We start from the raw sequence: 60,948 nt of genomic DNA on the forward strand, positions 1-60,948 counted from the left end.
CAGACGGTGTGGTTTTTGCAGTCTGTTTTCTTGGCCCAGCTCTGTGTCAGCAGTCATGGGTGGTGGCCGGGATGGAGACATATGTGCAGAGCTGCATGGGTGCACTATGGGGGAATTGTCAAGAGCTGTGTACTGTAGCCACACTGAAGCCATTTTGAATGTAGAACTATGGGCCAGTGGAAAACCCCCGGTTGGCTAGATGCTTGGGAAAGAGGTTATGAAACTGATCATATGCCTAGTTTCAATTGTTTCTAGAAATTGTTGCAGAATGTGATTTATGCTGCACCTGCCGACATCCTGTTACTGGCTACCTACACTACTGTTGATATGGTGGTTACTATTGTTGATATGGTGGCTGCTCAAGAACAATCGGTCTTGAGACCCTAGCTTGCATCCCAGTTTCGCCTTTCCTTCCTGAGCCTTAGTTACTGAAGAATATAAAAATTCTCAGTTGAAATCAATAAAATGACAGCTTGATGAGACATACTGTCTTGCTGTCCATTCTTTGTGTCTCCTGTCCCCATTCTCTCCTAGGTTGGTTGCGGCCCCGTTGACTGTCCTGTTGGACGGGACTGGGAATCATGCAGGACCCTGAGTGTGGGAAATGGAATTAGCAGAGGGAGGAAATGAGCAGCCATGTGGTTGTAACAAAGGCCTTGGTCAATCGAGGGGGAACTGAGAAATGGGGCAGCTGGTCAGGTGTGGTCACTGAGACTGGCGCTGAACTCGGTGTCTTTATACCTGGGGTTTATTGGATGGGGGTGGGTTCACTGGGAAGGGAGCACAGGTTTGGATGTGGAAGCTTCTTTGGCTGGGGACGTTTTGGGGATTTATCCAGTTGTGAGTCGTGCTAAGTACCACTGTTGACCTGTAGGGGCAGGGAGGACCTGGGTCCTTAGGAGGAGATCGGAGCAGTTACCCAATATCCAGGAAGAAACACAGGATGGCGTCAGGCCTGCATGGCAACCGTAACCATCCACTAGCAAGAAGCAGCCTGCTCCCCATACATCCTGCTAGACCCCTTGTGCATGAGGGGAAAATGAGCAGAGTTTCAGGCATGGTCTGTATCTTGATTCAGGTGGGCTTCTTACAGGCAGGCTAGCCTGGAAGTGTGTTCTCACAGGACAGGCTGTGCAGGCTGTGTCTCTGCTTCTGATTGGGTGGAAGAGGGGTCATGTTCACTGGGTGTTTTTGCTGTGTGAACAGGCAGGTGTACATGGCACGAGGGAGAGCCCACGGTGGCGTTGTTCATGCTACCATCACCCAGCACCCAATCCTCCTTAAAAGTTCATGTTTCTTTTCCTCCCTTGCTGGAACTGCCAGTCGAAGCCTCTGTCCCAAGGGAATGCACATAACACGAGCCAGGCCTTTTATGCATTCAGGGGCATTGTGCAGAGATGGGAAAAGCTGGTGGAAGAACATCTATTTCAGACAGTGCCTGGGCTGAGGGTGAGGGGCACCTGGCATGTGGGCACTGGAGCTGCTGCCTCCACACCTGGTGGTCCTGTGACACCCACTCTTGGAGCTGTCTCCAAGTCCCCTAATTTCCTTGGACTCTAAGGTGCATGCTGTTATTGATACAACAGAGAGCATGCCCCATCCTGGCTCCTGACCACCTGCTCTCAACACATCCAGTTCCCCCACATCTCTGAAGCTGCATCATTTGTCTCCTGCCTCTGGTGGTTTGGAAGAAAGCATATTGCCAAAGGAGTGAAGGGAAGGAGTGAAGCAAGTGGGCAGATGGGGAGAAGGTGTCCATGGAGTAGGTTCTGTGTTGATGGTTGGGTGGTGTCAGTGTGGCTGCACACTGTTCCTCAGCTTCAGCCATGCTAAAAGCCATGCACCTGCGTTCACATCTAAGCTGACCCTGGGGACATTTTTACACTTGGTTTTGTGATGCAGAAGCATTCTGTGAGGATGGGCCACAGGTCAAAGTCTGGCCTGCATGGTCCCATTCATTAACAGCACACATGCCTGCTGCGAAACATTAAGTGTCCTGACCCAGTTAACATTAGAAAACCAATGAGAACTCAGTGTTTGAAGTGCTTCTGTTTCTACTGTGTCCTCAGAGACATTTGCTCACAAAGGGTGTATGTTTACTGACTGAATCGAGAAAAAAATGACCTACCATTTTTCTTGCTGCCCTGGCTTAGGAAAAGATCTCTGTCTTTGGCGAGTCTGTTGCTTGTTGTGTGCAATCCCTTGAGCACTGGGTCTTAGCAAGAATCTCCTTCCACTGTGCATTTCTCTTCACTCAAAGAGGAGATGATTAGCTGGTGATAGAACAGCTGTGGGACTGGGGAGGTCTTTAGTCTTTTATTCTAGCTGATTCCCCATCCTCAAGACCATTTGGCTATTTTAATTGGGTATTTAATGGCCAATACTCTCCGACACTGTCAAGACTTCTGTCTGAATACAAATACCTATAGGTGTTATTCCAATTTCTAGAAAGTTTTAGTCCAAGCTATGGAAGTCACATATTTGTATTATTAACAATTCATCTCTGGCATGCATCCATGCATCCGTTCACTGATCCAGTCCATCCATCACACACCCATTCATTCATCCACATGCCAATCCATTCTCCTACATATCCATCCATCCATCCATCTATCCATCCACCCATCCATCCATCCATCCATCCATCCATCCATCCATCCATCCATCCATCCATCTATCCATCCACCCATCCATCCATCCATCCATCTATCCATCCACCCATCCATCCATCCATCCATCCATCCATCCATCCATCCATCCATCCATCCATCCATGTACCAGGTATCTCTTCAGCATTTATCTATGGTTGATATAAATGATGGCCAGATGCTGAAGAGACAGTGAGAAAAAAAATTAAATAAACCCATGCTCTCATGGAGTACAAAGATTGTTCTGGCTGAGCCTGGCATGCTAGCCTAGCAGCCAAAGTCCTTGCCTTGCACATACCAGGATCCCATATGAGTGCTGGTTTGTATCCCAGCAGCCCTGCTTCTTATCCAGCTCTCTGCCAGTGGCCTGGCAAAGCAGTTGAGGATGGCCCAAAGCCTTGGGATCCTGCCCCCATGTGGGAGATCTGGAGGAGGCTCCTGGCTCCTGACTTTGGATCAGCTCAGCTCTGGCTGTTGCGGTTGCTTGGGGAGTGAATTGGTGGATGGAAGATGTTCCTCTCTGTACTCCTCTCTGTATATTTTCATTTCCAATAAAAATCAAAAAGATTGTTCTGGCTGATTTTAGCCCAAATTATGAGGGTAGAACTATGACTTCATTACATTCAAGAAGAAAATGTACATTCCATTTAGGATACCCATTCATAGGTTTTATAATTAGTACAACTTACAGGCTTCTTTGTTGTTTTCGAGTTTTAGGGAGCGCATTCGTTGAATTTTTGATGAGCTTACATGAGCTCACTGAGTAAAACCAAGTGTGACAGCGAGGGGACAGTGCCAAACCAGTGATGGGTCTGAAACGATTTGTATGCAATTCTCTCACTGCTTAGCACCCTGCAGTGCCATCTGGTGGTTATGATGAAGCAAAACATTACAACCTATTCTGATAATGGTCCCTGGGCCCAATTAGTTCAAAGTAAGGTAGATTTGAGAGTAAAGGTGGAGAGTACTGATAACTTGCTAGGACGGGAAACACAGAGGGAGGCCGTGGAACAACCAGAGCTATGCTAGAAGCAGGAGTAAGCACTGCATTGAATAATATGAGTCAATGCTTTTTATGCTTTAGTTCATAAAACCCACAAGCCATTCCCACCTCTATACAGGTGAGAGCATTTATTATCTCCTGTCTTCTGATGCATATGCGAGGTTATAGGGTTTACAGAGAAAGAGATAGGATGGCCAGCTAATTTTAGATACCAATCAACATCTTTCTTTGTCTTTGTCTTTTCTCTTCTCTTCTCTTCTCTTCTCTTCTCTTCTCTTCTCTTCTCTTCTCTTCTCTTCTCTTCTCTTCTCTTCTCTTCTCTTCCTCCCGTCCCCTCCCCTCCCCTCCCCTCCCCTCCCCTCCCCTCCCCTCTCCTCTCCTCTCCTCTCTTTTCCTTTCCTTTTCTTATCTTTCTTTTCCTTCAAGACGTAAGTGTGTCCATGGAAGGTGCCAGGAAACCTGAGGTCTTCATGTGGTGACATGTGGCATGGTTACCATGGCCAGGCTGGCATGGAACTCTGGGCCCTGTGTCAGAGGTGAAGGTGGGAGTGACACACACAGCTCAGAGGTGAGTGTGGGAGGAACCTGGGGGGTTCCTAAGCTATTCCCATGCTCCCTTCTCAACAGGGAGTCCCAGAGGAGGGGGTCCCCGGGGAGCCTTAGTGAGAGACAGACCCTGTGACTGAAGCATGGTGGACAGAGCAGCCACGAGTGGGAGGCCCATCTCTGGGGGCAGCCTCTGATTCTGAGCCTGAGTTACATTTGGAGGAGTTGTCACAGCCAAGGGCAATATGAGGAGTTGTGAGGTACAAATACAGGAGGGTTTTCTGTGTGGAATTCAAGGAAGGACCAATTTGAAGTAAGAACTGTCGCTTATAGCCGTGTGTCAGCATAAGGTCATGGATGTGGCAGGTGCACTGCGCTAACATGTACTGTTAATAAACTGCTAGAAGGAAGGGTATGTATATTCCCTGCAATTTTTCTGTTTCTGTAAAATAAAAGTTTACTTAACCTAATTCTAGCTCTCTAAAGCAGCCAACACTATTAGAAAGAAATCTTGTTATCAAGGGCTGATGGATTGGCCAGCAGGTGGCAGTAACTTAACCTGTTAGGACCAACACTGAAGCTTCATCTTTCATTACACAGGAGTTTTCCAAACTGGAGCTTCAATGAATGAAACGTCTTACAATCTTTATCATGAAGTTTCTGGATCCTGACTTGTGTCTTACTCAGCCCTGGCCATTCTCAGTCCTGGGCAGCCAGCCCTGAATGGCTCTGCTCGCAGGGGCCCTGGGGACAGACACGTAGCACTGTTCCCCACACACCATCCTGGGAAGCTACTAAACAGTTTTTCCCAACTGACTCAGCCTGCCAAGACCCCTGGGCAGCCCTGTCCGCCTCTCCGTGGCCCCAAGAAGCAGCTGAGCACACGGTGCTCCACCCACCCTGGGGCCAGCTGGACAGACCTCCCTGAGCAGGTCAGGCCCTAGCAGCCATGAAGTCAACCAGCAGGACATCCTGGCATAGCCCAACCCTTGTGTGACAGTGCAGAGGTGGTCTTGCCATCACATGACCTGTGATAATGGAAGGATACCTACGTCCTGCACCCTGACCTGGCAAAGAACTCGCCTCATCTAGGGCATTGTAATGCCTGCCCACTGTGTCCCACCAATGTCCCAGGATGTCAACAGCAGAGTGCCTCCCTGTAAAAACCTTCTGTAACATTGGTAGAGGCAGCGGACTCACCAGATGCATAACAACCAACATAGAGGCATAAAGACCATGAAAAATGAGGTAGCAGGACATTTCCAAAACAAAACAATAACTTTCTAGCAACAAAGAAATGAAACATCAAAGAACTGCCTGATAAAGAACTCAGTCATGGTTAGGGGGAAACTGGATGAGAACGTACAGACAATTCAACGGAAGTAGGAAGACCAGTTAAGATAAGAATGAGAAGTTTAACAAAGAGGTATAGACCCTAGTATTGATTCTAAATACTCTGGTGTACGGAATTAAGATTCCAGTTGAGGGACTCATAGAACTGAGCAGCCAGGAAAAAAATACTTCCATGCTCGAAGCCAGGCCGTTTAAAACAGGCTGGTTAGACATGACAAAAGGAAAGAAAACAAAGGGACACGATTAAACAAACAAAAATCTAAGTCGTGGGTATTCCAGAAGAAGGTATAAAAGGCACAGAATCCTCAATAAAATCTCTACAAGTCTTGGGAAAGTTGGGGACCAGAGCCAGGAACCTCCAAGGACCCCTGAGAGGGCTGACAAAAAAAACCACCCAATCATCATCAACATCACCATCATCCTCCTCTCCAAGGTCTAATGCAGTAAAACAAACAAACAAATGGCAAAAAGAGAATTCTAAAAATGGCAAGAGAAAAGCATCAAGACCCTTAGAAAGAAATCTTCATGAAGTTTATGGCAGACGTCTAAGCTGCAACTCTACAGGCCAGGAGAGAAAAAGAATGGAGTACCTACTAGGAATCCTGCAAGAAATCTGCCGGCAAGAACACTGCACCCAGATGTGCAGGAGAGCGCCCCACGATGCTCCAGGGCAGCCGGGACTGGCACTACCAAGTGGCTCTGCACCCAGCTGTGCAGGAGAGCACCCCGCGATGCTCCCGGTATGCCGGGACTGGCGCCACCAGGTGGCTCTGTGAGCAAGGCTGCAGGGAAGAGAAAGGAACATGAATGAATCTCAGCAGCAGGGGAGGAAAAATATCCTGATTCCCATCTTAGCTTGACTTTATTCTGGATGGGATTTCCTACATATCTAGCTTAAGGCCCCCATGTATAGATTAAGTGTATTTTCTTGTGTTCCTTAGGTTTTGTACATGAGGGGTCTATTGATCACTTAACATTTAGACTTTTGAGGATTCCCTACTTTCTGGAAAAAAAAAAGTAACACATTATTATGCTATTATTTTGTTCTTCAAATGTTCAGAAGAATTCACTGTTTAAATTAACACTGAATTTTAGCCAACTCAGTGGGTAGGGAGAGATTTGAAAGCAGATTTAATTTCTTAAATACAGAAGGTTTTTTGTTTTTAATGTCAGTTTTGTGAGTTTGTGCTTCCAAAAGAATATGTACATTTCCCTTAAGTTGCTGGAATTAGGATAAAATTGTTTAGCAACTTCAAAAACTAAAAATAGAGCTACCCTCTCTGTGTTCTAGCCATCCACTCTGGGCATACCTCCAATGTAAATGAAGTCAGTATGTTGAAGAATCGTGTTTCGTGCAGCAGTAAGTATAATAATCTGTAGGTAGAATTGATCTAGGGGGTGCATGGCTAAGGAAGATGTAGAGTGTATGTAAATATGAATATACATATTCCGCATTTTTCATACACACACAGAGGCACACACAGACATAATGTAAGCATCCAGGACAATCCTGGGACCCCATGGTGACCCCAGACATCCCAGAGCCAAACACAGATACATCCTGCAGGATCCTGCTCAGAGCTGGGGTCTAACAGCTGATCCCACAGAGGTTGAGCATAGAGAGTGGCTCCCAGAGGTGAAGGGAGGGTGAGGGACGGGCGGAGAGAAGTCAGGGCACAGGGGCACTGTTCCAGCGACAGAATGAACGGGGCGCACAGTAGAGGGGCTTCAGATAGCAAAAACTTAGGTGACAAACGCGTGTATCTAAAGTGGCTAGAAGGGAGGCTGTCTAGTGTCCTCACCCCAGAGCGACGGAAGTTCAAGTCACAGATAAGCTCATCACCATGCTTTGATGATCATTATACTCCATAAGCATGGAAAATTATGTGTCATTAAGAACAAAGCATTGTTTTAAAGGTAGTACAGTGCGTGAGGACAACGCAGAGTTTAGAAATCAGAGTTAGAGACACAACTCCTGGCTTGCTGATGGCGTGACTCTAGGCAAGGTAACGACATGTTAAGTGCCTCAGTTTTAGACTCTGTAGAGTGGATAGGGTAACAGGTGCCTCTTGACACTGATGGGCAGGTTAAATGAGGTTGTAAGTACAGCCTCTATGCAGTGATGAGCATAAGAATGCAACCTCCTGCCTAGGCAAGCCTGAAAACCCAAAGATTGGGCATCGGGAAGGGCAGCTGGGGCTCAAGACGCACTTACCCAGGGACTTGAACCCTCCTTTGCTGCCTTCCTAGGCCTCAAGCAGGGAGCTGGTTTGGAAGTGGAGTAGCTGGAGCATGAACTGGAGCCCATATGGGATGCCAGCACTGTGGGAAGAGAATTAGCCTGTTGAGCCACTGTACTCACTCCTCATTTAAAGCTTTTCAGTCTGTTGGGTCAAGCCCACCCGATGATCGAGGACTACTTGTTTGTCACATCACAGCCATCAAGACCAGATAACAGACTGGTGCAGACGCAGTTCAAACCATTGCACCTTGCTTATCCAGGAGGTGGGAGTCTGGGCACAATGTCTGAGGCCTCTGTTCCAGGCCCTTCTTACCACCGTGGTCCAGGTGTTAGTCACACCTGGGGGCCCCATGACGCACGCATCTGGGGGCAGTGCCACAGGGTCCTGGGCAGGCTGTGGTTCCTGGCTGGCTGAGTGGAGTCCGTTCTTGGTCTGGGTGCTCTGCCGTGTGGCCTCTCCCATCAAAGCACACCTGCTGAGAAAGTGGATGGAGAGTGTCTGCTTGCAGCGTGGGTGTTGGTGTCCCGTATGCCTGTGCAGGTGACATTCCCTGATGAAACACTTGCAGGGAGGGATTCACCCAAGAGCATGCCTCCCCGGAGGTGGACTTCCGAGCTACGGGCCTGCCTGCTACCAGGAACTTGACCTTGAGACGGGCTGTAGCAGGTAAGCGGCAATAACCTGGCTCTTCAGTTTGACCTCAAGCAGGTGTTGTAAAACTGCAGCTGAGTCAAAAACCAAAATGGTGCCTATTCCCTGAAGCAAACACACAATCCGATTTTGTTAAAAAAAAAAAGGAGATGAGAAGCAAGTGTTGAAGAGACTGGCTATGGACAGCATGAGTGAATGAAGCAGATTCCTTGGATGTAAAAGAACTTGGCTTCGCTGGATACAACAGCCGATCTTCATCTCAATGCTGATGGAAGAACATGGTGGCAACTTTTCCACCCACTCCTCTGTCCTGGGTACTTTGGTTGGGGGCAGTGTGGGGCTTGGCTTAAAGAGTGCATTTCTGCTTCTCCTGCGCGAGCTGCAGGCATGGGACAGAGTAACGCTAGACTCTGGGGGAGACTCCTTGAGCTGCTCAGCAATGAGAAGGTATGAGAGGAAACCCTGCTGAGGGTGGCTGAGGACAGGCGGGCAGGGTCTTTGTGGGTGGGTCCAGGGCTGGTCTGTCTTAGGTCTCTTTGTACAGTCACGTGAGTGACTGATCTCAGGTTTCCCTTGCAGAAGGAATCTCAAAAAATTTATGGGAAATGTGCCTTATGAAAAAACTAGGCATGGATTTCCCAATTGTTTTGCACCAAAATAAGCTTATCATTCTGTTGTTTCACAATTTAAAAAAAATGTGGTTATTAATTACATTCTGTGAAAGGCAGAGACAGAGGCCGGAGGAGCGGTCTTCCAGCCCCACGTCCCTTCTCGCAGCAGACGCCTGGCCAGCTGTAGGCAGGATCAGGAATTGAATGCAGGTGTCTCGTACTGGCGGTAGGCACAGGTTGCCTGAGCCGTCACTGCTGCCACCAACGGCCTTTCTAATTAGCAGGAAGCAGCTGGAATCAGGAGCCAGGCACTGACATGGGATGTGGGTGTCCCAAGTCACGTCTTGGCCACTGTGGCGATTGCTTCTTCGTAAAGTTTCTGAAGTGCTCTTGAATGCACTTGAACTGTTTGTGACGCCACCCCAATCCTGACGTCACCTGGAATACTGGCCTGGGAGAGAGCTGTCCTAAAGCATCTGTCTGCCCTCTAGTGGCGCAGGCAGAGGAGACAGGTGCTTTTATCCACCACAGGTGCCTGATTTATCTGTTGTCATATTCACTTTCCAAATAAAAAGAGATTTCACTTGCCCTGTAGCTTTTAAGTGCCTGGTCGATACAACCTTGAAATTTAAAGCTGCATCATTTGTATATGCGCCAGGATGTTTTGAGGTGTTTTAAATATTTTTTGGGAAATTGTAAAACAGAGCCAAATGCAGAAAATGGTACTGGTTTGAAAATTCTTGGTGTTCATGACTTCCGATGCTGCTAGAGTTGCTTCAGTGGGAGTCAACATTTTTCTTTTTCTGCTGTGGAAAATTAAGCTCGTTTGTTCCTCTAACAGTAGAGGAACCCCAGCGTGGTTTTATCATTTGAAGGCAACCAGGGCCTCTTTCTTCTCTGATGTGATTAAACCCAAAGGGGTGACAGTTGCAAAACATGAACCAAAACCCCAGCTTTTACACCATTGCCCAGTCTAGAAGCTTTGGCCAGATGAGGATTTTTCTCATGAGTGGCTCACACGTCACTCTTGGCAACAGGAGCAAGGCTGAAGCAAGGCTGGAACTCCATCAGGGTCTCCCGCAGGGGTGGCAGGGGTCCAAGTCCTTGGGTCTTCTGCTGCTGCCTCCCTAGAGGCCAAGCTGCGAGGGTGGGTGGCCCTGATGGTAGGAGCAGGTGGAGGTTGTGCATGACTCGCATGAACCTCCTGCCTTTCCTGCTGGGGGTGCTCGGTGTTTCCTGGGGCGGACTTGGTCGTTGATTAGCCCAGACTCCTTCAATTGCAGCGGGAGGTAGTTTTTTTTTTTTTTTCTTGTGGGAAATGACATCTGTTCCTATGATATCCTTGTGTTTTGTGCCTGCTGTGCTGCCAGCACCACTCTCCAAGAGCCTCCAGGACGATGGATTCATCCAACAGGAATGTGGGAACTTGTTCATTACTCCTGGTACTCATTCCCTTCCTTCCTTTTTTCCTTCTTTCCTTCCTTCCTTCCTTCCTTCCTTCCTTCCTTCCTTCCTTCCTTCCTTCCTTCCTTCCTTCCTTCCTTCCTTCTTTCCTTCTTCCTTCCTTCCTTCCTTCCTTCCTTCCTTCCTTCCTTCCTTCCTTCCTTCCTTCCACCTTTTCTTCCTTCCAGAAAGTACTTCCTTTTTTTTTTTTAAAGATATGGGGTGGGGTTATCAACTTTGTGCCCAAGCATCCCGCACCCACTAAAGTGATGCTATTCAGTATTCCTGAGTGTGAGCTGACACGACCTACATTAGACTCTGCGGGTAGAATGGTAGTGCTGCTCTGTCAGTCATTTTAAAGCGATGGATGTCTTGATGTGATCCTAAAGAAATGACCCTAAGGCGAGTTCTAGCATCAAACGCGAAGTGAATGTAAAGCAGCAGCCCCTTCAGGTCAGTAATGTGGAAGCAGGAGCAGTAGAACGCTCAGCAAGTGTGTGTATGTGGAGGCATTCTGGTTCATTCACAGCGATGTTACATGATTGTCATAATGTAACCCATTGTTACGAAGTCATTCAAACAACATGGGACAATGCTTACAGTGTTACACTAAGGTATAAAATTATATATGTAATGACATATCCTACATAATATACGTAAGTGTATGCGGTGGTTCAATTCATCCCTTTCTAATAGCTAAGATTTGGTCCTGTTTAATGTTAAATAATAAAAAAAAACCTTTCTAAAACATGTTTTTATTTCAAACATGAAGTTATGGAGAAGTAGAGGCAGAGAAAGAAGGAGAAAAGAGAGAGAGAATTTTCCACATTGGCCAGGCTGAGCCAGGCTGAGCCAGGCTGAGCCAGGCTGAGCCAGGCTGAGCCAGGAACCGGGCTCTGTTTAGGTCTCTCTTACAGGTGCAGGGGCCCAAGCTCTCAGGCCATCCTCCGACTCCTCAGGTGCAATAGCAGGCATTTGAGTGGAAGTGGAGCAGCTGGGACTCCAACCGGCACTCTGATGTAGCATGGCACTGTTACACACCACGAGTTAATTCTCCGTGCACAATGTGGGACCCCACAGTTCACTTAAATAAAATTACATGTAATACTTCCGTGAAGGTTAACACAGCACACACAGGTTCACAGACCCACAGAGAAGCACACATAAGGGAGCAGAAGGCTTTGTTAACTCAGTGGAGTGTCAGCATTGTGGGTTCTGCTTACGCATCTTTGTGTATTTTTCTGCATTGAGTGCATTTTCTGCATTGGTAGCACAGTCTTTTGTAAGTAAAACAATAACAAAGGTCAAGCCATCATTTGTGTTGCCAGCTAATCCTCCACCTGCAATGGCCGGGATCTCATATGGGCACAGGTTCACGTCTTGGCTGCTCCACTTCTGATCCAGCTCCCTGCTGATGGTCTAGGAAAGCAGTGGAGGATGGCCCAAGTTCTTGGGTTCTGCTCTGTATGCACGTGTGAGACCTGGAAGAAGCTCCTGGCTCCTAGCTTTGGATCTGTGCATCTCCAGCAGCCATCTGGGAATGAACCAGTGGGTGCAAGACATCTCTCCATCTCTGCTTTCTCTATGTCTCTTTCAAGTAAACATAAGCAAATATTTTAAAAGAGTACATCAGGACCCAAATACACTCTATCCTTAAAAGATGTTCCTGTGGTGCATGGTACTAGAGTTCTTGCCGTGATTAAGCCAGAGCTTCAGGAATATAGCTATGAATAAGGTTCTTATGCACTGTGTTTTGGTGGGCTTGTGTGACTAATGCAACAGCTCTCTGCTTTTGTTTGGTCCCATTTTCCAATATTTATTTCACTTAGTTGAAAGGCAGAGAGACACAGATACACACATCAAACATATATTCAGTATATGAAGAGAAAGAGAGAGAATCTTTCATTGGCTGTTTCATTCTCTAAATTGCCACAATAGCGGAAGTGAGGCTGGATGAAGGCAGGAATCAGGAATTCGGCCTGGTTCTTCCATGTGGGTGGCAGGGCCGCAAGTATTTGGACTGTCCTTTGTTGGCTCCCACGCACATTAACCATTGTTAATATGCATCAGAGGCCGAGCAGCTGCACCCAAACCCCTTGCAGGTATGAGAGATGCTGGTGTTGCAAGCGTGCCTCAAAGCTCTGCGCCACCATGTCTGCCCTGTTCACTTTGGTTTTCATTAACTCTAAGCACAGGGTCTTGAAGAAAGCAAAACCCTCCTTTTCTCTCTTCTACTCGGGTTCAACTACCAGCTTGTGAGTGAAACTGACAAAGATAGATAACAAGACAAAAGGCCTAGATGTTACTGTTCGAGTTTTTACATGCTTGGAGAGTAAGGAAGAACGGTCAGATACGAGGGTGTAGACACCATTTTCATAAGTGGTGGGAAGTTGAGAGAAATGAAGAGATGCTGGGACTTCTCAGGGTGAGAACTTGCTGGAAGGTAAATTCACAGGTGAAGGTAATGGGGAAATGGGGTGGTTGGCTAAGGCTTAGTTTGTGCAGATTCATCTTGGCACCATCTCCATTGGCATGGGTCGCTCTTCTCTGCAGGAGAGGTATGGGGTCTCCTTCTTGAGGGAAATGAGTGCCCTGAATTTCAGGAGGGGCTTTAGCCTTCAAGCCCATGTGGCCTGTCTTGTAGTAACATCATCTGATCTCTTTAGCCTTCGAGTTGAAGCTGTTTCTGAATGAACAAATGAGTAACACACCTTATTACTGAAAATCACGCCCCCTGTCTAAGCAGAAGGTACTTCCGTAGAGTGGTGATTCTCATCAGACCCTGGACTCATGTGCTCTTCCACAGTGTGCAAGCACAGGGGCCCGGGTGAGGCCCAGCATCCGATGATGTCACACTCTTGGAGTGCTGCCAGGGCTCCTGGAGTGTTCGTTGTGAGTCATCGTTAGTCCATGCTGGACACTGCCCGGCCACTCTGCAAACAGGGAAGACACCCCTGGAGCCTTCCAGACACTTCAGGAAGGCTGGAGCCACAGGCTGAGCCCTGGCACCCTCTCTGGGGGGACCGTGGGTCCCTCTTCCCAGCGTGGGAGCTCCGGTGCACAGCTACATGGCTGGCTCCTTGCTGTCCCTGTGCTGGGAACCACCAAAGCTGCCTGAAAATGTACTGTGTACAATCCCTGGGGTAGGGAATGGCCTTGACCGTGCATCTAAAGTGTTTGAGAGGGGCCAACGGGCTTCTTTAGGAAGACAAGTGTGTTTTCAGGAGGATGTGTCTGCCTGCTCCAGGATGAGGGGTCTCCAGCTTCAGTGTCCCCAGCTTTCCCTGCAGAATGGTGGTGTGTGTTGGGGTTTGGGGAGGCAGTTTTACTTCTGTTCCCCTGCAAGGAAGCAGACCTATTGTAATGAAGGACTGTGTTAGCTCATGGCTCAAGCATTCCAGCTGTTGATCGAAGTCACTTTCTGAGAACACGACAAGATCTATTGACTCTCTAACGTCTTAGGTTCGTCTTCATGCTGAAGTGACCAAGTTTGGGGTGTCAAGCTGAGGCCCACCTCAACCGGAAGGAGCAGTATTTCCTCCTTCTTCATGTCTTCTTCTTCAGGGTCTCCATAAAAGTGATCTATTTCCTGTTGGTGTGCAGTATGTGTGGATGCCCTGGATGCTGAGCTCCTGGACTGGACAGGAGAAAAATGGAATCAGGGAGACCGCTGATATGCTTAGCAAGACTGTGTAAAAGCAGATGGTTGACTGTGGGGCTGGTCATCAGGGCCTGGGTGTTAGGAAAGAGGTGCAGAAATGGGGCACTGGAGAGAAAATGGGAAGTGAATGACAGCCATATTGGATTTATTGGAAATGAAGTCCCAAGGGGGTGGCAAGCTCGTGTGCTGCGTGCGGCAGGGCCTGAGGATGGCTGTGTGTCCACATGTTGATGGAATGGATATGTGGCAGAGGCTCAGCTCTTAGCAGGCTGGACCTTTGAGAGTTTGAGGGTCTTGGGGCGTTCTGAGGAGGGGTTGCAGAGCATACAGGCTGACGTAGCTTTCTTATGGGCCTTCAGACTTAGTAGGGCGTCTCCATGGGGGCTAATGGGTTGGACAGGCAGGCAGAGGTGGGTCAGTACAAAGCACAGGTTTTAAGAACGCAAGGGGGTGGGTCTCTGAGGGGATGGTCTCTGTGTACCATTTGGGAGTTCCAATGGCTGCAGAACCAGAACGACTGCAAGCTTTGTGTCCTTGCTCCCATCACTTGGAAGCAAGAGTCCCCCGGGCTCTGAAGGTCTCTGAGGAACTAAGGGAGCAGCTGGAGGCTCCCAGCCCTCAGAGTTCTCAAGCCAATGACCCACAAGACCCTGTCCCTGGCTCCGGAAGCCTGTCCGGTCCAGGAACATCACTGTAGGATGTGGTTTTTTTTTTTTTCTCCAAAGGACTTGTTCCTGTACATGGCCATATTTCTGGCTAGGCGTGCACTGGGGACCAGGAGGAGCCAGGTGGGTCACTCAGGCTGACACATGGGCAGCTGCTGGAAAAGAGCAGAGGCTGGGAGGAACTGTGTTCCCTGGGGCTTGAGAAAGGCTGCGGGAGGAGAAGGGAGTACAGGCCCGGGGGCAGCAGGCACAGCATTCTTTAGCCCTGGACCTGCACTTCCTGTTTGCAGCTGGTTAATGATTAACGTGGGAATACGTCCCTTGGGGCGTGCCTGAGGCCCTGGCAGAGGTCACTTCTGGCCTTGTGACTTGACACAGCCATACAGCCCAGCCCCATACTTCTTGTTACCTAGAACGCCAGTTCTCAGGTTCTCAGACAGTCTGTGTCCACAGTGACTGAGAAGGCAGTGGGACGCAGAGCCCTGCTGAACGCTTGAAGAAGAGGAGGAGACAGGTTGGCCCTTGGGGGATTGGTGTCCCACCGGTTGGTTTTTCCTCCCTCAGCAGGTGGCTGCTGGGTTTTCCAGGGTGCAGTCTTGGCCTCCTGACTTCCTCCGAGTTAAACATTAAAGCGCAGGAGGTTCTGGGCACTCAGAAATTCCAGAGGATTTGTAACCAGCGGGCATCATTGGCACCGACAGCTGTGGCTGGGGGATGTATTGAATGCTGCGTGGGGATTCCAAAGCTGGAAATTTACAGGTGAGGTAAGCTATGCGCTGCATAGACCGGGGAGAGTCACTTCCCGCACGGACACAGGCTGCTGCTTGCAGTGCCCCCCAGAGGAACTGGGAATGGGGGTGTGCTCTCAGAGCGGGAGCGTGTGGTGGGCTGGGAGAAAGTTACCACCTTTCTCCGTCAAGTGTGGCTGACCCCGGTAAGTGTCCTGTGTGGAGTTTTTGACAGGCAATTCCTGTTGCCCTAGGAAGCCACTGTCCTTTGTTCTGTTGGCCTAGGTTTCTGGTTGATATCAACTTGGAAAGCAGGGGTTAATAAAGCAAGCCTATTCTCTTCCTTATTGGGTTTGATCAATGTTCCCATGGCTTTTGTTCCCATGGCCATGGAGGGCTGGGTGATGGCTCATCGTTACAACTGTGTGAGCTTCAGGTTGGAAGGCGACATCGCAAGTTTTCCACCGGAAGCAGGCAGTCCTCCGTAGTGGAATGAATGAATCGAATCTCAGGTCAGCAACACCTGGCTGTGTGGGAGATAGCAGCTGATCTGACTTCAGCGACACTTGTGGCCAGCTGCGTTCCAGCCACACAAACCATTCAAATATGTCCTCTCCTGGACCTGGACGTGTTCGTACTCCTGCCCCCTGCCCTCACAGCCATGCTGCCCCAGCCCTCAGCGGGCCCTCACTGCCTGCCAAGGATCCTAGTGTGTTCCTCTACTGCTGGAACGTGAATGCTGCTGGTGGCAGAGGGGATGCTCTCTGTATCACCAGGTGCACCCTTTGCAGTCCTGGATAAAGTGTGGCTGTCACCTGACAAGCGGGCTGCATCATCCCTCTGCTGTCCTCAGACCCCTGGGCAGGTGACTGGTGTCGAGCTGGGTTTGCTGAGCCCCCAGAAGCCAGCAAATGACCACATGTGGTTGCTCTGTATTCTGGGGTCTTGGAGACCCATCCTGGGAGCAGGTTGTATTGGCTTTCTGTCTGCCTCAGCTGCTGTGCTACTTGTTGTTGGGACGTTTGGCTTACAGACTTGCTGGGACCACCTTCCTTCATCTCCAGGGCCGGACCCCATGCTGGAGGAAAGAAGGACTCAGTAGTCACGGTGCAGTGTGTGGCTTTTCCTTTCTTTTCTTTTTCTGTTTTTTACATTTTATTATTATTATCATCATTTTATGATACCGTTCCATAGGTTCCTGGTATTTCCCTTATCCCAGCTCCAATTCATCCCCCGCCCCCCGCACCTAGTTCCTCTATATCATTACTATAGTATAGTTCTTCACACACAGTCATATGTCCATCATTGTGGGCATGGACAATGGCAGAGAGTCCAGCATCCTATTGTCAAGATGTAGTAAACAGTTTCATTGCAAGTCCATCTTTGTCTGGAAGTAGAAATGCATATTGCATTGTATCCTCACATCTGGATGTTAGTCTCCGTTTCACAGCTACTGTACATCCCCTCAAATGAAAAGTCGTGATACAAAATCATCAGCAAAAAGAAAAATAGAAATCTATAATGAAATGAAGTTAAATGACATGTTACTAGATATGACAGTCTCCATTACACAGCTACTATACATCCCCTTAAATGAAAAGTCACAAAACAGAATCAACATCAGGAAGAAAAAAGAAATTAACAACACCATGAAGTTAAATAACATGCTACTAAATGATTAATGTGCAGCTGAAGAAGCGAAAATCAAGAACCTTCTTGAAGAAAATGATGCTACTGTTTGATCTATGAATCATTGAATGATTTAATGAGAAGAAAGTGTTTTGAAGAAGTGAAAATAACCAAAAACATCAAAACTCATGCAACGGAGTTTCCGCTGGGTTTTGTTGGTGAAGTGTGTCTCTTCTAGACAATAAATAGATGGGTTTTGTTTTTTAAACCAGTCTACTAATCTATGATGTTTGATTGAGCTTAAGCCATTTACATACAGAGTTTAATATGTATGGGTGGTACTTTGGTCCTGTCATTTTAGGAATGGGTTGTTCATTGGTTTAGTCTTCTGGTGTTATTTTATGGGATGTTCTTTGCATTTGCCTTTGGTTTTGGTAGGCACTATTTCTCTTCTCTGTCAAGAGAACATCTTGAAGTATCATTTGTAGGGCAGGTTTGGAAGAGGCAAATTCTTTTAACTTTTCTTGACTGTGGAAGAACGTTATTTCATTTTCAAAGACAAAAGAAAGCTTTGCTGGATATGTTACTCTAGGCCGACAATTTTTTTCTTTTAGAATCTGGAATATGTCACTCCGTTCTCTTCTTGCCTGTAGAGTTTCCTGTGAGAGATCTCCTGTGAGTTTAATTGGCATTCCTTTATATGTCAGTTGATTTTTTTCACATGCACATTTAAGGATCATTTCCTTATGTTCGATTGAAGAGAGCTTGATAATCATGTGTCTTGGTGATGATCACTTTTGGTCATGCCTGCTGGGAGTTCTGTGCCCCTCCTGGATCTTGTTTCCCAATTCTTTCTCCAGATTAGGGAAATTTTCCCTTATTATTTCATTAAATACATTTGTAAAAGCAGTTTCTCTTTCTGCACCTTCTGGGACACTCATAACTCTTATATTTGGCCTCTTAGTAGTGTCTTTCAATTCTTGAATACTTTATTTGGCCTGATCCAGCTCTGCTTCCAGCTTTTTGTTTGCTTCCCCCTGATGACAGGAAATACCTTCCAGTTCTGACATTCTTTCTTCTGCTTGCTTCATTCTATTTTGGAGTCTCTCCACTGTACTTTTAATTTGCTCTACTGTGTTGTTAATTTCTGATATATCAGCCTTGATTTCCTTTATTGTTTCCTTAAATTCTTTGAACTCTTGTATGTGCTTCTCATTGTTGATTAGAAGCTTTAAAATGAGTTTTCTGAATTCTGTGTCCCCCATTTTCTTGATGTCTTCCTCAGTTAACTCTGAAGTTGGCATAGGGTTTTTCTCCTTTGCAGGGGAGTTTTCAGTAATATTCATTGTGCCTTTGTCTCTCTTTTTTTTTTTTTTTTTTTGCTCTTGGTCATTGTACTTCTGGTTAGCAGAGTCTTCTGCCTGGGGCAGGTTTCTAAGCTGTGTCACCCACAGGTATGTAGTTTGATTTTACTAGTTGCAGTTGGTACACAACTCTTTGCTTACAGTCAATTGTGCCACTCCCTCCAGCGAGTTCCAGGTCTGGGTTCTTATGTTAGATTTCCACAAACAACTCCGTAGCCCCAACTCCTGGCTCTCCACTGTCCACCTCCTGTGATACCGTGCTGAGGTTGCACCGTTATCTGTGCAAACTTTCTCCCACTTCTAGTTGGAGCAGGTCCCAGGATTAGGGAGACACCAGGTGTCCTATATAGCTAGGTTGTTGGTGGCGGTGATCTTGTTGGAACCTGTTGGACATTAGGTGCCACACAGACCTATTTTGACCGATATGATGCCACAGTCGGTATTATTTTCCTGCGGTACCAGTGCAATCCACAGAACTCAGTTAGTTCTCACAAGCTCAGCACATGCGCAGTTCACTGTTGTCCCCTGCAGTCCTAAAGCTTTTGCCACAGTGTCCAAAATGGTGCCTCACATACCACTACTAGAGTTCTTGATCTGCTGGCCGTCAGGTCTGAGGGATACCCAGACCTGTCTTGGGTGGAACCTGTGGAATGCCACGATACTGCAGTTCACTGAGTCAGAAATGAGTTCACTCCCAGCTCAGTGTATGCTCAGTCCTTTTCCTGCCTTTGCCTCTTAAGCAAAATGGCGCCCAGTTTGGCTCTAGGGGGCTGCCTGGGCTGTGAAATCCACCCTGTTCTCATACTGCCTGTCTGGGATCTGCTGCTCTCTCTGCTCTTGGTCAGATCAAACAAACCAGCAGGACTGACAGTTCTTTATGTGGGTTCACCTCCCAAGCTCCCAGTGAAAGTCCTTCCCACCTGGTTGCTGGTGGAGTTCTGATTGCTGTTAGCTGAATCTCGCTGGAGTATCAGTCACTGCAACACCACACCGTGTGCCCGCTGCTTCCCTGTGTCTGTCAGTCTCCAGGTGCCCCTCTGCTGTTGTTCTGTCCTTTACTATTTCCTGGAATGTGTCCTCTCTGCTTCATCCTAATTAAATGTTTTTCCGTCCGTTTAATAGTGTCCTTACCCTATTCCGCCATCTTGATTTTCCCGTGGCTTTGCTTTCCTAAGCCAGCAGAGCTGCACAGGCACTCTTGCCCTATGTGTCTCCTCATGGTCCCTGAGCTAAAGCCTGACACGCGTGTGGGTCTGCCCTGTTCTTCCCATGGCCTCGGACTTGTATCAGCAGCTCTGTGACTGCTCCTCATGCCTCTTGCAGTATCTAGGGCCTGGCAGAGAGGCCTAGAGGAACTACATCAGAGCATCCTGTGGTGGTGGTAGGGGCAGGGTGGGTTTGCCCTCAGGACTGTGGATTGCCCGTGAGGAAAGAAGCCAGCCCAGGTCCCTGTGCTAGACAGGAGGGCATGGCATGTAGGGGATTTAGGTCCCCATCCCTGGCTCTAAGGACACCAACTGAGGATCTTGCTGGATTGGCCTGTCCCAGGAGAGCAGCCAAAAGCAAAACTGCAGGGTTTGGAGCAGGAGTGAGAGGGTTGCGCAGAACAGGAGGCTGGTTGCTTAGCAACAAGCCCAGCCTGGCCTTCCCCCAGTTTTGCTCACCCCTCTGTCTGCCACAGGCCCCTCAGGGCTATTCTTCAGACGAGCTGGGCATGGCTCCACCCCTGGGCCTTTGACCCTGTCATTTCCACTGTCACCCAGTTCTTCGTACCACATTCATGACTGTGGCCTCAACTCAGATGTTTGGGGGCCTTGCTCTGGTCGTCTCACCGGAAGCAATGCCGGCTCTCCTCCCCCTCTCTGTTCTGTCTATGCCTCCTACAGGCCAAGGAGCCCTTGTCCACGGTGTGGACAATGGACACATGTGAGTATCCCATCATCTGTATCTGGGTTTGAGTGAGGTCATTTCGTTTGGTGACTCTCAAAGTTGGGGCTCTCCCCAAGCAGCTCTGGAGAGGGCTGTGAGGTTCCTTCCCAGCTCCCAGGCAAGGCTGCAGCCACATACGCTGAGAGCTTTCATGAGGTCAATGACCCAGGGTGTCTGGAGCAGGTAAGCAGAGTCGCAGGGAGGTGGGCACTATGGGTAACGCATAGTCTCTCTGTTCCCAGGTGAGCAGGAACATGCGGAGATGGAAGGATGCAGGAAGGGCGTCCTTGCCGTGCTGATCATCCTGACTGGACTGGCAGGTAGTGTCACTGGGATGCGCAGATGTTCATGGCTTGTGCAGCAGCTGCAAGAAGGCCTTCCCTAAGGGCGTCCCACTGGGTTCCCTTCCTGTGTAGCTCTTCTTTGGGATCCAGGCCCGCTGTGTCCACTCCTCTCCTGGTAGTGTCTCCAGTGCCTCTGATCTCTCTCTGCCTCCCTTTGGACTGTCACAGTTCCTGGGCGACTCCCTTTCCATTGCACCTGCTGCAGTGTCCCCTGCTCTGAGCTTTCATACTTTCAATTTCTATTTGATCCACAAGAAGGGACCAGCTTGGATGCCACCTCTTCCGTCTTGGCTCTTTGTACCTTCAGGCTGGGCACCCCAGCTCCCATGCACGTGATACTCGCCTACACATACAGCAACACACCTTTGTTTCCCCTAAGGGAATGGGGAACGTACTGGAATGGGCTCCAGGTGTCTGAGGCTGGGCATCTCCAAGTCTCTGCTCTGCAGGAGACGGAGTCTGGGGATTGTGGGGTCCTTGGGCGAATGGGAGTCCGTCCAGCAGCTGTGGCTTAACCAGATCCCATTTGGTTTCTGCTGCTTCAGGGCTGTCGCTTTTGTATTTCCATCTTGGTTATAAACCCTTCTCTGTCGCTCATTGCTGTGATCCGAAGGCATGGTGCTGGGGAACAGTGGGCATGCAGAGTGGCACTATGTCCTGAAGGCTGAAGACTGAGCATCTTGGGGTGGTCGGTGCTGTGACTGAGCTTTTCTAAGGATTTATTTGCTTATTTGAAAGGCAAAGTTTCAGAGGTGCTGGGGAGAGACAGAGAGAGAGAGAGAGAGAGAGAGAGAGAGAAACAGAGGGTGATCTTCCTCTTTCATTGTTGGTTTACTCTCGTAGTGGCTACAATAGCTGGGACTTGACTAAGCTGAAGTCTGTGGTCCAGAACTCCGTTCATTTCCTTAACATAGGAGGCAAGGGCCCAAGATCTTGGGTCAGCTTCCTTTTCAGATGCGTTATCAGGGAGCTGGATCTAAACCGGAGCAATCAGGACTCAAATTGAGGCTCCTGTGGGATGCTGGAAGCCCAGGCAACAACCTAACCTGCTGCCTGCAATGCCACTTCCTGCCTTGTGACCTCTGGATGCTGTGTTTGCATGTTATGTGTGTGAGTGTCAAGCCAGGATGTTGATATGTTCGGGGGCCTGGTGTGGTGGCACGAGGTGCAAGTGGGCAGCAGGAGCTCATGGGACTTGGAGGACTAGTCCCTGGCAGTGTGTTTGGTGCTTGGTGGGATGAGTCTGCATTTTAGGAATGGGATATTGGCTAATACTCTTCCAGAGGCTGGAAAGGCAGCTCAGTAACTCTGGGTCTAGTGTCTTTGTGACATTTTCCCCTGGAGAAGCTGAGCCTTCAGCACTGCATTGAGAGCAGGGTGGGGGAGCTGGAGAGCTCCCAGGAGGAAGAAGGTCTGTCCCTACGTTTGTGATGAACACAGATTAATAAATTCCTCATGGATGCTGAACCCCTCACGAAGTCTAGGGGCTGAAGCCATGATCATTTGTCCCCTGGGCTCTGAGTTGCCAAGGGCAACCTCCTGGTGAGCTTTTTTTCCTCTGTCCTCTCTCCCCCCTCCTAGCTCGTGCTACTGTGTGTCTTGTGGACCTTAACCATCTCAGGACGTGCTCATGGGCCACACATGGGCCACACAGGCGCAGGTCCTGGGATGCAGGCCTGAGTCTGACAGCATCATCCCACCAATGCAGACTGCAGGGTTCATTGGGAAAGCACCACTGCGAATGAGGCTCCAAAGATGCCTAGCTGCTCCGAGAGTCTGGGAGAGCATGGTTTAGTCAGAGCAGGTTTCTCTGCGAAGGCATCCTCCAGAGGGAGAGTGTTGCTGGCTCTGTGAAGTTACTGGGACCCCGAAGAGTTGGGGAGTAAAAGTTGAAACCAGTCCTGTGGCCACAGGGTGAAGATTGAAACAAGCTAAAGCTGGAGAGGAGGGTGATGTGGAATGAAGTCGAGTTAGCTGATTCTTATCACAAACAATGGAAATCTTTTAAAGATTTCTTTTGTTTATTCGAAAGGCAGAATTTCAGATAGAGAAGGAAAGGCAGAGAAACCTAGCATTCACTGATTTGCTCCCCAAGTGACCAAAGCCAGCAGCTAGGGACTCTACCTGGATCTCCCACACAGGGACCCAGGTACCTGGGCCATCTTCTGCTGCTTTCCATGGCACAGGAACAGGTAGCCTGGGTTGGAAGTGAAGCAGCTGGCTCATAGGAGAAGCTGGCGTCTCAGTCATCTGCTTAACCTGCATTGTTCTGGAAATCTCTTGAGCAGTCTGAGGCTTGGATGCGGAGGTGGGGTTGGTGAGGAGTAGCCAGTTGGATGTGTTTCGAGAGGGTCTGTCTGTAGCATGGAGAGAAGTTTGGGATGAGAGTGGTGGCATGGAGGGACCACCCCGGAATCTTCTCCCTTGCGTGTGTGCTGCTGTGTGTAGAAGCTGACGTGGGCCGTGATTTTACCCCCACTTCTCCTTTGGAGTTGTATCACCCAAGCAGTGGCCTCTACTTCCCTTCCTGCTTCTCATTGCAAAGTTTGTATCCGGTCTTGCATCCCAGCCACTACACATTGAAAGGGGCGAAGGGTGTTGAGAGAAGTGGGAGAAGAGGAGGCAGGAAAATGGGGTGGGGTGGTCAGCGTGGACCCTTGTGATACCCCTGCTCCCCAGAGAGCTGAGAAGAAGGCGCCGTGGATAAAGACGCTTGGATTTAGGGCCCCAGCACTGAAGCAGCTTGCAGGTGCACAGCCCTGGTACTGTCGTCAGCTTTGCGCAGCTGTTAGGATTAGAGCCACATAGCAGGAAGGGAGGAGGCCCAGACCCGGCTGCAGATGAGGGTCTGGGAGTCAGAGAGTGCTGGTGTGGGCGAGAAGATGCTGAGTGGACGGAGTGGACAAACTCTCCATGGACAGAGGAGGCATAGAGCTGGTGTGTGTGACAGCCATGGCTCATGGAGCTGGTGTGTGTGACAGCCATGGCTCATGGAGCTGGTGTGTGTGTGACAGCCATGGCTCATGGAGCTGGTGTGTGTGACAGCCATGGCTCATGGAGCTGGTGTGTGTGTGACAGCCATGGCTCATGGAGCTGGTGTGTGTGACAGCCATGGCTCATGGAGCTGGTGTGTGTGACAGCCATGGCTCATGGAAGCTGGGATGTTTGTGAGCTGGGGACTTTGCAATGTTCTGGGCTTGGTTTCCTTATTTGGTGTATAAGCTGAAAGAGAGAGAGAGATAAAGGGAAAGAGAATGTGAACAGAGAGCAGAGGGAAGAGGGAAGCTTTGGAATGTGGCAGTGATTGTGTGAGTAAAGGTCTTATTTACCAGCTGCTCCTGTTTGCTCTGTGTGGGGCCGGATTGCACACACCAGGGCCGATAAGACACAGCTGGGAGGAATGAGAGACACAAAGTTCAGAGTCACGGGGAGTCTCTGGGTGGGGCGTGTGCTGGACTACCATTGTCAGGGCGATTCAGTGCCACTGTTCAGTGTCAAGGATTCTTACCAGCCTGTGCCCTCCCTGTCTCCTGGCCCCTCCCCAGCTGCCCATACCCTATGCTTGCCTGGGGGTGCCTAAGGAGTGGCCACAGGGCGATACAGCCTCGGGCTCTGGCACAGGGTACGCAGGGAGCCGGGCAGTGCTGACTGTGCTGGATCTGCTGAGGGTGGGGCCATCCCATGCCAATGCCCTCAGCTGTCTGTCTCCCATGAGGCTTGATCCTCTCCTGGGGTGGAGACTGGCCATTCCTTCCCTTTACTTCTTTCCCTTAAAATCAGTTCTGGGTTCATGGGCGGGAAGAGTTGGCCTAGCAGCTGTGGCTTCCCTGGGAACTTGTTTGGATTTTCCCTCCTTGGGCATTTACTTAGTTTGAAAGGCAGAGTTACACACACACAGATAGAGGAGAGAGAGAAAAAAGACTGTCCATTTGTTGGCCCACTCCCCAACTGGCCTCACTTTCCAGGGCTGGGCCAGGTCTCCCAAGCGGGTCTCTTATGTGGGTGCAGGGGGAGGCATCCTCCACTGCTTTCCTGTGTGCTTTATCAGGGAGCTGGATCAAAAGTAGAGAGCCACTGGTCAAGCTGGTGCTCTGATAAGAAATGCCAGCCTTAACCCAGCCTTAACTCGCAGGCCATGGCTTAACCCAAAACACAATATATTCAATTTTTTAACAAAGACCCAGGGTTCTGGGCCTGAGAGACTGCCCTAGCCTGAGGACCCCAGGGGGAAACCCCAGTGAGTGTTCCCTCAGCAATTCCCTCCCTCCACTCCATCACGTCAGGCCATGAGGAAGGCCTGGCCCATCTATGCCCCATCACTGCGTGGGTCTCGCCCTTCCCTCACCTCTGCCTCTTGAGCCAAAGTTCCCTCCTCAGACTTGGCCCCTCACCTGGCTATGCATTTGTGTCATCCCTGTTCTGTGTGGCACTCTGCTGTCCCCCACATATTGTGTCCTCTTATGTACTCTGCCCTTGAGTGGGGTGAAGCTGGTGCACACACATGTGTGTTTGTGCATATGTGCTGATCTCTGTGTGGTACATATATGTGTATGTTTATGTATGTGTTAATACAGTAGCACACATGTATGCACGTTGCTGACATGGCGTATGCATGTTTACTCATGTATGCATGTGTGTGGACACGTGTGTTGATGTGTGTATTGCATGTGGGTATGTGTACATGCTGGCATGTGTTATATATGTACGTGTGTCTATCAGTGTGGGTTTCAGATACCTTTCGAGCTAGATTGTTTCAGAACCTGCCTTTCTACTTGATCTTACAAGATCACAAAGAAAGAGGGGAGCTGAAGTCACTTGGGCACACCTGCTGTGTATAGTGGCTAGCTGGTGACCGCATGGACCAGATGACACCAGAGGGATGCAGTAATGTCTGTGGTTGTATGGATGTATGGATGAAGGGCTGGTGGGAGACCGACAGAGAAGAAAGTGAGGTGTGTGGTTTGCCAGGAGGCTCGAAGCTGTAAATGCCGAGTGATGCTGAATGCAAAAGATCGTGAACTCAGGGTGGCCAAATCTGAGCAGGTCCTCACTCCCCATCGTGGCTTCAGATCCTGGGATGACATTGGTCACAGTGCCACCTTCTCCTACAGACCTTGGGAGAATCTGTCCCCTGCCTGTCCCCTGCCTGTCCCTGGGCTCCCTGGGCTTCCAGTGCTAACAGCATCCTTGGTGTTCTTTGGCGTGTAGCCACATAACTGCAGTCACTGCCTTGGCCGTTACATCACCTCCTTCTCTGTATGCTTCCATGCCTCAATCTCCCTGTGTCTTCCTTTGAGAGAGACATTTACAACTCATCCTCAGTGCAACTAAGCTCACACCCTGAGGCTTTAGGGGACGTGCACCTTGGGTAGGAGTCCTCAGCTCAGTACAGTGGTGGAGTGAGGCGGACAGGGTAAAAAAGAGGGCATGCTGGTGGCCTTGTGTCTGCCAGGAGTTCCTGATCTACTGGCTGAGCCATGGTGTGTGAGTCACTGGATTGGGCACTGGGTGGTCCCAGCTGGTCAAGGCAGGAAGATTAAGATCTGTGGTTGATTTATGTAGATGAATTCACTTACACAACCTGAACCACTGGTTGTCTTCTAGCTCCTGGATCCAGCTTTGAAATCATAGAGGGTCCCAAGAACCTCACAGTCTTACAGGGCTCAGAGGCCCGCTTCAACTGCACTGTCTCCCCGGGCTGGAGGCTCATCATGTGGGCGCTCAACAACACGGTGGTCCTGAGCCTTACGCCCTCCGAGCCCATCATCACCAGTGACCGCTTCACTTCCTCCAGCTACCAAGTGGATGGCAACTTCGTGTCAGAGATGGTTATCCACAACGTGCAGTTCAATGACTCTGGGCGCATCAGGTGCAGTCTGCAGAACAGCGAGGTGGATGCGACTGCCTTCCTCTCCGTGCAAGGTCTGTGGGCAGGGCCACAGGGAAGCAGAACATCTGCATCCCAGGGTTAAATGGTGGGCGGGGGGAAGGATGGTCCACGTGCAGTCCACACAGATGTACACTGATACGACTTATCACCTGCCTCTCTGCCCCATCCCCTGTTTCTCACACTCCTTCTCTTCCTTGTCCCCGTAGATGCTAGCTTCCAGCTGCCAACAGAATCAATCCCAACAGGCATTTATTGTTTTGCTCTCGGTTTTTCCTCCCTGTCTTTCTCCTCTCTTGTTTCTTCCCCTGTTTCCTTGCATCTTTGCTCCCCTTCCTCCAGCCTTGTTCCCCATGTGAAGGCTCGGGGATGGATCTTCCCCACTCTGTTACTCAACAGCCTTCCTGGAAACTCTGCTGGCTTCTCCAGTCTTGTCACTCCAGAGTTAACAACACTCGCTTTTTCTCTCATCTCTCATATACATTACTTATTTATTTATTTTTGCCCATGCTGTTTATCGACATCAAACCATGCTTTCCTATTTTCTTCTTCTTGGCTGAATTCTCCCAATCCTTTACTCTATCTCACCTCAATTCTGCTTAGTTAATATAGTCAGAATGTGTATTCATGCAATATGCAAAGTCTTTGAGAGAAAAGAAAATAGTAAATCAGATCTGTAACAATGAATAACTTGTCGTTTTAGAGGGATTTCTGAGGTGTTGAATATCATGGCACATGCTGAAAAACAGTAGAGGTGTTTTCTAAAATCTAGAATAGTCTAATCACAATTTAATCGCTTGATATTCCATAAAGGGTGTTGATACATGATTTGCAGGTGCCTTGGGACCAGTACAATTTCTGATTTCTACACCAAAAACTTTTTATATGAGAGGCCATATCTTTGAACTAATTCCTCATGTCCACCTGTTTACTTGAGGAATTCCCCAAGATTCTACCTATTTTCTTGTTACTATCAAATCAGATTTGATAGCACTGGTAGAGAAACATGCCTACTTATTTATCTTTCCATTTTTTAAAAGGATTTATTTATTTATTTTTATTACAAAGTCAGATATACAGAGAGGAGAGAGACAGAGAGGAAGATCTTCCGTCCGATGATTCACTCCCCAAATGACTGCAATGGCAGGTGTTGCACCTATCCGAAGCTGGGAACCAGGAACTTCTTCCAGGTCTCCCACACGGGTGCAGGGTCCCAAGGCTTTGGGCTGTCCTCGACTGCTTTCCCAGGCCACAGGCAGGGAGCTTGATGGGAAGTGAGGCTGCCAGGAATAGAACAGGCATCCATATGGGATTCTGGCATGTTCAAGGCAAGGACTTTAGCTGCTAGGCCATGCCGCTGGGCCCTCTCTTTCCATTTTTAAAAATAGCTTTCTATATTGGTGTTTTTAATTTTGTGTGATTTAACTAGGGGCACGATGATATTTTTGAAATAAGTGATTTTATGGAGTCACCCACAGCTATTAGATTTATCTGCATAAGACTCTCTTGATGACCATTTCTGGAACAAGGGAAAGAACACAGCACTAAGAATCAAAGAGATGAGTTCTCATGTCCCTGGTTTTCTGCTGAGAGATCCCCAAGGCGGTTTCGCTTCTTCATCTTCAGTGTGGGGAAGAAGCCTCCCACCTCCCACCCCCATGTTTGCTGTGTCAGATTCAGCTAACCAGGCATGGGGTATGGCAGCCGGAGTGGGCTAGTGGTCAGTGGTGCAAAATCAGGAACCTTGTTGCCCACGTTCAAGCCCCAAATGTTGTGAATCTAGACCTATGGTCTTAGGCCCTAGTTCCGTCACTGCTGGGGCTCGAAGAAGTGGCTCTGTGAAAACATCGAGCACAACAGCCGGCTCACAGCAATTCTGGTACAGCCCTTACTACCATTTACTGTCGCCCTGTAAAGCCCCTCGCTGTGTTAAGCAGCTGAGTGTGACTTCAGGAGGAACAGCTGGGATGCATTCCTGCCCTCTAGGACCTCCTAGCAAGTGCGGCTGCTCCAAGTTGTGCCAGTAGCAGGGGTGCAGCACACTGCCTGTGAAGTGTAATGGAAGAGAGGCAGTCCCAGATTCAGATTGGGAAGGGAGGTGAAATAGTTGACCAACATTTCCCAGATGACTCCAGGGAGAGAGTGTTGATGTTGAACATGGACCCGAGATGTCGGGAGATGGTCGTAGGAGATGAGGAAGGCACTCCTAGGCTGGGCAAACGCAGGACCAATGGCCTGGCTTGTTAAGCCTAGGCATACAGAGCACCCACTTAACCAGTCCACATAGTTTTACAGCATCTTCTGATGTGATCAAGCCCTAAGTTTGTCTTGGATTTTTATCTAAGAGTCACTAGTGCAGGTTCTGATTTTAACACCGATGGAAAAGTGAGTTTCTGAGAAAGTTAAAGACTTCTTTAAGGTCGTGTGGAAGAAACCCAGGGAGCCTGAAAGGAAATTGGTCATTGACCCTGGTGCCACATAGCTCAATGGTACTTTGTTCTCTGAATAACAAGGGAACAGGAACTTTGAGGGAGGAGGAAGCAGCCATGAATTCCTTTGTGATGGCTTCTTCCTCCTTATGATTAATAATAAGAAGAAAGAGAGCTGGCAAAATTCCTGACTGAGTCCTCCAAAATCTGTGTTATATTCCAGTCATTGTATGCAAATTGTTGGCTGAGTTCCTGGCTAAAGTTTGCAAAACTAATGGGGGAAAGTTGAGTCCCTGTTGTACAGAGAGGAAAAAAAATGTTTTCAAATTATTGTGTTTGTTAGTTTATTTGGAACTTAAAAAATGTATTTATGAATATGGAAGTCAGAGTTACATGGAGAGAAGAGACAGTGAGAGATCCTCCGTTGTCTGGTTCACTTCCCAAATGGCCAACATGGCTGGGGCTGGGCCAGGCTGAAACCAGGAGCCAGGAGCTTTTGTATTATAGATCTCTCATTCTAGTGGCTTAAGCACTTGTGCCATCTTCTGCTGCTTTTCCCAGCCCACACTGGATTGGAAATGGAGCAACCTGGATTTGAACTAACACCCAGATGGGATGCTGGTATGCAGCAGGTGGTCTTACCCATTATACCACAATGCTGGCCTCTGTCCACTTTTTAAAAAAAGATTTATTCATTTGGAATAGTAGCGAGAGAGAGAGAGAGTCTTACACACTCTGGTGCACTCCCCCACTCCCCAGATGGCCAGAACAGCTAGGTCTTCTGAGGCCAAAGCCTAAGAATTCCATCTGGGCTTGTCACATGTGTCACATGTCCGGGTACTTGGCCTTTCCCAGGTGTGTTGGAAGGGAGGTGGTTTGGAAGCAGAGTAGCCAAGAGTTGAACTGGAGCTTCAATATAGGATGTTGGCATTACAGGCAACGGCTCAACCTAATTTGCAAGAATATTAGTATATGTATTAGTACATTTACTGCCCAACCCATCAGTTACACATCAAACTTTGAATCTCTTGTGTGTTCAGGACCACAAGAACTTTAGTTCAAGGTCTTCTGTTACAACACAGTACCATTCCTCCAGACTCCATCCTCATGGGCCATGTCTCCACCAAACTCAACAAAACAGCAAAAGAAAGTCCCAAGGCAGAGTCCCCAGCCTTGAGGCAAACTTTGCCCCTGCCACACCCCTGCACATTTCTGCAGGTACAGTGGTTCTGAGCCAGCAGATATCTAAGCTGTTCCAAGGGAATGTGAGAGAATGGGACTATTGGAAACAGAGCAGTGCAGAGTATAGAGGTCTTGCAGTGCAATTTGGGGAGTCTGAGGTGGACCCTCAAGTTCTCTCAAGGTCATGGCTATTCTCATAACCTTGGAATGATGGTCGGTTTATTCATTCTCTTTCTCATGAGTGTAGGGCTGTGGGGAGGTTTCCATTGGACGTTGAGAAGCTGCCTTGCTCTGTGGGCCAACATTTCCAAATAGCCAAAGTATAATGCTATAGAATTTTGCAAGGCTAAAAATCCATAGGGCTGTGTGTTCTTAATGTGATGGAGAGTGTACAATGCTTGGTGTATTGGCACAGTCCCTGGCACAGATAATACTTCAGAAAGTTACTGTTCACGGAGTTTCAATGCAGTATCGAAGGTTATGCATGAATAGCCAACAGGATATCACTTAACTCCTCTGCGATTCCAACTACATTTCTGGGTGAAGTCATGTTTATTCACATCCTTCATGCAAATCAATATATTGCAACAAATTAAATGGAGAGACGTGAGAATACAGCCAGAGACTGGCAAGATCTGAAAGAGTTACTCTTCTGACTCAGTTTTGGGAAAGTTCCAAATATAATAATTTTTCAGATAAATTTTAATCTGTATCAACATATTCTGAGTTATTGTTACTTTGAAATGTTTCTTAAAAAATGAATATTTAGTGTTCTTGTCAAATTGGTTTAATACTGCCAGGTACAAACTACATCTTTGACAGGTCTTTGGAGTCCTGTATCATTTTAAAGAGGGAGGGGGTGCAGTGGCACCTTAGCATAGTGTGTTAAGTCTCTGCCTTCAGCATGGGCATCCCATGTAAGCACCAGTTCTAGTCCCTGCTGCTCCACTTCCCATCCAGCTCCCTGCTTGTGGCCTGGGAAAGCAGTGGAAGACGGCCCAAAGCCTTGGGACCCTGCACCTGCGTGGGAGACCCGGAAGAAGCTCCTGGCTCCTGGCATTGGATTGGCTCAGCTCTAGCCATCACAGTCATTTGGGGAGTGGGCCAGTAGACAGAAGACCTTTCTCTCTCTCTCTCTGTGTCTGTCTCTCTCTGTCTCTCCTTTTCTCTGTAAACCTGCCTTTCAAACAAAAATTGAAAAAAAAATTTAAAAGAGAAGACTACAGAGAGGGCTGAAACCCAGACAGCTTCGACTGCCGCTGGGTCAGACGAGCCTTTCAGGCGCGGAAAGCAGGTGTCCCTGATGAGGGCAGTTCTAGTTCAGATCCAGAGTTGACAACACATTCTTCTTTTTTAAATTCTTAACACAGTGTTCTTTCCATTGTGTTGGGCAGAGTCAGTTTTCAGCATGTTTTAATTTGAATTTCAGTGTCTACACATTTCCTGAAGGCTGTGTCTGTATCGGAGGGTCAGTCCTCAAGTTATTTTTAGTCATCTTGGCAAGAGCAGGCCTTATTTTTATATGAATTATACAGTGTGATCAGTGTGATGACGAAGTAGGGCAGTAGTCTTAATAGAATTTAATAATCACATGTTGGAGAAAGCTCTGAGTGTAACATTATTTGAAGTAGATATTTCTCTCGTTGCATTGGATTTGGTTTTTATTCAATTTGTAATAAAAAACCTATTTGGAGGCAATATCAAAGAAAGTGATGTGCTTAAAAATGGTGATGTGGGAGGTACGGTCATCTCTTGGAACGCTTCTCTCTTCTTCTTTAGCCATGGGAGACTTGTACATTCCCGGAGGTAGCCTGAGCGCCGTAGAGGACGAGCCTTGTAATGTCACTTGTCGCGCCACGGGCTGGACCCAGCTCCCTGTTATTTCCTGGGAGATCGGTGTCCCCGTGAGCCATTCCAGCTACTTTTCCACTCTGGAGCCTGGGGACTTTCCAAGCGCCGTGAGCATCCTGACTCTCACGCCACAGGGCAACGGCATGCTCACCTGTGTGGCTACCATGAGCAGTCTGCAGGTCAGCAAGTCTGTGACCGTGAACCTCACCGTGGTCCAGCCCCCTCTGGGTAAGTGAAGATCCCTGCGTCCAGCCTGGAAGGGTGATTCCGTTTGTGGTGTCTCGGGCAGTGCTCAGATGGGGCTGGGGCTTGGAACATTTCTGGTGTTTGGATTTCTAGTTGAGAAGTGGTCAATCTGTACCCAGTTTATAGACAGTTTAACTTGACTAGGTGGCATGGGTTGAGCTAGCTCTCCCAATAGGATGTTTACCAGGAGCTCCTTGGCATGCACAGAAGCTCAGCCATGTGCCTAAGGAGTTCATGGAGCCCCATAGAGCACACGATCTCTGAGTCAGCATGGACGAGTGGAGGGAGGAGGGAGGCTGGAGGTCTAGGTGGAAGCCCAGGAAGTGCTGGGTGGGGGGTCTTTTTCAGAGGATGCAAGCGTGCCAGGCAGAACTGGGCACAGAGGATAAGAACTTTTGGCTTGGTTCAGGAGAGGCAAAGCTACAACCCAAGCAGAATGAACAATAATAACAATAAAAAAGCAATGTCATACAGCCCTTGCAAGGAAACGGCACTGTTGTGAGGGCTCCTCAGAGATTCACCAAATGACTCTGCGGTAGCCCCACACATGGATGCCACAGGAGTGAGGTGACAAGGACAGTGCTGTTGGCTCAGGCCCATGTCTGTGGCAGGTCAGTGGGCACAGGCTGCCTGTGTCCGGGATCTGATCCTCACCACTTGGCCCAGAGTTGTGGAATTAGCCTGGGGCAGGCTATGAGGGCCTTCCAGGACTGCGGTGACACCACGCTGCAGGCTGGTGGCTTAGTTGCAGGAGTCACCTGCTCTGAGTTCTGGAGACCGAGTCTGTAGCAAGGCATCGGTGGGGGTGGCTGCACCACGGGGCTGTGAGCGAGACAGAGCCTACTGCATGCCTTTCCGCCTTGTTTCTGCAGCTGCTGGCTGTCGTGGTTGCTGCTTGGCTTGGAGCAGTGTCACCTGGTCTTTCCTTTTGCCCCCACCACCGCTTCTTGCTGTGTGCCTGTCTCCATCCAGATCTCTTTGCTGTCATGGAAAGACATCAGCCTCAGTGGACTGGGGAGAGCCACAGCCCTCCAGTATGGCGCTGTCTTAACTTGCTATACAAGTCGTCATTGAAAATTTCACAGAAATGCCTGTTAATGATATAAATGGCATGGATTTCTGAATTTCCTGCACCCAGAGCAACTTAGCCTTTAGTTCCATTGTCCATGAGCTTGTCAGAGAGCTCGTGTACCTGTAGCTGATCTATTTCCAGAGAATGAGATGCACTGAGGTATTGGGGGTGAGGACTTAACTATGGAAACTTTAGGGTGACATAGGGGTGTCTCGGAGAATCTAAGCCAGGGCGTTGCGAGCCTGAGGGCTTACAGTTCTGTACTTTACACTGCACAGAAGGGTCTGCATGCTGTGTCAGATGTCCTGGGACTGAGCAGGTAACAGAAATGTGTGTGTGAGTAGATGCGTGACTTAGAAAGAAGCTGGGGAGTCTTCGGCACAGAACAGGAGCAGCTCCCATGATGCCGGCTTGCTCCTTGTAGCCAAGAGCAATGTAGATCCAGCAACACCAGATTTTCCAGTTTTTCCACAGAGGCTGGAAATGGGAATTGTATGTAAATTTCCCTGGCTTATATTTAACTTTTTTAATGTTTAGAATTTTTTTGTATGTTTAAAATATTTATTTTGAAATTTAGAGTGACACACACACACACAGATTTTATGTCTGCTGCTTCACTTCCCCAATGGATGCGACAGTCAAGGCTGGGTCAGGTGGCAGCCAGGAGCCTGGATTCCATGCTGATCTCCCAAGTTGGGGGCAGGACTCAAGGACGAGAACGTTTGGCTGCTGCTCCTCATGTGCATTAGCAAGGAGATGGATCAGAAGCGCAGAGTGTCAGGGCCGGGATCCTACGCACTGATGTGGAGCATGGGTGTCCCAAGCAGCTCCTTAACCAGCTGGATCATATCACCTGCCACTCTCCCCCCGCACACCGCCACTAAATTTTAGATGCTGGCAGCTAACCAAGATGTTTTGTAAACCAACCAAAAATCCAAATGGGACTCACTTACCAATCCATGCTGGAGAGACTGAAAAAGGTCCCAACCCACTCAGCTGCAGGTGAGTGGTTGTGCAGCATCCCTTTGGTCTTCAAGAGAAATAACCAGCTGTGTGCTTTCCTAAATTCCAAGGGGGCAAAAGCCAACTATAAGGGTCTCACCTCTCCCTCCCCACCCCTCATCTAGAAGGTTCTGGAATAATAAAGAGGACCTCAATGGGGCTACTGTTTCCTCTGCTTGCTTCTCACGGACAGGTTTGGGTCTCTGTGCCTGCAGTGACCCGTGGACACCTGTTTCACGATCCTGAGTTCTGACTGTGGTGGAAACCAATGCTCTCACTCGGTCCTGCTTCGATTTTGAGTTAAAGCGAGTTTACTTATTGAATCCAATAGTATTTGGTTTATTCCCTACTAGGGGAGGCCAGCATTCAAACTTAGCAGCTTGCCTTTCCTTCTTTGCCTCATTATTCTGAATAATTAAAAACCTTTAGAAAAATTGCAACAACAGTTGTTCTTCACTAGTCATGTCGAAAGCTCGCACTTGGTCGTGCTTGCCTCTGTCTCATTCTCTCTGCTTTGAGCTCGCTGGATCAAGTGTGAGTTCAGTGGAGACTTCCTAAGACTCGACTTATATCTACTTCAGCCTATGTACCCTAAGAACAAGGCTGTTCTATATAACCCACAGAGGGTTGGGGATCAGAAGCTGTGCCTTTGACCCAACAATCCTGGTGCATCAATGCAGCCCATGTCCTGAGAAAGGCTGGTCACTGCCTGTGGCTGTCAGGTCTCTAAATGCCAGTCAGCTCCCCTGTGTTTGCTGATAGAAGCATGTTTGAAGGGTTTGGATTTGAGTGAACTGCACTGTGATTCAGATTGAACATGTTTGAGAAGGTAGAGATTACGTCGGGTAGCGTGAGGTTTCCTTCACCTCTGGTGATAAACACTTGGACACCTGGTTAAGGTGTTGTCTTCAACTCCTCCCTGTGCCTGAGTAAGTGATAATATCCATCCATGGGGCCTGGGGAATATCCCATTTCCTACAACCCTTCTCCTAATAGCTTTTGCATTCATTGATGTTGTGGCCTGAATCAGTGATTTTTGAGGATTGTCAAAGACTTGTTTCCTGAATCTACCATTCTTTCCAGATTCAGTAGCTGGCATTTCATTCTGTAAGGAAGAGACTTCCTTCTCCCTTCCTCTCCTCTCATCTCCCCTTCTCCCCTCTCTTTTTCCCTCCCCTTTCTTCTCTTTCTTCTCTTTCTTCTCCTCCCTCCCTCCCTCCCTCCCTCCCTTCCTTGCCTGCTTCCTTCCTTCCTTCCTCCTTCTCCCTCTTTCTCTCCCCTTTTCTCTCCCTCTCCCTCTCCCACTCTCTCATCCTCCTTTTCTCATGTTCTGGATTGTCCACTTCCTATTTAAAGTTCTATGGTGGATTCCTTTAGGTTCCATGCACGGTCACCCATGCTCGTCAGTCTGTTTCATGCTCAGCTTGGCCAAGATCTGGCAGGTGGTATTCCCTTCAGAGCTGGCTTTGGGTGTCCTTTGGGTCATACCCTTGAGCTCTTGGCCCAAGAAGATATTCCAAACTCATTTTGTCTATCCCTGTCCCAGCCAAGAAGTGGCATCCAGAAGTGATCTTGCAAAGTTTCTCCATGGAGGGAAGCAGGGGAAGGTACTTAACTCCCTAATCAGGTTTGACTAGACCCAGGGACTGACTGCAACCAGGGAGACAGGAGGCCTGGAGAGGCAAGCCCAGCAGGTGCAGCTGTCAGTCTAACTTTCTTAGGCTCATTTGGGAAAGGGCAATTTGCTTCTCAATTATTCATCAAGACCAGAGCAGCAGGCAGTCGCTTGCATGCTGTGTGCTTTGTGCAGGCTGGCTCAGCTGAGAGCCCCACTTCTTGGCTGGCCTGGTGGGCTGAGGAGCTGGTACCTGGGAGTGTAAGCTGGGAGGCCTGATTCTCAGAAAGCCCTCACTTAATGAGACTGACGCTGACAGAGCTGCTGCAGCAGACACAGGCCCCAGGAGTGGATTCCTGCAAGGGCAAGAAATATGTTTTAATTTCTGGAAAGTTCCTTTTGAGCCGTGGATTAAGGAATGAAATCATCAGCACAGGAGCCTAGCTGAGTTAGGGTATCAGCCCTGGGGGGTGCACATTGGTTTGTTGGCCAAAAGCTTCCTCAAAGAAACACAGGGAAAGGGCGAGTGCTTTTTTGCTCCTTGGCAAAAACAAGACAAAACAAAACAAAATAAAACAACAACAACAAAAAACAAAAATGAAGTTTTTTCTCTATCCCTGAACCAGACCCAACCTAGGCACTGCAGACATGCACCGATAAAGACAGTCAGGGGTCCTCTCTGCCCCAACTTGGGCCAGGCATCCTTGGTGCTGGCCCTGCCCTGCTGCCTTGTCTCTGCTCTGTCCTTCCTCATGTTGGACAAGGACCACGGTGTCGTCTGTTTCCAGGGCGCATGTGCGCACCTCACAGGTCTGGTGCCTCAGTGGCGTGGGCTCAAAGTGGAAGCAGTGACAGCCCTGGGGCCTTCATGCTGGCAGTGATGGGGACTTTCAGGGCAGGAGAGAGCTAGAACCATCTCCCAGAGATGCTCAGTCACAGAGGTCCCTGAGCAAGGCGCTCCCAGAGCTGCTGCTTCTTGCTGCTTCCTTTTCTTCTATCTATCTATCTATCTATCTATCTATCTATCTATCTATCTATCTATCATCTATCTTTCTATCTAGCTTGTATTTGTAAGAGATGGTGAGACAGTACAGAGAGAGACAGGGAGACATATTCTATCCACTGGTTGTCCTCCAACTGTATGCCACAAGCTGGGCCAGCCTGAAGCTGGGAACGCAGTCCGGGTCTCCCATGTTGGGTGGTGGAGACCCAACTGCTTGAGCCCTCCTGTAGCCTTTTATGCTGTGCAGCAGCAGGAAGCTGGAATTGGGGCGGATCTGGAATGCAAACCCCAGAACTCTGACATGGGCTGTGGATTGTCCTGTTGTGCCTAACAAGAGAGAGGGAGAGAGGGAGAGAGAGAAAGAGAGAGAGAGAGAATCTTCCATTTGCAGTTTCCCCTTACAAATGGCTGCAACAATGGCTGCCAGGCTAAAGCTTGGAGCCTAGAAGCAGGGGTCCCAGTGCTTGGATGCATTTACAGCTGGTTTGGAAGTGAAGCAGCCAGGACTCCAACTAGTGCCTATATGGGATGTCAGTGCTGCAGGTGGCAGTTTGAGCACTGTGCCAGCTCCTCCCTCATTATTTAATTGGTCTTCCTGGAGCCTGGAAATTCCTGTTTTAAAAAAACATGCCCTGTAATGGGCATTCAGAACTGGGGGCAAAGGGACTGGACATTCTTCAAGGTCCTGACTTTGATCCAGCTTTGGCAGCTGCCATTAACCATGCAGACATTGAGGGCCCAATCCCAGCTGCCCCATTCAGCAGCTGAGTGTCACTCAGTTTTCCCACAGTCAAACTGAGAGCATAATGATGTGTGCCACAGGCTGTGGCTGGAGTGAGGTGCAAGAGGTTAAAACATGTAAAGTGCATGGTAGAGAAGAGTGGATGACTGTGCCACTTATTTGTGGGTTCAGTGGTCTCCTGTGCTTTGCATGTGTTGGGGGTCACAGGCTGGGCTAACTGCAGTTGGTTCTAGAAGGTTCCATGCATGTACCCTTTTGAAGTGTGTGCGTCCCTATGAGAGCATCTGGGATTTACACTTTTCCTCTTTTTACTGGATGATGTCCAAGCCAAGGTTAGAGCACCACATAAAATCAGTGAGGTAGCACTAGGGAGCTTGTGATGGGGTGCAGGGACTCAGGGAGGAATATGAAGAGGATTGCACTTGGGGGGCGTCTGCCATAGTCACTGTGAGGCTCCAGGTGTGCCAGGAACCCATCCTCTACAGTGACTCTGCTGTTCATCTTGACCCATGCCCAGCCGTTGTTCCGGCAGGACACAGTGGGGAGCAGTGCCCCATGACAAGCTCCTGTTTATTTCCTAGAAGGTCAAGATTTGTCCTTTGCGGGAGGGCTTTTCACATTGGAGAGGAAATGTGGCTGGAGCAAGACGGGACCCCCAGGGTGGCCTTGGCGGGACTCCAGCGTGGCCTTGGCGGGACCCCGGGGGTGGCCTTGGCAGGACCCCGGGGATGGCCTTGGCGGGACCCCGGGGATGGCCTTGGCGGGACCCCGGGGTGGCCTTGGCGGGACCCCAGTGTGGCCTTGGCGGGATCCCTGGGATGGCCTTGGCGGGACCCCGGGGTGGCCTTGGCGGGACCCCAGTGTGGCCTTGGCGGGACCCCAGGGATGGCCTTGGCGGGACCCCAGGGTGGCCTTGGCGGGACCTCAGTGTGGCCTTGGCGGGACCCCGGGGATGGCCTTAGCTTTGGGCAGTGTCCTTTTCTCCCACGGTGTCTTTGCCATCGTGGTTTTCTGTTCACCATCACTGGTTTTGATTTCCATATATGATTATTTTTGGTCTACATAAAGACGCTCATTAAAAACAAATATGTGTCATACTAAAAAAAAATCCATGTTCGGATACTTGCATTCAAGCAGATAATGAATTTAAACATCATGATTAATATAAGAAATGCTCAGCTTCTTGACTCCCACGGCCAGGTGGAGGATCTGACCCCTGCCGGGCTGTGATTGTTGTGGAGAGAGAGCAGATGCCTGTGACAGCACTTGCCGTTGTGGGAGGAGTCTGGACAGTTCTTGCTGGACTTGGAGACAGTGAGTGGGTGGTACCACACTATCAACTGCTCTGGCCCTTGACTCTGTCGCCAGCCTCAGCGAGGTGGCGTGCCCCTTCCTGTCAACAGACACTCCCAGAGGACAAAGTCAGCTTGCTCACTCACTGTGTGCTAGATCGCAGAAAAGGTTGTTAAGTCAGGCCTGTTGACTGAAGGCGGGCAGGGGCATTTGAACACCCTGCCTCCCTCTTCAGGAGTGGGGGAGAATCGGCCACTAGTAGGGAATGTATGAGTGAATTAACAAGCATCTTACCATCTGCCAGTGAGAATTCCAGGCCAGAATTCTCAGGCCAGGTCTTTAAATATTTAACCCCCATGACTTCCTTACCAGGAAACCATGTCATGTTTGTAAACATCTATTGAACTGGAGGGGGCTGACAATGGCAATTCAGGGTGCATGCCTTGTACCTTCCAGACCTCTCAGAACACTTACACATGTCCCTTACATATCTCTGCAGTGTGGGGTGGCCCGCGTTGTGATCAGTGAGCAAGCCACAGGCCAAAGGCATGGTAGCGTGTCAACAGTGGCTGTGACATTTAACTGATTCCAGTGACAGGAAGTCCAAAGTTCTTGTCAGTCACAGACCTTCCAGACAGATCAGAGGAATCATTCATTCAGCTCTGGACTTAATCATTATACTGTTGTATCTGTGGGAGCATCCTGTAGCATGCAGGTTTCTCTGACTGGATACCAAGGATTCTTGAAATGTGGGCCACTCATCACCTGCTCTCTCACCTCTGGGGGAGCTGTAATAGAAACCCCGGATTTTGGTCATTGGAGCTGGGCTTTGAATCTGCAGGTGCAGCATGCATTCCTACGACGCTTGGTGTTCTGCTGTCGGGGGTACCAGGGATGAAGCTTGCAGTCTGGATGTGAAGGGACTGGCTTGCATTAGTGACCTACTTGGCTGGTGAGCTGTGGCATGGGAAGTGTACATATTATCCTGGATTGTTCCCTCTTCGCCTTTTTATAAGGAAATGTCTTCCCGTTCTGTATCTGTCCCAACTCTTCTCAGCAAGCTGAAGGTAGATGGCACGAGCAAAGTGGTCTGGTTTCCTGGAGTCCTGTGTGTCTGTCCTGGGTATCTTCATGGGGAGAAAGGTGAGGTCTGTGTCTGGTTCAGCATGGACTTCTCTTATCCAGGTGGAGTCTGAAGGCAGTCCAGCCGCATTCTTTCTGTCCGCCCATCCACGTGTCCGTCTGTCTGTCTGCCTGTTCATCTGCCCGCCCATCTGTCCATTTGTCTGCCCATCCCTCCAATCTTTCATTCATCCATCTGATGTTCAGAGTAGAGATCCCTGAATTTCCAGTGCTTATTTTCTGATGCCCCTGTGGCAAATCCTGCAGGGGGTCCTCACCTTCCTGGAGCCAGCAACCAGGTGACTGCACACATTTCCACTGACTCTGGCATGTGTATTTGAAGCTACAGCTGGCAGGTCACTTCGCTAAAAAAAAAAATCAACTAAAGAACCTCCAGGAGTTGTTTTTCCACTCTGACCTCAGTTCCAAACTGCCCAGAAGCCACTGGTTTCCATGCTCATCCTGTGTTCCTTCAGAGGCAGTCCACTGTTTTCATCTTTTCTTTTTTAAGTGATTTGTTTATTTAATTGAAAGGCAGAGTTACAGAGATAGGGAGAGACCGACAGATCTCTCTCCCTCTCCCTCTTTCTCCCTCTCTCATACACACACACACACACACACACACACACACACACACACACACACACACACACAGTGTCTCATCTGCTGGTTTACTCCCTAGATGGCCACAATAGCCTCGGCTGGACAGACAGAAGCCAGGATCCAGGAACATCATCTGGGTCTCCCACACTGGTGGCAGAGACCCTAGTGCTTGGGTCATCTTCTGCTGCTTTCCCAAGGCCATTAACAGGGAGTTGTACTGGAAGTGGAGCACCAGGAATTTGAATCAGCGCTCATACTGGATGCCAGCATTGCAGGTAGTGGCTTAACTCGCTACACTGCAACACTGGTCCCTGTTTTCATGTTCTCTAGTGACTCGCACCTGATGAAACAGCATGCATTTATGCTGGGATACCACCAAGTGCTCAGTGTTGAGTGACAGGCTTGTTGAATGGCAAACCAGTTGAGCAGATCAGCTTAGCTACAGCTTGGCTTCAGATTAGGGCACTTGAAATGCTTGGTGTGGGCTCTCTTGGGAACCGATGCAGTTATCACATGCTACTGGCTGGGGGCGCTGCCCAGCAGGGCTTTCTGTGAGGATGGAAATGACTCCTATCCTGCCATTTGAGCCCTGGAGATGTGGCTAGTGTAGTTGAGTGCTGGTTGCTTGACTGTGTGAATATAAATTAAACTTGAATTTGGAAATCACATGAAAGCAGCATTGAAGAGGTCTAAGACATGGCAGCAATAACTCAAAACGACTTGTTCCTTTTTCCTCCCCCCACTACCTCTAATTTCCTGCTTGCTCAGCCTCCCCTTATCTTTTATTTCTCTCCTGTCCCCATGATAAAATAGAAGAACAATGACAACGGTGGTCCTGCAGAGAGATGAAAAAGCAATTACAGGGTGGCAGATCCTGTGGTGGAGCAGGGGAGGGGCTTTCTGAAGACCACCCCCTGAGGTCCTTTGAAAGTGACCCTCCCATCAGTGGTCCTTCTTGTCTTCAGGTTCTGGGCTCTCAGTGAAGGCTACCAGGACGTGAGTTCCAAATGCCATTGTCCCAGTCCTTCTCCAATAGATGTCCCTGGGCCTAAGTAAAGGATATCGGAGCAGGACAGGCACTGCTTCAGCCTTGACGTCTTAATGTGTTTTCTGTGGCTGCAGTAAAGTATCCGAGGCAGCCTAATTTATAGGGAAAAGAGGTTCATTCAACTCCCAGCTTTTCAGGTATGAGGGTGTGATACCGGTTTCCCGTCTTCCCCCGGAAGCCACAGGGAGTCTGTGGATAATAGTGCAATGTCCTGGGATACCTTAGAACACATTAACCCTTTTTGAAGATTAATTTTTATTTATTTGAAAGGCAGGGTTATAGAGAGTGGAGGAAGAAGAGGAAGGGGGAGGGAGAGAGAGAGAGAGAGAGGATCTTCCATTTATTCTGTAAATACAAATAGTTGCAACAATCAGGACTGGGCCAAGCTGAAGCCAACAGCCCAGAATTTCTTCTAGGTCTCCCATGTGTTGCAGGGACCCATCTTTTGCTGCTTTCCCAGGTGCATTGGACCATCTTTTGCTGCTTTCCCAGGTGCATTAGCAAGGAGCTGGATCAGAACTGGAGCAGCCAAACCAGTGCCCATATGGGTGGCTGACAATGCAGATGGAAGCTGAGCTTCTATGCCATGCTAGCCCCTATGTTAATCCTTCCCAAGGGTGGTCCCCCAGTGACCTAACTGCCCTGGGAGGCCCGACATCTTAATGTGCTCTCCTGCTCCAGGATTCTGCTACTTGTTAACACTTCTACCTTGGGGACACAGCCTCTTGGGAGACAAGCCACATGCTCCCTAGACCACCAAGGGAGTCACCATCAGGTCAGCATTGGCTGCTTCTCAGGAGTGTCAGAGGTGTCAGGCACTGATTCTTGGTCTGAGTGACCAAGCACTCATTTATTGGTGGCCACAGTATTGCAACGGCTGATACTACAGAGTGCTGAGTAATGGAACATGCTGAAGGGAAGTTGGCCTGTAACGTCTGGTCATAGCAAGCCAAATAGTCAAAATATTATTGGGAAACACCTGCAATGTGTAGTTTAACTACAGACTGTGAAACACTAAAATATTTTCCCCCTTTCAACCTTATAGGCAGTATTGATAAGCCAAATACATCATTGCCTACCTGGGCCATAGTGCTACTTGCTGTGTCACTTTCATTACTTTTGATCCTGATCATTGTTCTGATTGTAATATTCTGCTGCTGTTGTGTCTCCGGAAGAGAAAAAAAAGGTAATTTTAAAAATATGAATTCGTATGTATTTCTGTATTTTTGATGCAAGCAGTTGAAGTAATGGCTCATCAAGTTTTGATGAGGTGAATGTTTGTAGGTGAATGTTGGTGTAGTGGTGGGAAGAGAACTGTGGGTTTGGGTTAGAAAATAGGGCCAGTAATGTGAATGACCACATAGGCCTTCTGAAGGAAAGTCTTGCGTGATATCCCAAGCTGTTGGAGAGCAGTTTAGGGTCAGGGATCAGGAGTGGGATGTGGGTCTTGCATTGGAGAAGGTCGTTTGTGACTTTAGAAGCCAAAGCAACCTTTGCACAGCAATAATCCAGGACATCCTGGCCCCAGATGCGTGCTCCTCTCTGCTTTTTTTTTGTTGTTGTTAAAAACAAACAAACAAACAAACAAAAAGTCTACTCCTATTTGTGTCTTTTCTATGGTTAAATGATTCCTCTTACGAATTTGATGTCAGGCTGCATGTCAGCGGACGTACTGTTTTTATTTTATGAACATTGACTGCTGTGAGCTTGGCTTGTGGGGTATCAGGGATGCACAGGCTGGGTCACACAGAGCAGCTCTCTTCCGGACTCTTGCATGTCAAACAAGTGGTCTAGCCTCAATGAGGCTAGTGGTCTACCCTTAACCAGGCTCACGAGTCACGCTTCAGCTCCTCCTTAGAATCGGTTTGTGATTGTGGGGCTTTTTGATGAAATAGCTCCAGAGAAGCAACATAGGAAAGTCTAAGGGTCCTGTTGACCCGATTCGATAAGGGCTTGCTTCCCCTGCAAATCGTCCCACGTGGTACAGCAGGCCTGCTCAAAAGAAACACACTGGGCTTTTATTAAGAGCTATTGAGGAGCTCCAGCTGTAAGAGAGAACATGGTAGTCTCTTCTCGTTCCTCTGGAGTGGCTGGGGAATTCCGCTTCCCGAGGGATTTTTGCCTGCTCCAGCCTAGTGTTGTCATTCCAAGCGGCAGATTCTCCTAAGTGAGTTCAAATTTACCAGCAGCAGTGCTGCAGTTGAGGTGTGTGTGGCATAGCTGCCACTGCATGGGCTCAGGGAGGTGAGGCAGAGGTCAGGTCAGACATGAGCATGATATGGGCTGTTCCAAAGAGCTATCCTTAGCTACCAGGACCCAGGACAGCGTGATGTTGGTGCTGAAGCCCCTGCTGTGTGAGGTTGGGGTGGCCTCTGTGCCCAGGGGAGCTTCTGGCAGAGTCTGGGTAAGGATCCTTTTGCTCAGGGGCCTGTGGGTGAGGTCCTGCCTTACAACCACTCCTCTTCATTTATTGATTTTTTAAAAAGATTTATTTTATTGTAAAGTCAGATATACAGAGAGGAGGAGAGACAGAGAGGAAGATCTTCTGTCTGATGATTTACTCCCAAGCAGATGTAATGGCTGGAGCTGAGCCAATCCGAAGCCAGGGGCCAGGAGGAAGTTTCTTCTGGGTCTCCCACACAGGTGTAGTGATCCAAAGCTTTGGGCCGTCCTCAACTGCTTTCCCAGGCCACAAGCAGGGAGCTAGATGGGGACAGAGCCGCCAGGATTAGAGCTGGCACCCATATGGGATCTCGGCCTGTGTGAGGCAAGGACTTTAGCCGCTGGACTGTAGTGCTAGGCATCATTTATTGATTTTTAAAGATTTCTTTACTATTCAAAAGGCCAAGTGACACACACACACACACACACACACACACACATCTCCCATGCCCCATTTCACTCCCCAAATGATCACAGCAACTTGGGTTGGGCCAGGTTAAAGCCAGGAGCCAGGGACTCCATCCTGTTCTCCCATCTAGGTGGCAGGAGCCTAAGAACTTGAGCCATCCAGTGCCTTCCCAGGTGCTTCCTCAGCCGGGAGCTGGATTGGGAACTGAATATCTGGGACTTTACATGGCAATGAAATGCCAATTCATGGTGGCCTGGTGAGAAGGCTAAGGGGGGATTGCAGGCCCCACAAGATGGCACAGGGGCATTTTCAGGGTCTTCTTTTACCAAATGGGACTCTGTCATGGCTTTTGGGTGGGCTGTGAGAATTTGAACGATTCGTGTGTTAGACATCTGTATTTTTGCCTTGCTTCCTTGTGGGTGGAAAGTCCACATAGGATGGACTTGTTTTTCAGTTTGTGAGTGATAAGATAAGGACTAAGAACATGGCTTGCCTGGTCCTCCAGGTGTGACCATCATGGAAATTACCCTGCACCTGAGCATAGATGTAGAGGTGCACCAGCTTCTCCAGCAGCAACATTTCAACTCTTAAAAAGTGCTGGGCATCAAAAACTATTTTCTGATGCTCTACTGGTAATGGAGGAGTCTTGGGGCTCAGCCTGCTTAACTGGGGACTCACTGAGGATAGCTGAAGGCCCCATTCAGCTTGGCCTGGGGCTGGAGGGAAGCTGTAGAGAAGCTGACCCTCACAGGCCGGACCCACACCCATTGCTGGAGAGTGTTGATCAGGGGACATCTTGTCGGCAGCCTCTCCTAGAGTTCAGCTAGGATTAGCCTGAGCTTCCAGTTGGGATGTCAAGGAACAGACGTGGCCAGAGCTGAAAGTCAGTGACACAATTAAGGAAATGGGATATATATATTTTTTCAGACATCAGGAAAACGATGTGTTCAGGGCCTGGATAAGAAGCCTAGTTGTAGGTCCTGGGAGGCCCAGCCAGATGCTGCTGTGAGCTGGGCCTGCAGCTTGCTGTTCTCATCTTCAAAGTCTAGCTTCCCTACAGTCCAGGAACACGCTGATGATGGACACTGGCAATTGTGTGTCCGCTGGTTTATGGGGAGGACACAGCTGCATGCATGGATGAGGCTGGTGCCTAGGAGCTGAAAGTGAATTCCAGAACTGCACACCGGCAGCATGCTCACAAAGCAGCATCCAGTCTGTGAAAATGTGCTGCACCAACTGCTGGGGTTATCAAAGCAGTCGGGCCATAGCTGTGTGCCGTGAGTACCGAGTGAACCGCAGTGGTTGCTGGTTCCACGCACTGCTTCATCATCTCACTCTTCAGATTCAGCAATCATAAAGTGCTGGCTGGATACCAAGTGTATCGTGAGGACCACAGACCATCCCAGCAGGGAACTTCATGCCCTTCCTTATACCTGGAAGCTGCTTGATGACTTACTGCAAGGCAATGTAATAATGCCATTGGATCACAAAGACTCCAGGGAGATCTATTAAGATCAGTGATGTTTTATTTTTAGCCCACATGCCTTAGTATCTTTGATTGTTCTAACCCTGAAATTGTCCCCCTGTTTTGTTTCATTGCAGAATCCAGCTATCAAAGTGAAATAAGGTAAGTTTAGAATCACGTTAGTTTTGGACACACATTGCAAAGCAAGCAATGCACTGTGAGTCGCTGGGATTTCCGTTGTCCCCTCTGAGAGGCACACGTGTTGAGCCTAACTTGCAGGACAGCACTGGCTGCAAGGGGAGCCAGATGGGCAGCTGCTGCCTGCATTTTGCTTGCTCCAGTTCACTATGGAGTCTGGTATTTGCCAAGTCATAAGATGGCGCTGTGCACCGAGCCTGTGGTACCTGTTGCTAGGAATAGCAGCAGAGGTCCTGGGAACATGTGGAACTGTGCCTACAGATGCATTAGGCAGTGTTTGGCACTGGCTTGCTCAACCCCACGGGCAGGGGAGAACCCAGTGATCACTCCCTCCCGGGTGGGCATAAATGGGTGCAGGCACTTGTAAGGCAACGGTGTCAAGTACTTGTAATGATGTATAACCAGCAGAGTGTGTGTCTGCGGTACTTACATAGTCACAAGTGCGGGAAGGGCTTTCTAGGCTGCTCTCCCAGACTTTTATTAGGTCTTGTAAACTTTTCATGGACTGAGATTCTTGCGGCTGCACACGCCGCTGTGGTTGGATGATATAACCAACAAGTGACCACCTGCTCTCACCCTGCCCCCTGAGGGCTGTACTTGGCAGTCCCCTCCAAGGGCTGCCTGAGCTCTCATCCCTCTGGGGCCTGAGTTGAACCAAAGACAGAGGTAGAGGAATGGACCATGACTGTGTGGGGCATTGGCTTGACTCAGATTGTCACCAACAATGGACCCGTATTCTGTGGACTGAGTCAGTAACTTTCATTTATGGTCCCTGGGCCAAAATAACCCACAGCTCTTCTGGGTCACAGGTGGATGGCAACCACAGCAGTGGGGTGGTGACCACAATAATGGTGACAATAAAATCTGTCTTGGTATGCTATGGAAACTGGTCTGAGGACTCCATCCACCACAGCTGCCCATGGTTATCTAAATCCTAGGATGCCTAAGGTGTGTACACTGCATGGACTCTACCCACAGCCTTCTGTATACTTCATTCATCTTCACATTTCTAGAGAGCAGAGGGCAGGAACTGCGGCCCAGGCGATCCTGCTGCAGCCCAGCCCTTCTCTCTGCATCTGGGCTGGGCTGCCAGAGACCTCAGGGGAGCAATGAGGGCAGCTTACTGGCTGGTCTTGTCCAGAAGCTGTTTCTTCTACCATGCCCATGTTGCCGATTCTGGTCCTCAGAGGACATCTCCTGCATCTCAATGCACACATATTTAGTGTTAGAAAATCAATGCAAGGTTATAGTGGAAAACAGTTGAACGCAAAGAAAGAGTGCCGGATTCACTCGCAGTTCTATGATCATTACTATGATCTATGATCGTCACAGTCCACACATCATTACTGCTACCTAAATGCATGTGTTCTCACATACACACATGTTCACAAATATTCCTGAAGTCTGGGGTGGGAATAAGTGTAGAAAAGTGTGCAAATTTTTGGTGTGTGGCTTGATGGATGTACATAAAACATGGATGGTCAGTGTGTGGTGCTAGAACATTCTTAGCTCCTCAGAAGTTTCCCTGGGGCTCCTGGCACATTGCTGCTTGCCACTACCCTCCCCTGGGAGCACTCCGGTGACGTCTCCCACAGGCCCAGAGTTCAGGCTCATGCATGCCTTCCTGAGCTGCCCACGTTGAGAGCTTCCTGCGTCCCTGTGGACAGCTTGTTTACATCTGCTCCCAAATGCCATTTATTTTTCCAGGTGCTTCAAAGGGGTCTGCACCTAGGTTCAGGTTGGGACTATTCTGAATACCACCGCTGTGCATGTTCACATGTGTGTCTTGTTCCCCAGCCAAATCCTGCCTCCCTTCTGTGCTCTGTTAGGCCGAGCAGTGACTATGTATGGTCAGCTCCAGACGAGACTGCCTCAGTTTCCCAAAGCAGGGGTGTTACTTCCTTAGTAGGGAGCCAGAGTTCCCAGTTTGTATTTTTAAAAAAATATTTTATTTACTTTTTACTGAAAGAGAGAGAATGAGATGTTCCATGTGCAACTTAAGTCCCCAAACAGCTGAATGGCCAGAGCTGGGCTAGTCTAAAGTTTGGAGCCAGCAGCCTCTTCAGGGTCTCCCATGTAGATGCAGGGTCCCAATGCCTAGGACTATCTTCTGTTGCTTTCCCAGCCCTTTAGCAAGGAGCTGGATTAGAAATGGAGTGGCTGGGACTCGAACCAGCACCCATGTGTGATGCCAGCACCTGTGCCGCTACACCCGTCCCCATTGGTGCTTTTATAAATACCTTATGAGTGAATGTCATTCTAACCTACTTTTGGCACAGAGCCTTGCTTATTTCCCAAGAATGAATTCTTAGAAATTGTGTGTGTATTTTTAATCCCTTGTCTATCCATATCCCCTGGAAACTTGCACCAGTTCTTGCTTTATTTCAGGGCTTAGCTTGACTTGGCTTGAAGGGTATTTTCAGTTTTGCCAGCCGTATGGTCTTGGTCGCCATGTCTCAACTCTGCTGTTACAGCATGGAAACACTCAAAGGGAATCTGTGAGCATACAGGTGTGGCTGTGGGTCAATAAAAGTTTATTTAATAAAAACAGGTGCTGGGCATGATCGGGTCTGGGGGACATAGTTGGACCCCTTCTTTATGGGGTCAGTGTTTTCTGAGTCAATGGTTTCTGAGAGGCCAGTGCTCTTGGGATGGTTTGAGTTTCCTTTCTCCCTGTATTGGGACTATTGGCCACCACACCTGTTCCTCAGAAGCCGCTGACTGAGATGTGGCCTTCCTGTAGGAAGTTTAGCCTGTACAAACATGAATGGGGTACTGGTTGCCAATTAACATTTGGCTTTCTGAAACTGTCCACTTCTAGGAAATCTGCACAGGTCAAGACAACAAACCAAGAAACTTTTGAGACAAAATTAAAAAGTGGGAATGAAAACCGTGGATACAGTTCTGACGAACCAAGGGCTGCTGGTGAGTGGACTGGCGGGGTGGCGGAGAGGCCTGGCGAGACAGGTTGGGGGAAAGGCTAGCTGGGCAGGTATGGGTCAGTTCACAAGGTGGAGTGAGCCCCTGCGGTCCCTGCTTCTTCGAACACTTAAAACAAGAGAATCAAGAACTAGGAGTATTGTGATAAAAAAGGAAAAGGTCTATCTATCTAAAGTGTAAGGTAAAATGCAGTGGAAACCTCATAGTTATGCAAACATAGTTCTCTGTGTTTCTTTCCCCGTGTTCTTTACTTTCTTTGAAGACTTTCGAACCCCCTGGAGAGAGCTTCCTTCCAGTTTCAGCCAGAGGCCAGTGAATCTGCAGTTCAGTGGGAGGCCTCGTGATACTGGGACCTCTTTTGAAAGTCTCCCTGTAGACTCATCTTCCTTCAGAGTTGGATGGAGTAGGGGGAATCTGAAGCTATCCCAGCAGTCTAGGTTGTGAGGTTGCTGAGAGGGGAAAGGCTGAATCCGTTAGTCTTGGGGCAACGTGAACAGCTTGAACAGGGTGGCTGGCAGCACACATGGCCCGATGGTGGGTAGCCGGTGATCCCGGCCTGGAGAGCCTGCTGCCCGTTGTTCCTCTCTGAGATGGGGAATCTGTCCTCAATGGTCCCAGTCTTTTGATGCGATCACAGGGACCTCCCACGTGTGTTTTAAATCATGTGCTTCAGGTTGTAGAGGATCCCACAAAGCCTGTCTGCTTCCCCGTGGCAAGGCGCAGAGTCCGGGAGTGAGTGTTCGCTGTTAGTGTCTTGACCAACATGATGGCTTGGAGCTTGAGCTCTGCTTTGTGTGTGGGGGCTGCCTGTGGATTCATCTCGTCCCTGTGAGACTGGGGTGTGCAGAGAGAGACTGACATTAAGTCAGTCTTTCATACTTTAATATCACTAAAAAAATTTCCAAATTATATAATGTTAAGGAAACAACAAAAGAGAAAAGAAAGAAAGAAAAGAGAAAGCAAGGAAGAAAGAAAGAAAGAAAGAAAGAAAAAATCCTCCCATCTATGATTCAGGTTTATTTGGAACCAGGAGTAAGCCCAGAAGCCAGGGATCTTGTGCTGTTTCTGTTTCTTCTCACTCTGTGTTCGTTCTTCTGTTGCAGAAGCTGCCTCAGTCCCTCCCAGATCCAGAGAACTCGGGGTACTGGAGCAGCAGAATCGTGCCCATGCTTATCAGGTGATGTAGGATTCTTCCCCACTCCCTCCTCTTCTCTCCCGCCCCTTGATCCTACTTGGAGGGAGGTGATAGCATGACGGTACGCATTGCACGTTAGTGGGCATATCACTAACTCTCTCAATCTCCATATCCATTGGTCAGCCTGGAGACCAAGGGCTGAGGCCCGCTCTGTTGCTCTTTGTGAACCACTCCAGGTGCTGTCTGGGGAGAATGGGCTTCATCTGGGATGTATCTCTGCTGGAAGTATGAGCCAGCCCGATGATGGGCAATGTGGAAACTTCACCTTCTGTGCTCGTGGAGCCAAGTTCTCCCAGGACCGGGGTCTGCTTTGCTCTCTTGGATGGCTAGACCCTCATGCTACCTGTCCACACTGGGACCCACGGGGACTCTGGCCTCTGACATATTTGCAAATACAACTTCAAATGAGAAGCGCTGTGTGTTTTCTGTGTCCCCAGGGAGCAAAGAAGCTCTCCCCTGGTGGTTTTTGGAGAAGCCACCCTGGGCCAGATGCTATGTGCAGGAGTGGCTGTTCCTCTGAGGCCATGGAGCCATGTGCACCTCTCTTGGTCTGAGTGTTTGCTGGAGTTTCCAGGAAGTCTCAGGCTGTCTTATTCCCCTTGAGGCTGGGCTCCACCGAATGCAGCCATCTTGCCAGTGATGCCTTTGGGGCATTCAGGGAGGTAGTGAGCCCTGGATGATTCCCAGCTGTGCACTGGGAGAACACCAGTGATATTGTTAGTGGCAGCACAGGTTGCCAGGCAGGAAGCCACATATGGGCACATGGCACAAGGGAAGATGGGCTGATGACAAGTTGACAGCTCCCAGGTGAGCTCTAGCTCCTTCCTGAGCAGCAGGGAAAGGGGGCGAGAAATTTCCTGCTAGTAAGGTTGCTTTCTCGGGCCCATGTATTTCCAGTGCATTTAATCTGGAGCCGGGAGTGTTGACTTGAAAAAACTCAAAAAGCTGGACAGGTATTCATTAGAAGAGGACCAGATTCCACACCAACAGGTGATGGGTGAAAGGAGCAGCTGTCAGGCTTCAAAAGGTGAAGCCTGCATGTCTGGGCCAGGGTGGAGATTTCAGGTGACGAAGGGGTGCAGCCAGCCAAGCACGGGCAATCCCATGTCACGCTGAAGGTATCCAGGACTTCTGCAGGCCTGCTGTGGTCTTTCTTTGCAACTCTGTTTTCAAGGGTTTGGGTCTGAGGTGATGGGGAGGAGACTCCATAGCGTCCTGTTGGAGAGTTCCCTTGGAAAGTTACTCAGTGTAACCAAAGGACGAGGGGCACGCTGGGTACGTCTGGAGACAGGAGTGAGAACAATGCTTTGGGGTTCTGGGCGATGCTTCTTGAAGCTTAAAGTGCTGTTTTGAAAATACACAAAGAGAGACCTGTAAGAGGCTTCTGCCGCTGAAACAATCTCTCCATGGAGGAAGCACGATGACCATGCAGGTAACGACCCCCAGACATTGGTACTTCCCAAAGGTTTTTGAGGCTCCAGGTGGAGCTGTGCATTTCAACAGAGAGCAGCAAGCTCTGTAATAAGGGTTTTTGCTTGGGCTAGGAACTGGCCAGCAATTATTAATGTGCCAGCTTGCTAGCTATAGTGGTGAGCTTCTGAATGAGCATGCTTCTGCAGAGGTCAGCGTATGATCATGAACAAAGCATGTCTTTGTAGTTCTAGGCCCAGTCTTTAGTTCCATCTGGGTTGACCAGTTGGACCACTTGGCTGCAAGGTCTCACCCATTGACTGTGTTCCCAGGAAATGGTGAGAGAAGGGAGTGAGCAGGATGGAACATGAGCACCCTCTTGTGTGTTTTATGATTCAAAATGTATATGGTCAGCTGGCCATTTGTGAGCTGCCAGTGTGACCAAGTCTCAGTTTGCAGAAGGAGGTCAAGCTAACCCATGCATACTGGTACCATCTAAGAGCTCCTGGAACCCAGACTTTGCAACCCCACCTGGTACATTATTGTGAGTTCTTGCTGTGCTACCCAACAAGGCCCATCCTTAGGCCTCATTGGGCCAGTGGGAGGACTATGTCACCTACAACCTCATTTCAAACCCTCCATCCTGCCCTGAGCCCACTCCGTAACAGCCCCGGGGAGAGGCAGTGGAGGAGAGCTGCCTCTGACCTGTTCTGAGCTTGCTCTCATCTGTCCTGTCATCCTCCCTCTGCCCATTTTAGTGTGATTCTAATTTGCCACAGGGCCCCATTCTTGGGCTGGGAGCTGGCATTGCATGCCTACCTCTCAGGCCCAGAGCTGGCGTCTGGTAGGACTCCTGACCCAGCAACCAGCTTGCTGGAGTTCAGGGCTGTTGACCACAGACTGCACTGTTCTTGCTATGCTCAGGCCATAAAGCCTGTGGATTAAACCAGGAGATTCCCCAGCTGCAAGTTGGCCTGCAGCAAATGCTCTTCCCGTTTTGCTTGCTGTGGGGCTGGTTGAGTCAGATGGATGGCCTCTCCACAGAGACACAGCGGGGCACAGCAATTAACACCCAGACCGTGTGCTAATTCATCTTGGAGCAGGCTTTGTGCTAATGTGTCTTGGATTGCAGGATGATTCTGGTTTTGTAGAAAGCGCAGTATCCGTTGTCCCCATCTGCTTGCTCTGAGCTCCTGCCTGCTGCCTGTGTGCCCGAGGCATTCCTGAAGGTCACGTTTACTGCAAGACTGTAGCGGGCTAGCCCAGCATTCCCAGGAGCTCAGAAAGCAGTGATTCCTGCAAGTGGAGAATGGCAGCAGTGCCTCGTGTCATTACACTGCCCGGCAGAGTGTGATGACAAGTGTGTACTCACGTCTAGATACAATGCCTTTGTTGCGAGCTGAATTCACGTCAAGCAGGACAGGCGTGGATACGTATCATAACCTAGACATGATCTTGACTCTCAGGTCACTGGCAGAAGTGAAATAATTCCATGTCAAGTTGCCATTTCCCTCCTTTATGATCTGGGGGCTTTGGTTTCCTTCAAGAACATTCTACTTTCTAATTTGTTTGAAATGTGGAGTTACAGAGAGAGGAAGAGAGACACAAGGAGAGACGTAGCCATCTTCTTGTTCATTCTCCAAATGGTAACAATGGGCAGGGCTGGGCCAAGCAGAAGCCGGAAGCTGAGCACTTCTGAGTCTCCTATATGGATGCAGGAGCTTGGGGTATCTTCTGTGGCTTTCCCAGGTGCACCAATAAGGAGCTGGATTGGAAGTGGAGCAGTCGGGATTTGAACTGATGCCCACGTGGGATGTTGCTGTCACAGGCAGAGGCTTAACGTGCTATGCCACAATGCCAGCCCTGGGTGGCCCCCATTTTAATATGGTCCAGGTTTGCAGAAATAACCCTGAGGCCTTTGTCCCCATCTCTGGATCTCCAGGATTAGGACTGGGGCAGAATCTGAGCATTTCAGCACTTTGAAATGAACATGTGCAGTTCTGATGTGTCTTTAGTTGTGACAATTATTGGATGCCCTTAGCAAGATTATAGCAAGATGGAAATGGGGGGTTGCAGCAGTGAAAACAAGCAACTCACCAAACACTGAGCCACCTCCTGCATCATTTCACTGTGCCCTACACATGTGTAACATCTATGATTTGCTCCATGTGCCCAGGCATTCATGGTGAGCTGTGCTTCACTGCTCTGGGAACGGGTGTGCTGGGCCCTTCAGTAGCATTGCTGGTGTTTGCTCTCTTGACACACCTGCCTACAACTCGGTGGGCTCCCTGCGAGGAAAGCAGGATCCAGGCTTGGAGGGCCAGAGGGCCGCAAAAGTCCACCTGACATGGCCAGAAGCCTCAAGGCTGCTGGCTGGGGTGTGTCATGTCAGTACCTGACACTGGGTTGTATGCAGTCCCTTCCCTTGCTCACTGCAGCTTCAGTGCCCCCACCCCCAACGTTATCCCGAACCCACAAAGATCGGAGCAGTCCTTACCCCTACAAGTACCTGGTGGAATTAGGGGTGGGCAGGTGTGTTTCTGAACCCCAGGTCGTGGTCCCCCTGAAGAATGTGAGCTTCCTGTGTGGCTGTGCCAAGCATGCACACCTAGCTATTTCTGCAACTCTTTTGGCTGGGCAGTGGTTGCGCTACCAGGGGTGCACTGGAAACCTATTCAACCCGGCCGGGCTGCTTCCATTTTCTGATTCAGAATTTCTGAGAGATAGGACCAAAGGGCTGCTGATTTTCAGCCCTGTTCCCCAGGTGATCTGCTTTGTATCTGTGTGGCTCAGTATGAAAGCCCAACAGATGGGACAGGGCTCTCTGAGTTGCCAGCAGTGCCTTACAGGTGCACCTCACATGCCTGTAGCTCTGAGCTTGCCACAAAGCAGATCTGAGATGCTTATGGTGATGCTGGATGTCAAATGCAAGTTCTTATCACCTAAGGTTCCCCTGTGCTTGGAACAGCACAATGGAGCTGCATCCCATATGGTTTAAATGTGTTCTAAGCTACATTGCATTCAGTAGCAATGAAAGCAATAGGATTTCAAGCGACAAGAGACACAAGACCAGGCATGATGTTACAGGAAGAACCAGCAGGAAAGAAATAGACATTGATGCTCAAAACTGACACTTGAGGATACTTCAAACTATTTGTAGAAAAATGGATTTAAGTGATTCTATTTTTGTGCGTTTTTGAAATCCATGGATAGTTGTTCTATTTATGTATTTCTGTGAATTTTGGAAGAACCCTTGTTTGCTCACATTTAAAACTGTTTCAGCAAAGTAAACTTATTTTTTTAAGAAGATTGATTTTTATTTCTACTCAAAACAGTTACAGAGAGAAGGAAAGACAGAGAGAGGAGAGATCTTCCATCTGCTGGTTCACTCCCCAAATGGCTACAATGGCTGGAGCTGGGCCAGTGTGAAGCCAGGAGCCAGGAACTTTTTTGGTCTCTCACATGGATGCAGAGTCCCAAGGACTTGGGCCATCCTCTGTTGCTTTTCCAGCCCACAAGCAGGGATCTGGATGCGAAGTGCAGCTCTGGCACTTGAGTCAGTGCCCTTAGCGTATGCCAGTGACACAGGCGGAAGTCTGGTCTACTCCAGCTTAAGGTTTTGTTTGCTTTGTTTGCTTTGAGAGGCAAGGACACAGAGAAGCGAAGGGAGACAGACAGATCTTTGTGGTGATTTATTCCCCAAACGTCTGCAATTGCCAAGGCTGGACCATGCCGCAGCTGGTAGCTAAGAACTCAATCCAGGGGCCTAACCACTTGTGCCATCATCTATGCTTCCCAAGGTCTGCATGCATAGGAAGCTGCAATTAGGAGCCGGAGCTAGAGCCAAGGCCAGAGGGTGAACTCAGTACTCCAACATGGTCTGCCAGTATCTACATCACAATATCATGGACTTATCATCAATCTCGTTTTAAAAAGTTACTTTATTTATTGTTATTGCAAAGTAGATTTACAGAGAGATGGAGAGACAGAGAGAAAGATCTTCCCTCTGCTGTTTCTCTCCACAACAATCTGAGCTGAGCTGACCCAAAGCCAGGAGCCAAAAGTTTCCTCCTGGTTTCCCAAACAGCTGCAGCCTCCCACGGCCTTTGGCCTTCCTCCAATGCTACCACAATCAGGGAGCTGGATGGGAAGTGAAGCAGCCAGGACATGAACTGGTGCTCATATGGGATGCCAATGCAGGAGTACCAGCTAGCTGAGCCTTTGCACTGTCTCCTAATCCCATTTTTTCTAAAGTAACCTCCTATATATCAACCACAGCAGTTCTTTTTCTTTTGATCAATCACTGTATTATTGCTATCATTACTAACTTTACAGTTGGGGAGTGTTAATTCAGGTGTAACTACTGCTGAAACATATTAAGACCCAAAAACTAAATAAAATTAGAAACTTATATTAAAATTATAATTAATGGAAAAGGCAAGTTCCTTTCATTTGTCTATGTAACCTTAGACTTTGCAAGCATGTTACATCTTGGATATTTAAAATAAATAGCCCGCTTTCCTTTCTCGCCGTGTCGCAACCCAATGCCAGGCGTTCATTCTCGTTGTTATAGGAATTCAGTCCCTTTTCTGTTTGTTTAGACGGGTGAGTAAAAGAATAATCCGAGAATTGGGTAGAGCTTTGCTTCAACTGTCATCACTCCTGTGTGGAGAACCAGAAAGAAACTCTTGATCAGTTTAGAAAACAGCAATATGTTTATGAACTGCGAGGCACCATGCAGCCCAGCAGCGAGAACAAAAGGAGGCAATGCCCTCAATCTCACACATATTCACAGCAAAAGGCACCTGTTCCTGTGAAGCTTTGTTGGAACAGGAGCATGGGTGACCTGGCTTACCTTGTGCTGCTGGCAGTCAATATGTAGAAACCACACCAAGAGTACCTCCAGCCTCAAGACGCACCAACGTTCCATAGCAATGCAAATAAGTTACTGTGCTCAGTTACACGATTCAATATGCTAAATGCAGGTTCTCTACCCTGAAATTGGAGCTGGCATTCTTGGACCAACGGTGAGAACTGGCAACGTGCGTTTCAGTAGGCTATTCATCAGACAGATGTTGGCTGTGCTAGGAGGCTCAATGGTTGTGTTGGCAATCCTTGTTCTCAATGGTCATGTCAGAACCGTGCTCTCCCTTGGAGGCAGCCAGCTCATGTACCGCCAAGGCAGACAGATGGATGGCCTATTTCAAGTCAGCTCTTTAATTTTACCCCTTTCCTTTAAAAGGAGTGTGTGTTGTTTAAAGGATAGCAGCTTTCAAAAAAATCTGTATATAACAGCTAGAACTTCCATAAGAAAAAATGCGAAGTGAAACAGTGAAGCTGTGTAGCAACTGTCATTCATAAAAACAAGGCACAAATTCTTCAGATCGTATTTACTCGTTGGCTCCTGGACTTGGGAGAGCATCTGGGGAGGGAGGAGGTGACTGAACGCAAGTAAAAGAAAGCCAAAGTTTAACCTGTCTGCTCCTGTCTGCACTCGAATTTTGTTGTATCTGGTAATGGCATTCCCTTTCAGCTGCATGCTTTATAGCAATCATCTCTGACCCACCCATCCTTTCCCCTTTGTTACCTAGGACCAGGACCTGCACTGGCCCAGCCACTCCGCAAGTGGGCCCCGGGTTTCCGTCAACGTTGCCAGTCCCCGGAAAGTCAGAAACGTGACCATGGTGTAGGGAAGCCTTCCTTTGGACCTCACTTTGCCCTTGGCCGACGGCTGCAGAGCCATGTCCTGCTTCATATTCATCCCAAGCCTATCTGCACTGGGTCAGGGTGGCCTGGAAGTGGGACCCTGGAGCCACTGGACCGGACCCTGTGCCCTGAGAGGAAGAAATGACTTTCCCAGCTTCTGAAGCAGAATTTGACTTTTCACTGTTGAACTCTCAGTGAATTCCATGAGATTACCAAGAAAAAAAACCTGCCGATTCATCCCATGCTGCTTCTAACACTCCGGCCTGCAAATCCAGTGAACGGTGAACTCTACTTTACCACATCATTTACAATGCTTTTGTAATCCTCAATCCATATCATCTTTAGCCCATATTCAGATTTATTTATATGTGTATCACATGTTATCAGTGAATTAAGAGGACAGCAATTAGTATCAATTAGAAATCTAACATTGGTAGGTCGCAGTGAGTTAAAATTAAGAACAAATTCCTATGCTCATGAATAACCCACAATTGTATTTTTATTGATTTTTCAGCCAATTCCTTATAGGGCTGTTCTCATCTCGTCATCTGAATTAAATGCAGAGGGTGCTTGTGAGGGATGGATCTTATTCCATAGACAAGAAAAGAACTGGAAGTGGACCCCTTGGTCTTTAATAAACAAAACAGAAACACCAAATGCTTGCAGTGCCTTTCTTAACCATGTGCCATGTAGGTGGTGGTCTAAAGAATTCCACGCGTCGGGATCATGTGTTCTCCAGAAAGGGAAACATGGAAACTTCCACAATGCGCAATCCCTCTCCTTCCCTTCTTTCCCGTGACTCTTGTCCATTTGCCTCATTTAAAATCAACATCAGAATATTTTCTTGGAACACAATTGCTGCCTTTTCCAGACATTTCTCTCTTGGCATGAAGATATAGCCTGTGTTTCCAGCCCCACGCACCCTGCCCCTTCCGAAGAGACTTACAGACTCGTGACTGACTCTGAACTTGTTAGCATAGATTTCTAGCTGGTTTGTACGTAGTGCCTGCTCTGAGCATCCCATACTAAATCATGCTGTCACCAAAGCAGAATTTGGCCTTTTACAGTATGTCAAGATTTCAGCGACTTTCTTACAAAGGAACAGATGTAACTCTGTCATGATGATCTTTCTCTTTACCCAGCATTCTTGCCTATTAATCTGGTGAATAGTGGACTGTCCTTTGACACCATGAAGAATAAAATACTTTCACGATCTTAAATCAGCCCCAGCTTGGCCCTCTTCCTACAAACCAACAGACAAGGCAGAAGTTACTTTACGGCACAATGTGAGCTGCGATGGCTATCTGTTCTCAGTGACCAGAACCCATGTGATAGCCATTCTGATTGCTTGGTGCCCACACAGTAAAAGTTCAGATTGGATGGGGTTCATATATTACTGATTGCCAAGTATTTTGAATATCACAATTGTGATAAAAATAAAACCCACTGTGGATTAAAAAATGCCTTCTCCCCTAGGGCTTCTCTTCTAGGGCTTCTCATGTCCCTAACAGGATAAATTTGCTTACTCTTTTCTTGAAAATAGAAATGAAATGCAAAAAATCCAGAAACACCTTGAATACTGCTGTAGCACTTTGCTGAGAGTCTTTTCTGTAGGAAAATTGCCAATTCAACTGCTCAAGCAGATTCTTGCTTATCCTGTTCGTTTCTGTTACCCTCCCGGCCAGTGGGACTCTCTCCACCACAACCGTGCTTAAGTCAATGCAAAGATGAGAATGCTTGGGGTGAACATCCTGTTCTTCTCCTTAAGCCACTACAGAATCCAGATCTCAAGACAAGGAAAATGACATGTGGCTTATGTCTTTCCTTCTAGGAACCCGTGTGTTACAAGGATCCCATCAATACTGACACCAAGCAGGTCAAGATTGAGGAAGGCAGTGTGTGGACCACAGTGGGATGTGGCTATCCGCCTGCTCTGAGAATCGTTTATCACAATTTTAGCAGTCGAGGGGGTTGCACAGGGACCATAATTGAATTTGAAGTTTTAAACTCTGGGGACCAATGCTAAAGGATTTTTCACAGAAATTTCTGCAGCTTAATATAAGCTTATTGAATAACTCTCCAAGTATTTTTATTTTTCATTTATCAGATGGTGGAAACTTTTTCCATATCACTAACACACAACTTCTTATTGTGTCTCGCTCCAGGGAGGAAAGATTTTTCAAAGAAAATCCATGGCCAGTTTCATTTCATGAGCGATGATTTGTTATCTGAACAGAACTCTCTGGAACTGCACCATAGAAACACAGGACTGTTTAAGCTGTTGAAGCTAAATTCGTTTTTCTTCATTGCACAGCTACATCTCCAGTGCACAGTCTCCGGGTGTGACCAGCGGCTGCTGCGCTGGACATTGTGCATTTCCATTGTTGCAGCAGGTCCCATTGGAAACAGCTGTTCAGAAATGACCTTGATGTGTCTGGAATGGGCTTGTTCACACAAACTCCATTTTCTTCAGTGTTATCTCTATGCATTCAGCCACTTTCTATTTAGGAATCCTGCAAACCCCAGGGCAGCTCTGAAGTGAAAATGGTGTTTTGCTGAGGTGGCGAAGCCTACTCTCACTTCTGCAATGTGGAAGCCTTGCTGAGATGGGTTGTGGGGGAGGCGCCAGAGGAGTCCATCGCAACAAAAGGCCTCAGTCTCAAGGTTTTTCAAGGTGACTGCTGCTCCCTGCACATGAGTGTCCAGCAAGGTTGCACATTTACGAAAACAAGTAATTCTCAAAATCATGTATCGTAAAATCTCAGGAAAATTACACTTGCCTGTTCCTCCCAGGGGTCTTTGATGATGCTCAAATTTCCAGCTAGCCCCACAGAGCCAGAAATCTTCCGTGGATTTCTCAGGCCTAAGACTCAACAGTAACATGGGAACCTGGAGAATTCTCGGGGAGTGCAGGCTCAAGGTGGAAGGTGGACGTCGGTGACCTCATCTTGGAAAATGGCTAGGGTGTCGCTATTGGGCTCAGGTGGGGAAATGAGAAAGATTTGTACCTGCTACCCAATCCGTTCCCTCTCCAGCTCCAGTATGCACTTGACCACAACCAGGCAGAAGGCGAAAGTGCCCTGGGGAGGCTGAGCTGGGTGGAGAATGGATGTGAAGAGGCAATTAGAGCATTCAGGAAGCTGAGCTCAAGGATTGGGAATGTGTGTATGTGAAATGAGATGGAAAGATCCTCTGCCTGCTGGGATCGCATTGCTCTTTCTGAAAGCCAGGGGCCACTTGCTCAATGAAGGCATCCCTGGCAGAGAATCC

General features: G+C 48.7%; 1 protein-coding gene across 2 annotated transcripts; it reads left to right on the forward strand.

Annotated features, from left to right (window-relative positions):
- Positions 1-20,736: 20,736 nt before the first annotated feature.
- Positions 20,737-58,156, forward strand: IGSF5 (immunoglobulin superfamily member 5). 2 transcript variants are annotated; one of them, XM_040986580.1, is made up of 8 exons: positions 20,737-20,794; positions 26,423-26,740; positions 32,096-32,395; positions 42,959-43,099; positions 46,367-46,391; positions 49,249-49,352; positions 50,471-50,544; positions 57,564-58,156. In XM_040986580.1, the coding sequence occupies exons 1-8, from the start codon at positions 20,737-20,739 to the stop codon at positions 57,660-57,662; spliced, it is 1,119 nt and encodes a 372-aa protein (XP_040842514.1). In that variant the 3' UTR covers positions 57,663-58,156. The 2 variants fall into 2 exon arrangements, with proteins under 2 accessions (XP_040842514.1, XP_040842515.1); XM_040986581.1 differs by lacking the exon at positions 32,096-32,395.
- Positions 58,157-60,948: the final 2,792 nt, after the last annotated feature.

Source organism: Ochotona curzoniae, unplaced genomic scaffold (assembly GCF_017591425.1).
Source record: "Ochotona curzoniae isolate NIBS_2020 unplaced genomic scaffold, NIBS_Ocur_1.0 contig_4516, whole genome shotgun sequence".
NCBI classification, from domain to species: Eukaryota; Metazoa; Chordata; class Mammalia; order Lagomorpha; family Ochotonidae; genus Ochotona; species Ochotona curzoniae.

Coding starts and splice junctions, on each gene's coding strand:
- IGSF5 (XM_040986580.1), top strand. CDS start 20,737: ATGGAAGGATGCAGGAAGGGCGTCCTTGCCGTGCTGATCATCCTGACT. Junction 46,392..49,248: donor AGCTATCAAAGTGAAATAAG/GTAAGTTTAGAA, acceptor GTCCACTTCTAG/GAAATCTGCACAGGTCAAGA. Junction 49,353..50,470: donor TGACGAACCAAGGGCTGCTG/GTGAGTGGACTG, acceptor CTTCTGTTGCAG/AAGCTGCCTCAGTCCCTCCC.